The sequence below is a fragment of the Acinonyx jubatus genome, chromosome D1 (assembly GCF_027475565.1).
Source record: "Acinonyx jubatus isolate Ajub_Pintada_27869175 chromosome D1, VMU_Ajub_asm_v1.0, whole genome shotgun sequence".
NCBI lineage: Eukaryota > Metazoa > Chordata > Mammalia > Carnivora > Felidae > Acinonyx > Acinonyx jubatus.
The window spans coordinates 13241851-13302798 of NC_069390.1; the positions used below are offsets into that span (position 1 = coordinate 13241851).

The window sequence follows — 60948 nt, forward strand, 5'->3', positions numbered from 1 at the left end:
GCTACAGTAGAGGCAATAGGAAGTCACATTATATGCAATTAAGGAGAAATTACTCTAATTAGGAGTAATTTCTACATTAAGTTACAGTGGACTTTTTCTGTACCTCTTTCGTAGATATTCTCTCCCCCACCCCAATTTTATTGACACACAAATGACATATAACATTGTGTAAGTTTAAGGTGTGAATGTGTTTATTTGATACACATGTATATTGCAAAATGTTCATGGCCATAAGGTTAGTTAACATATCCTTCACCTAATTATCATGTTGTTGTTACGTTGAGAATATTTAAAATCTACTCTTACAGCAACTTTCACAGTACAGTATTGTTAATTACATATAGTAGCTGTGAGGTACATCAGATCCCAGGAACTTATTCCTTTTATAACTGGAAGTTCATACCCTTTGACTAACATCTCCTCATTTCCCCTACCATCTGGTCCCTGGCAACTACTGTTGTACTCAGAGATATTTTTAAATAAAGTAATGATTTCTCCCATTTCCAAAGTGTTAACTGGTAACCAAGATGGATTAGTTTAGTTATAAAACTTTTACTGAGCACTGACAGTATTCAAGTGTTTTATGATCTGAATGTTGAAAATGCTCCCAACTCACCCCATCAGTAGATCCTGCTACTCTGTTTCAACTTCTGATTTTATGGGGGAGGATTTTCTGAAGTCTGCAAAGAAGCAGAGATAAAATTCCTGGTGTATTTTTCGATTTCTAGGCTTGGATTTTCCTTCCAGACACTACAGCAGGTGTGTCCTTAGAAAAACACTTGCTGCAAGGTGGTGTTTTTGCTTTTGCTACAAATGGGGGAGTTATTTTTGAGGGCTGTGGGATTAAGATCTATGTATTCCTATGAGAATCTCAGACACTGGGGACTGAGTTGAGTGTATAGAACTGAACTTCTCAGTTGAGACCATTCACAATTTTCTTTTTTTCAAGTTCCTATCCTTTAGGGAATTTACATCTTGTTTAATTCTATGAGTTTGGGGATCATCTGTTCCAACCTGGGGCTGATCTTGGATCTGGAAAACTGGTTTTGCATTCTGGATCTTTCTCTTACTCTAAACCTCAGTTTCTCCATCTGTCAAATAGGATTAATGATGCCAGATGTGGCTGCCTCCGTAGTTTTGGAAGAGCAAGGAAGGGAATGTTCATGCATATATCTTTTGATCAGCAAAGAGCTTTGCATTGAAGGGGGTTATCAGGATTATCATTGCTAGAAGGCTCCTCCCAATTGGAGTGCCCCTTCCTCTCATTGCTGTGGCTGTCATCCTTGTTATTTACCTCAATAGCTCTCCGGGGTCTTATACAGACAGTCAAGATCCTCAACTGAAGCTCTGTCTGCAGCATCAGTGAAGACATTCACATGCCCTTTTAACTTGATCATCTCCATGCCTCATTTTATTAGCCCCATGGCATCATTAGAAGAAAAGTTCACAGGTGCTACCCTATAGTTCTAGACCATCTCTTTGGAGAGCTCTTGAGGACTCTATTTTGAATGCAAATGCCCAATGAGTCATTCTGCAGAGTCGAAGTCCTTCTCCCCCAGACACAGATGTTGTAGCCAGGACTGTGACTGAACCACAAAAGTTTGTTATAAATTCCTCTTCTTGTATTTGGTGTTCTTCCAATGGTTATAATGTGGTATTAAGTAGCTGTCTCTCTTGGTCTTCTTTCCAGGAGGATGTGTGAGATATTAGGCTGGATAGCAGAGGGGTTTACAACATGAACTCTCAGAGTCAGTTGACCTGGGTCCAAATCCTGGCTGTATCGATTACTCACTGGGTGAATATGAGCAAGTTACTAAACCTCTTGGGGACTTTGGACTTTAAGTTTCATGGGTTTAAGGACAGTATCATGCATTCAGTTATTTTCATGTTTATTGAAGCGCTCAACAAATTTGAATCTGTTGTATGATTACCCACCGAGTGGCAGACTGTGTTCTAGTTGTACTTTGATTGACCAAATGCTGACTGTACTAGAAGGATAACCCAGGGAATAAATAAATGAATGGATGCGAATGAAAGAGGCATAATCTCTGATGGAGAAATCTACCCCTTCTACTTTATGGTGGTGACTACTGAAAGCAGAAAACCAACACTGATAGTAGTAATAATGTGTATTTAGTGTTTGCCACTTTGAGGCTTTGGGCTCAGAGGTTTTACATGCATTGTCTTGTTGAATCTGCACACAACCTTATAGCTTAAGAACTGTTATTATCTGCATTTTATAAAGGAACTGCATCTCAGAGATGTGAAGTGAGTCAGCCATGACCACAAGGGTAGTACAATATGAATATGGAATTCAAATAGGTGAGTTTGAACCCACAATTTTTAAGACCTCAGTCACCGAGTCTGAGCCAGAACCGAAGTTTCAAAAGAACCCAAATGGCGAAATCCTGTCTTCTTGAGGAAAAACATAAATTCAGTGATTATATGTGAACTGTTCTATTTCAGTACAATGGATATTATTACACCTACCATATGGCAGGCCCTGCTCCAGGGACTGGGGACACATAGGAAACAGCAGCATATGGAGACAACTGTCACGGAGGTTGCACCCCAGTGTGTGGAGAGCAGAGTAAACACAGAGAAACCCTTTAATATGCAAGATAATTTCCGACAAGGAGAAATGCTGTAAGGAAAATAAAGTGCTATGAAGTCATGGTGCCTGATAGGAGGTAGAATCTCAGTCAGGAGAGGCCTCCTTCTAGAGATGGCTTAGTGAGAAAGCAGAGCCACCTGTGGGGAAAGATGGTGCACAGTCCCCACAGTGGAACTGGAATGAGCTTGGCCTGTGTGTGTGCTCCAAGGACAAGAAAGTGGGCTGGAGGGACTGAAGGGGGACATGTTACACCTGGGGTCAGAGACCCGGGCAGATGCCTTATCCCAGAGAGCCCTCAGGAGTTAGAATGTTAGTATGATAAAGAGTTATCATGGGGTCAGTGGGAGAAGTGACATAGGCATATCATTGCATTGGAGAGATTATTCTTGTTGTTGATTGGACTTAAATTATAAAGGGCAAGAATGGAAGTTGGAAGACCATATATGAGGCTCTTATAGTCTTTCATTTGAAAGGTAATAGTGGGTTGAACTAGGGTAGTATAAGGGATAGGGAGACAATGATACTTAATTGCACTGTTTTGAGGAGGTAAAGTTAACAGGAAATTGCTTTTGGTTTGAATGTAGGGAGTGAGAGAAAGATAGAAATCAAGTTTGACTCCTAGATTGTTGTTCTGATCCATTGTGTGAATGGTGGGGCCATTTAACCGGGATAGAGAAGGGAGAAGGAGTAGGTTTAAAGGAAAATGCAGTTGAAGCAGATAAGACATTGCCAAAACCCCACAAAAACAACGCTCAGTATAACTGAAACATGAAATGGATTTCAAAAGGCTTTGTGAGGGATTTGTCCCATCTGAAAATGGTGAAAGGCTAACAGGGATCCAGAGGCAGACACGGATCCAGAGGCAGATTCCTTCAGCCCCTTCTTAGAACCTGTCCGTTGCTGAGTCACAGAGTAAATGATTCCCTGGAACAATCCTCAGCAGGTGCACAGGGTGGTTCAGCAGGTTGGTGCAAAAGAAAACAGAGACCAAATAAGCAGAGCTCTCCTATAGGCTGACCCCTGAGCTGCTTTAACTACCCGAGGGGAGGCCAGCTGGAGTACATGCAGGTGAGGCCAGCTGAGTCCTTCCTGGCCTCCTGCAGACAGGAGCAGGTACTCCACCCTGAGCCCAAGAGCTTTGAGAGAGGAGTAGCTGGCTTCCAAATCTCTTCCTTTCTGACAGTCTAGTCTGTTATTAAGGCAGCATAAGTAAGACACACTGATCCTTTCCACTTGAAACACCTACTTGTTTATTACCACTCCATCCTGATATACGAAGGGTGCGAGACTTACCCAGAGGGACACCTGGCTTTGACTCATTTTAGTCACCTTTGTGTCAGCTGATACTATGCTTTGATTCTCAATTACTAAAACACCTTTTTAAAAAAAAAATTCTTTTAATGTTTATGTATTTGTGGGAGAGACAGAGCACAAGTGGGGGAGTGGCAGAGAGAGAGGGAGATACAGAATCTGAAGTAGGCTCCAGGTTCTGAGCTATCACCACAGAGCCTGACACAGGGCTCGAACCCATGCACTGCGAGATCGTGACCTGAGTGGATGCCAGAGGCTTAACCAACTGAGCCACCCAGGCATCCCCTAAAACACCTTTGGATAAGGATACTTCCTAGGCGAATAATACCATCATGGCCATCTAAGTAGTTCTACAAACAGGGAAAGGTGAGTTTATACTGATACCAACTTTATTGAATTGAAACATTTCCAAAATGATTGATGCTTTACGATTTCTATATGACTAAGGGGTTTTGTTACAAAAGGTGGAAGAGCTCAATTTTCAATCATTGAACAGATATTTATTGAGTCTCTGACTTGATTCTCACATAGTTCTCGGCACTGAGGATGTCACAATGAATAAAAGAGAAGTTTGAAACCCTTGGTAACTTCTTACCTGTCAGGAAGTTTACATTCTGTAGGGAGAGAGAGGTAGGAATACTGTTGAAAATTATTAATAAAAATGTTGAGGGCATGTGGGGACCTAGCGGTACATGATGATCCCTCTGGTTATGAAAACTACTGGAGTATCAGAGCCAGATGAAATCTAGCTACCTTTCCATCTCCCTCCCTAGTTTAATTCAGCACAGGAGAAATCCAAGGCACAGAGGCCAAAGCTCAGTAGGCATTGTTGCCAGTAATTTTTTATTCTGGAAGACCACACTGACTTCTTAGAGGATTAATTCTTCTTAGAGTATTAATTCTTGTTACTGTTAAATTTTTTTATTTTACAAATTGAATGCTGATGGATTTGTCGATTTCAGATATGAAATTGACAGTTATGTTTTTAGAAAGAAACTTTATGTTTTACATACATATTGAAATATTTATGGATAAAATGATATAGTACCTAGGAAGTGATTGAAAATAATCAGGTGAGGGAGGGAAATGGAAGAGGTCACAGAAAAGAAGATTGGTTATGAGTTAAGAAGTATGGAGGCAGGGGGCGCTTGGGTGGCTCAGTCTGCTGGGCATCCCACTTTGGCTCAGGTCATGATCTCATGGGTCGAGCTCTGTGCTGACCGCTCAGCCCTCACACCTGCTTCAGATTCTCTGTCTCTCTCTGCCCCACCCATGCTGCTCGCTTTCTCTCTCTCTCTTTCTCAAATATAAATAAACATTAAAAACTTTTAAAAATAGAAATAAAAAAACTGAATTACGGAGGCCGAATGTAATCACGGTAGTCCCTTCTGCATTTGAAACATTTTCAAATAAAAAGTAAATGAATAAAAAGTAGAGCATGAGAATCCCTTGGGTGCAGGTTCCCTGGTTTCTATACCAGCTCCCGGGATTCTTCTCAGGAGCCATCCACCTGTAGGCCGAGCCTGCAGAAAGGTTGGTGCAGAACCCCCTAAAACAGGGGCCACGCCTCCTTTGGTGGGTTCTTAGCCAAGGACCATGAAAACGAACAAACACCACCTCCCAGAGGTAAAACAGAAAAAGAACATGAGGATGAAGGAGGAATCCCAAAGACGTTTGTCCTGGCAGAGCAGTGGGGATGCCTTCTTTGGGCCAGGGCCTAAGTCGCACTTGGCTACGAAGATAGACTCCTGGGTTCAAGTTCTGCCTCCACTACACACCAACCATGTGACCTTGGGCAAGTTACTTAACTTCTCTGTGATTCTGTTTCCCCTCCTATCAAACGAAGATAATAGTATCAATTTATTGGTGAGGGTTTATGTAAATGACTGACACAGAGTAAGTGCTAAATAAATGTTAGCTGGTATTGTAATAATTATTATTGCCTGAGCCTCCCAATAATGTGGGGCAAAGTGCATGTGCGGAGGATGGTGGGGACTCCTTTCCTTCCAGCTCATCCACAGACACAGAAGGTTCTGGGCCTGGTAGCAGGGTTGGTGAGGATGCCATTGTCCAGCAAGAACTCAGCCACGTCCACATAAGCACTCCGAGGGGGACAAATATGAATTCAAATGGAAGGTCGTGCATCCTAGATGAGCATCAGGAGGGAAGCTGATTCTGCTGCCCCTGTATCATTTGCCTCCAGCTTTTCCAACTCCTTTTCTCTATTGAGGCACCTCCCACGGGGCTTTCTGGAGCCTGGCAGTCCCTTGCCCCACTGCCCTCCCCCCATACCCCTTTATGCCTCCTCATGGATACTCCATCTCCCCTCCCCCCACTGCCAGCCTCCCCACTCTTCTCCCACATCTCTCACCCCAGGCCCATTCTGCAACTTCCCCCACTCAAAGACCCCACCAGCCACTTTCCTCACTGCTCTTGTCCCCTGTCCCCCTTCCCCACATCTCCCCGCTTCCCCATTATCCCCCTTGACTCTTCCCCTTGCATCCTGATAGGGGCAGCTCCTGAATAGGTTCTCAGTGGCACCCCACTACCCACCTCGCCCCGACTATTTCTAACAGCTCTGGACTGTCTTAATTTTATCTTTCCTTTCAATTGATATTAGTCTTGTCTTCTTTATGAAATTGTCAACTCCTTGGGGGCAGAACAATGGCATGTCCAAATTCCATGTGACTGCAGCACCTGGTAACTACAGTACTGGCTCTCCACAGTTATGTGTTGGATTGGATTCAGTTATCTCTGAAGTGGGCATCAGACATCCTTCTCCAAATATTACTCCACTGGATACCGCTGAAGGCTTTGACTTCGGAAATTCCAGCCAGACCCCGACCACGCACCCTCTGCAGGACCACTGTGTGATGTGGTGGGTGGCTTCAAGAGGAAAAAAGCAGTCCTTCGAGAAAAGTATTTATCCAGCACCAGCTCTGGGCGCGAGATAGAACAGTGGACAAGTCTGTCAAAAATCTGCTCTCAAGGACCCGGTGTCATTTTCCAATTCTCCTTCCACTTTGTAAATGACAAAGACATAAATTCACTCATTGCTTTGGGAACACTCTTCCAGCCTTCTGTATTAAAACTTATTTTCCAGTGAGATGAGATGACCAGTAAATAAGATAATTTCAGATGGTGTAAAGATTATGAAGGAAAGAAAACAGTTACTGGTTAGAGAATCTAGGCAATGGTGGTGGGGTGGGGGTGGGGGGTTGGGGAAGGCACATGGATTCTGTGCCTAAATTGGAGTGGATAGAAGGTGACCAGAATGATGAATAGGTACCTTTAATGCAAACATCTGGGAGATTCCCGGTAGGTAGGACATCAAGTTCAAAGGTGCTAATGGGAGAAAAAGAAGAGGAAGCAAGGAGAACAGTCAGGAAGCTAATACAGTGACTCCTGAGAGCTGACCGGTGCCAGTCCTGGTTCTGATCATTTTAACATACGTTGTATTTTTAAAACTACAAATACATTAGTCATTTATGAATAAATCATATAATCTCTAGGAAGGGGCAATCTCATAATCACATGGTTTGTTAGTAGCTGTGTAACTTTTAAAAAAAAATTTTTTTTTAACGTTTATTTATTTTTGAGACAGAGAGAGACAGAGCATGAACGGGGGAGGGGCAGAGAGAGAGAGAGGGAGACACAGAATCGGAAGCAGGCTCCAGGCTCTGAGCCATCAGCCCAGAGCCCGATGCGGGGCTCGAACTCGCGGACCGTGAGATCGTGACCTGAGCTGAAGTTGGACGCTTAACCGACTGAGCCACCCAGGCACCCCAGTAGCTGTGTAACTTTTAAGAGAACCCTAGTTTGGGACTCTGGTGACTGTACCCCTCTGGCCAGAAGTCCCCCACTATGGCTTAGGGAAGCCTCACTCCTTCCTCAGATCTATCTGATCATGCCCCCAATAAATCATGTGTCAGAACCCTAATTTTTAAATGTAAGTCAATGTTTGTATTTGTCCCCATGAGAAAGGGACCCAAATTGCTCTTGTGCAACTTTTCCCAGTTGCTTGAGCAGAGTTCCAAATTATAGGCTTTAATAATTCCAGGTACTTAGGTATTTTTTGTCCTCATACTGAACAGGAAACACCGGTATGACAGTTGGATTCTGGGCAGTAATTACTAAGAATGTTTGCAATGCTGGCCTTGAGCAGAAAGATCATTTACTGTTTTTGTCACTAGGCAGCAACATTTTGTGGCTTTGGTTGTTCTTGATTGGGAGATTTTGTTGATCACATTGAAATGGTCAAGCTCATCATCTGAAGACTAGAGTTTACATTTTATTTTGGATAACATATTTCTCTTTTGCAAATAAATTTTTCAGGACATTGGAGAGGGCTTAAAAGGTCTGGAAAATTACTACCCATCCACCCACTCACCCACCTCCATTTTGGGCGAAATGGGGGTGTGTGTGTCCTGGGAGAAGGGGTGGGGCATCAAGGAGAGGGGGTTGGTAGGATTTAGGTAGAGAGTAGTGGCTGTTTACCAACTGACATGGCAGTGTCCTCAATGTTTTAATAAATGATAAAGGGGCTGTTTCCTATTTCTGTCTGTAGGACTAGCAATGAAATCCAGAAATGCCGCTTGAGGTGGTGTAGACCATAACTTTCCAGCTCATGTGATGGGCATCCTGATTTGTTGAAATGTTGATCCCCTCATCTCTCAGTTCAGATGCATGGAGCCCAGGGTACAGCGTTCCCAGGTGGGTTCTCTTGGGCAATGTGCATCCTATCCACTTACCTTTGTGTTTTAGATGAACATTTTAATTTTGTGTCTGTGCCATTACAGAAAAATCTTTGGGTTTCATGCAAATATAAAATCCTTATGTCTAATTTTTATAAATGTTGACAAACTTGAAACAGCAAAATCTTCCCTTTAGAATACCGTTGAACGTGTTCAGGGCACATTCTTCAGCTTGGATATTTGGTTTCTTGAGATAAGCCGAACTCAACTTTGCAAACAAAACAAAGTTCCATGAAATGAAATGGGCTTCCCCTCTGATGCCTTCTCTGGGTATTGGACTTGTTTTCTAGCTGCTCCCCTAACCTTTCTTCTTTCCCACCCTCTGCCTCTGACATTCCCTTGTATTTCCTGCAAGGACTCAGAGTACATCTTTTATTTATTTATTTATTTATTTATTTATTTATTTATTTATTTATTTATTTGCGGGCCCATTTTTCTTCCTCCAACTTAACTGAAAACATCAATAAGATTCTCTGTCAAATCAAGTCTACCCCTCTGCTCTTTTTCTTGATGATCTCTCTGAGACTATGTCCAAGCTGGTATCTTTTGCCCTTATGCCTCTTCCAAGGTCTAAAAGGGCATTTTCTATAATTACCTGCTAGCCATTCACACTTAGATTTTCCTCTAATATCATTAACTCAAGATATTTAAAATCAACACTTCAATTTTGTTCCATCTTCTACTTTTCGCCCCTTGGCTAATGTCACCTACAATGCAAACTTTGGGTCATCTTTACATGACCTTAATGCTTAATTACAGGCTATGTTTCATGGACCCAGACTTTACAATGTGTCTCATTTATTCCTTTCCATTTCATTTTTTACACCACCAGCTGAATTCAGGTTCTCAATATCTCCCACTGAGGCTGTTGAATTAGTCACCTTGCTGGTCTCCCCTCCTCTGTGCCACTCATCTTCCAATCTTCCCTTTGTGTGGTTCCAGAAGGGTCCTTCCAGAGCTCAGTTCCAATTATACTACTCTCCAGCTCAAAGATTCCCTGTGGACCCACATAGTCTACTAAACCAAGCATATATTTTCCAGCCTGACATTTTAGACTTTTTTTCAGTGAGAACTCAATTTAACTTCCCAGGCTTATCTACCATAGCTCTAACTAACTAATTACTCATTAAAACATTTACTGAGCACCCACTCAATGCCAAACAATGGGTGGGATGGTAATAAAATGATGAGTGACAGCTCCCATGGAGTTTTCAGTGTAGTGGGTGAACAGGAAGGAATAAGTTGTATCAGTGAGGTGCACAGGCATAGGAGCTTATCAAGGGAGACTTAACCTGGTGAGTGAAGTCTGGGAAAATGTCCCAGAGAATACCATACTTGTACAAACAACAGGAAATTATTTTTGGATGTTGTAGAAAAGACAAGGCAAACTAGACTCATGAAGAAATGAAGTGTAAGTGAGGGAAACAGCTGGGACACTAGTTTGCAGTTCACACACCTCTAACTCTATTCTTTGAATAGAATATTAACTTTGAGTTAATAATTTTGCAGAAAGCTAACTGTGTTATATTCCCTTATAGCAAATTCCTCTAAAATACCTTTAAAGATGAAACTTCTCCACAATTCATACCAATTCTTTATTGAAGAAGAGAAATATGCTTTTATGGTTGCATAATCTGAGGCTTATTTTTAAATTTTTTTTTCAACGTTTATTTATTTTTGGGACAGAGAGAGACAGAGCATGAATGGGGGAGGGGCAGAGAGAGAGGGAGACACAGAATCAGAAACAGGCTCCAGGCTCTGAGCCATCAGCCCAGAGCCTGACGTGGGGCTCGAACTCACGGACCGCGAGATCGTGACCTGGCTGAAGTCGGACGCTTAATCGACTGCGCCACCCAGGCGCCCCATGAGGCTTATTTTTAAATGCAGGCTTCTGTAGGGGCACCTGGGTAGCTCGTTGACTGAACATCTGACTCTTGATTTCAGCCCAGGTCATGATGTCAGCGTCCTGGGATCGAGCCTCATGTTAGGCTTTGTGCTGGGTGTGGAGCCTGCTTAAGATTCTATCTCTGTCCTTCTGCCTCTCTCCGTGTTCTCTCTCTCTCATTCAAGAAATTAAATAAAAAAAGTAAAAGTAAGCCCTTGGAAATTTACTTTGAAGCAATACAAAAATCAGGCAGATTAATGGACTGATAGGTAGATGGATAAGCATGAAATGAGACATGTTTTCTAAAATACTAATGTTGAATTTAGGTGGAGCTTACTCAGATGTTCACTGTAAGATTCTCTCAACATACTATCTGTAATTTCCATAAATGCTGCTGGGAAAGAAAAAGTACCTAAATATAGTCTTGCCATCAAGAGGGTTTAAGTTGAGGATGGGGCCAAGATGGCGCAGCAGCATGGAAGTTCTCAGCTTCTCTACTCCCTGAAATGCAGTTAGATCAAAACCAAACCATTTTGCACACCTAGGAAATTGATCTGAGGATTAACATGACAATCTGCATAACTTGAACCAGAGAACTCATCAGGTATACAGTGCAGAGAGGTGAAGTGGGGAGAAAGAAGCTGCAGAGGGTAGGAAGCTGTTTAGGGGGAGAGAGGATGGGGTGGAGGATAGTATGTCACATAGGAAGAGTGCAGGAGAAGCACTCCCCTTGAAAGTAGCTGAAGAGAAAGAGTGGAAACACAAGGAACTGAACAAGAAATCTGCTCCCCAAAACCATTGACAGGGATCAAGGAGAAGCTTTCAATACCATTTGGACTCTATAAACAGGAGAGCACAGAGTAGGAAATTCTGGAGATCAATACCTTGCAGTACTCTGGTGGGGAGGAAGGGGGAATCCCTAGGAGCAGGCAGAGAGGTCTGAGGGGTCCTGGGCCACACGGGAGAAGCAGTTCCCCCACCTGGAAAGCATTTGGTATAGGCCAGATAGCTTCCCCATAGGTACAAGTCCCAGTGGACCCCAGAGAACAGCCATGTTCGCTGGTATTGGAACAGAGCCGCCAAAGTGTGGTGAAACCTGGCCCCAGATCTGTGTTGTGATTTGCCATAATCTCTGAACCTTTGCTGCAGTGTGATTGCAAACTTTTTCTGGGGTAAGCCAGCACCTGGCCATGATCTCTGAACCTCTACCACAGCGCAATCACATGAATGTTTGTTGGGGCAAGTGGGCACCCAGTTATTGCTCAGTGAGACCCTCCCCCAGAGAGTTGGAGTGGGTCCAAGCCACAGGGTTCTCAGAAGTGAGGGGTGTGGAAACATAGCCCCATCTGAGATAAAATTTGGGAGGAAGGTACTGCCTGGCAGGCTGATGGCTTGGACACAGACAATGTAGAAGCAGTGAATGGACAGAAGCCTGAGACAAAGGAGGGGTGCTTGATTGGGAGTTGGTGAGAGTGCAGAGTTCCTGTGCCAGAAACCAGGATGTTGTGTGAGCCATTTTCACCTCTCCTGTGCATGTGCAACACACTGATCCACCCCAGTAGGCTAGTCAGTACCACCTAGTGGAGAATGGAGCCATTACACCAAGCCCCACCCAACTGGGCCCTCCAAGCACATGCCTTAGAGGAGGATCACAAATCTCTCCACCTGCTTAGTGTACGGACTATAGAACGCTTCATAGTTTGACTTCTAGGGGAAACTGGATGTAACTTCATTCCATTTTCATTCTGTTTGCTGGTTCATCTATTCATTTTTCTCTATTTCTTTTTCTTTTTTTTTTTTTTTACTTATTGTTTAAGTTTTTTTTCTCTTTTTCTCTTTTTTTTTTCTTGGATACAGAAAGAAAAAGAATTATTTTTATTTTCCTTTTTTAAAAATTAGTTTATAAAAATTCTTTTTACTATGTTTTTTATTCTTTTTGTAATTTTTTAAAAATTCTATTTCAGTTTCTTCATTTCATTTTATTCTATTTTATTGTATACATTTTTTTAATTTTTAAAACTTTTCCTTACTTTTTTCTTTTTTGTTTTGTTTCCCTTTTTCCTCTATTCTATCAAGCTTCTTTCAACAACCAAACCAAAATGCACTTAGGATATAGCTTCCTTTATTTGATTTTTTTGTGTAGTTTTTAATTTTTAAGTTTAGTTTTTAATTTTCTTTTGTTATTTCTTTTTCTTCCTCCAAAATGACAAAATGAAGGAATTCACCCCAAAAGACAGAACAGGAAGAAATGACTGCCAGAGGCTTAATCAACACAGATATAAGCAAGATGTTTGGACTAGACTTTAGAACCACAATTATAAGAATACTAGTTGGGGTTGAAAAAAGGTATAGAGTCCCTTTCTGTGGAGATAAAATAAGTAAAATCTAGTCAGGACAAAATTAAAAATGCTATACCTGAGATGCAATCTTGAATGGATGCCATGGTGTCAAGGATGGACAAAGCAGAGTGGGGGATCAGTGCTATAGAAGACAAAATAGTGGAGAATAATGAAGCAGAAAAAAAGAGGAAAACTAAGGCAAAAGAGCATGATACAAGAATTAGAGAACTCAGTGACTTATTAAAAAGGTAACATCTGAATCATAAGAGTCCCAGGAGATGAAAAGAGAGAAAAAAGGGAAGAAGGTTTATATGAGCAAATCATAGTGGAAAACTTTCCTCATCTGGAGAAAGACACAGACATCAGAATCCAAGAAGTACAAAGAACCCCCATTAGATTCAACCAAAACTACCATCACCAAGGCATATGATAGTCAAATTCACAAAAAACACAGACAAGGAAAGAATTATGAAAGCATCAAGGGAAAAAAAATGTCCTTAACCTACAAGGGAAGACAGAACAGGTTTACAGCAGACCTATCCACAGAAACTTGACAGGCCAGAAAGGAGTGGCAGGATATATTTGACATGCTGAATCAGAAAAATATGCAGCCAAGAATTCTTTATCCAGCAAGGCTGTCATTCAAAATAGGAGAGATGAAGAGTTTCCCAGACAAACAAAAACTAAAGGAGTTCATGACCACTAAACCAGCCCTCAAGAAATTTTAAGGGCAGGGGGGACTCTCTGAAGGAAGAAAAGATGAAAGAAAACAAAAAAGACCAAAAACAACAAAGACTAGAGAGGACAAGAGAACACCACCAGAAACTGCAACTCTACAGGCAACACAATGGCAATAAATTCATAGTCTTCAGTACTCACTATAAATGTCAATGGACTAAATACTCCAATAAAAAGACATATTGTATGAAAATGGATAAGAAAATAAGATACACAAGAGACCCATTTTAGACCTAAAGACACCTTCAGGTTGAAAGTAAGGGGATGGAGAACCATTTATCATGCTAATGGTCGCCAAAAGAAAGTCAGAGTAGCCATACTTATAGTCAGACAAACTAGATTTTAAAATAAGGACTGTAACAAGAGATGAAGAAGGGCATTATATCATAATTAAGGGGTCTAGCCACCAACATCTAACAATTGTAAACATTTATGCCCCCAATTGGAGTGGAAACACCCAAATATATAAATAAGTTAATCGCAAACATACAGAAACTCATTGATAATAATACCATAATAGTAGGGGACTTCAACACTCCACTTACAATAGTGGACAGATAATCTAAGCAGAAAATCAATAAGGAAAAAATGGTTTTGAATGACGCCTGGACCAGACGGACTTAACAGATATATTCAGAACATTTCATCTTAAAGCAGAAGAATTCATATTCTTCTCAAGTGCCCATGGAACATTCTCCAGAATAGATCACATACTGGACATAAATCAGCCTTTGACAGTACAAAAGTTTGAGATGCATATTTTCAGACCACAATGCTATGAAATTCGAAATCAACCACAAGAAAAAATTTGGAAAGACCACAAATTTTTGGAGATTAAAAAACATCCTACTAAATAATGAACGGGTTAACCAAGAAATTAAAGGGGAAATTAAAAAGTATATGGAAGCCAATGAAAATGATAACAGTCTCAAATCTCTGTGATGCAGCAAAGGCAGTCACAAGAGGGAAATATGTAGCAATTCAGGCCTAAAGAAAGAAGAAAGGTCTCAGATACACAACATAAACTTACATCTAAAGAGCTGGAAAAAGAACAGAAAATAAAACCCAAAACCAGCAGAAGACAGGAAAAAATAAATATTGGAGTAGAAATCAATGATATCGAAAACAAACAAACAAATAAACGATAGAGCAGATCAGTGAAACCGGGAGCTGCTGGTTCTTTGAAAGAATAAACAAAATTGATAAACCACTAGCCAGTTTGATCAAAAAGAAAAAGGAAAGGACCCAAATAAATAAAATCACAAATAGAGAGATCACAACCAACACTGCAGAAATACAAACAATAAAAGAATATTATGAGCAATTGTATGCCAATAAATTGGACAGTCTGGAAGAAATGGACAAATTTCTAGAAACACACAAACTACCAAAACTGAAATAGGAAGAAATAGAAAATTTAAACAGACCCATAACCAGTAAAGAAATCGAATTAGTAATCAAAAATCTCCCAAAACACAAGAGTCCAGGGCCAGATGGCTTTCCAGGGAAATTCTACCAAACATTTATAGAAGAGTTAACACCTATTCTCTTGAAGCTGTTCCAAAAAATCGAGATGGAAAGAAAACTTCCAAACTCATTCTATGAGGCCAGCATTACTTTGATTCCAAAACCAGACAAAGACCCCACTAAAAAGGAGAACTACAGATCAATTTCCATGATGAAAATGTATGCAAAAATCCTCAACAAGATACTTGCCAACCAGACCCAACAATATATTAAAAAAACTACTCACCATGATCAAGTGGAATTTAAATCTGGATGCAAGGCTGGTTCAATATCTGCAAATCAATGTGATACAGCACATTAATACATGAAAGAATAAGAACATGATCCTGTCAATAGATGCAGAGAAAGCATTTGACAAAATACAGCATCCTTTTTTTTAATAAAAACCTTAAAGAAAGAAAGACCATACCTCAAGATCATAAAAGCCATATATGAAGACCCTCTGGTAATATCATCCTCAATGGGGAAAATCTGAGATCTTTCCCCCTAAGGTCAGGAACACAACAAGGATGTCTACTCTCACCACTGTTATTCAAAATAGTGTTTGGAAGTCCAAGCCTCAGCAATCAGACAACACAAAGAAAAGGCATCCAAATCAGCAAGGAGGAAGGCAATCTTTAACTCCTTGCAGACAACATGATACTCTATGTGGAAAATCCAAAGATTCCACCAAAAAAAACCAGCTAGAACTGATCCATGGATTCAGCAAAGTCACAGGATACAAAATCAATGCACAGAAATTGGTTGCTGTTCTATACACCAATAACGAAGCAACAGAAAGAGAAATCAAGGAATCAGTCCCACTTGCAGTTGCACCAAAACCCATAAAATACCTAGGAATAAATCTAACTAAAGAGGTGAAAAATCTATACACTGAAAACTATAGAAAGCTTATGAAAAAAATGAAATAAGATACAAAAAATGGAAAAATATTCCATGCTCACGGATTGGAAGAAGAAATATTGTTAAAATATCGATACTACCCAAACCAATCTACTATCACCAGCGTTCCTCACAGAGCTTGAAGAAACAGTCCTAAAATTTTTATGGAACCAGAAAAGACCCTGCATAGCCAAAGCAATCCTAAAAAAGAAAACCAGAGCTGGAGGCATCACAATTCCAGACTTCAGGATGTATTACAAAGCTGTAATAATCAAGACAGTATGGTACTGGCACAAAAACAGACAAGAAGGTCAATGGAAGAGAATAGAGAACCCCAAAATAGACCACAAATGTATGGCCCACTCATCTTTGACAAAGCAAGAAAGAATATCCAATGGAATAAAGACAGTCTCTTCAGCAAATGGTGTTTGAAAAACTGGACAGCAACATGCAGAAGAATTAACCTAGATGACTTTCTTATACCATACACACAAAAAAACCCCTCAAAATGGATGAAAGACCTAAATGTAAGACAGGAATCCATCAAAATCATTGAGGAGAAAGCAGAAAAAAAACTCTTTGACCTTGGCTGCAGCAACTTCTTAACACATCTCCAGAGGCAAGGGAATAAAAGCAAAAATGAACTACTGGGACCTCATTAAAATAAAGAGCTTTTGCACAGCGAAGGAAATAATCAACAAAACGAAAAGGCGACTGACGGAATGGGAGAAGATATTTTCAAATGACATATCAGATAAAGGGTTAGTATCCAAAAACTATAAAGAACTTATCAAACTCAACACCCCCCCAGAACAAATAATCTAGTGAAGACATGGGCAAAAGATATGAATATACACTCGTCCAAAGAAGACATCCAGAAAACTAACAGACACATGAAAAAAATGTTCAACATCACTCATCATCAGAACCAGATCAAAACCACAATGAGATACAACCTCACACCTGTCAGAATGGCTAACGTTAACAACTCAGGGAACAACAGATGTTGGCAAGGATGCTGAGAAAGTGGAACACTTTTGCGCTGCTCATGGGAATGCAAGCTGGTGCAGCCACTCTGGAAAACAGTATGGAGCTTCAAAAAATTAAAAATAGAGGGGCACCCGCGTGGTTCAGTCGGTCAAGTGTCCGACTTCAGCTCAGGTCATCTCACAGTTCTTGAGTTTGAGCCCTGAGTCAGATGTGTGCTGACAGATCAGAGAGCCTGGAGCCTACTTTGGATTTTGTGTTTCCCTCTCTTGCTGCCCCTCCCCTGCTTGCTCTCTCTCTCTCTCTCAAAAATAAATAAACATTAAACAAAAGAAGACTTTTCCTACTTCAAGGTTATAAATTAATTCTCCTGTAACTACCTTACAACCCAGCAATTGCTCTACTAAGTATTTATCCAAAGGATACAGGTGTGCTGTTTCTAAGGGGCACATGTACCCCAATGCTTATAGCAGCACTATCAACAATAGCCAAAGTATGGAAAGAGCCCAAATGTCTATTGACTGATGAATGGATAAAGAAGAGGTGATATACATATACAATGGAATATTACTTGGCAATCAAAAAGAATGAAATCTTGCCATTTCCAACAACATGAATGGAACTAGAGTGTATTATGCTAAGTGAAATTAGAAAAAGACAAATATCATATGAGTTCACTCGTGTGGAATTTAAGATTCAAAGCAGGTCAACATAAGGGAAGGGAAGCAAGAATAACATAAAAACAGGGTGACAAAACATAAGAGACTCTTAAATACAGAGAACAAACTGAGGCTTGCTGGAGGGGTTTAAGGTGGGGGGATGGGCTATATGGCAAGGGGGACTAAGGAGGACACTTGTTGGGATGAGCCCTAGGTGTTGTAAGTAGGGGAAGCATCACTGGATTCTTCTCTTGAAATCATTATTGCACCATATGCTAACTAAATTGGATGTAAATTTAAAAAAAGGTTTAAGTTCAATCTTTTATGCTTTCTGTATCTTTGAGGTTGATGATTAGCATGGAAATAGTCAAGAGATTCCTAAATAACATACTGATTAAGCAACAAACAGTATACTTATATTTGGTATGATTTTCAACAGTGAGGATTGTGCTCTCAGACGATTAACCATAAATTGGTATAAGTAGAACCTCTGGTTCTCTACTTGCCCTTCAGCCTGAGATCTGGAGATTTCTGCTGGTTCCAGGAGATTTAATACAGCCAGATGTGGAAGGTGCCTCAAGGGTGTTACTTGTTGCAACGGGAGAAATCATTTTCTTGCTTGTGACTCATAAGCTTCTCACTTGGTGAAAGGTGCCACTGTCATTATAAAATGATTAAGTGTCTGTCCATCTTGTGTTTCTGTGTGACTCTATGGCCCTCTTGCTTCTCGTGGGTCTGAGATTGGAGGAACCTCATTATAACATAATAGCAATAATAAGCATCAGAATGGGTGTTCTCAGCTTATGAAACTATTCCGTTTGCCTTACTCCTTTGTCCCAGTCACGCTATGATATGGACGGGCCAGCTAATACTAGGCACACCTGTTACACAGATTGAGGTAGGAGGGTATAAATGACCTGGCCAATTTCACTGTAGGGTGTTAAGGAGCTGAAATTAGGGTCTGGGTTCTGACTTCTCTTCCAGTCACCCTTACTTAATGCCCAACTGACAGTGCGTGCAAGTTCTCACTGCCTCATTTTACCAAGAAGAATGGTGCTTTTGAGGAAATAGGGTTTCAGGGAAGACCATATGAAGACAGCCACAGGGAAGATGAATTTTCCTTGGCTGAATTCATGTTAAATCACCACAAAATCTCAAATCCATTTCTTCATCCTGTTCCTCTACAGTTAATGCAGTATCTATCATTTCTGAAGGCTTACATCTCAGCTTGACCACTCCCGAGTGAAATTTTTTATGAGCAGGATACTCTTTTAGGACTGGTGAGTAGAAGTGAGTCAACAGGAATCCTTTCTGAGTTAGTGCTGTTCCTGTCATATGCTTCTCCAGCCTTCCCTTCCCCTAGGCACCTGTCCCTGCTGGTGAAAAGATAACTACATTGGGGAGCCTGGGTGGCTCCATTGGTTGAGTGTCTGACTTCGGCTCAGGTCATGATCTTGCATTTCCTGAGTTTGAGCCCCGCATCAGGCTGTGCTGACAGCTCAGAGCCTGGAGCCTGCTTTGGATTCTGTGTCTCCCTCCCTCCTTCTCTCTCTCTGCCCCTCCACCACTTGTACCCTCTCTCTCTATTTCAAAAATAAATAAACTTAAAAAAATAAATACTGGGTGTATTTATAAAAAAAAGATAACTACCTTAATGCCTATTCCATCAGCTCCTGGCAAGTGATTGAAGTTATTCCAGAAATGCCAACTGCCCATGTCTATTAATATCACTTAATTCCCTCTTACTTTGAATTCCTTGGCATGGAAATTAATGAATGTTGACTATGGAGTCAGACATTGCTGGATCTGAAACTACTCCAGCATTTCCTATCTGTGACATCAGGCAAGTTGTTTGGCCTGCCTAAGCCCCAAGTTTTTCATCTGTAAAGTGATATTAATTATAGGTCTTGCCCCAAGGGGTTATTATGAGGACTAAATAGACTAATGCCTATGAAGGGGGTAGCTCAGTACTTACTGCTTGGTAGATGTTCTTATGTTTTGAAAATAATTTTGATAATTCAGAGTTAGAATATAGAAATTATTTTCATATATATGACAAATTTTTCCTTTCTATCAAATTAGAAAGAATTACATTCATATACTTGTTTCCCTCCCCTCCCTCCCTCTCTTCTTCCCTCCCTCCCTTCCACACATCTTTGTTGTCTGCCTCCAACAGATCAGGCAGTTCCTACTCTCATGGATATTGCAGGCTGGGGTAGAAGACAAACAAATTAATGAATCACACAAACGAATGTACAATTTTACCTGTAGTAATTGTTACAGAGTGTATAACAATAGGCCTTGACTTACAATAGGCCTTTAGTATGGAGGCTGCCCTGAGATCAGCAGGTGAGTGGCAGGTAACCAGGAGAGAAGAAGTGAGGGCAGGGAGGGTGACAGAGGGGTTCAGACACTGGGCTTAGGGGCAAAGACCCTGTAGCAGAGCAAGTGTCATGACTGGAAGAAGCCACTGGGGCCGAAGCAGAGGGAACAAGGGCCAGTCTGGTACAAGGTAGGGGAGGGCAATGGGGAGGGGCCAATGCAGGCAAAGTCTGTTGGCCATCTGAGGGTTGGCTCTTTATTCCAAGAGCCATGAAAACCCATTGAACAGTTTCAGGTAAGGCTGTAATTCAATTCTCAGGAGTCATTTAGTTTAAAGATGCAGAAGTCTGGCCCGGCTTCATTCAACCGGCTATAGAGCAGAGAGGACAGAAATGAAATACCCTGAGGACTGACCATCTAGATTCTCCCTCAGTGCTCAGTGTTGTGGGAAGCTGTGAACGTGACAGGCCTTGGTTCTCCTCCAAGAGGCTTGTTGAACAGGTAATAAAATGTAGTCACATTCCTCACCAAGTGCAAATACCTGTCAGCACAGGGTGAGGGAGAGAAATCAGTTGAGATAGTTCATGAAAATGACTACTATACTGACTTGGGACCCCCTAAGCAGGTTAAAGTTTACCCACCATAAATTTTTATTCTTACCTAGCAACTTGCTTGAACTAATTTCGCATGTTTTCCCTTCAAAATGTGTCAAAATGTCCCAGATGTGTTCAGTCCCACAGTAACCAACTCCATTCAGGCAACTGCCAAGTGGTCTGGTCTCAACACAGAGAGGGATGCCTTTGAGTTACTGAGTCTGTCCAGGGAGAAGTCGACTTGCTATTTCTAGTGACCAGGAGGAGAAACAGGACTTGAGCACCTCTGGGGGTTGGACCAGACGAGGCAGAGAAAACAACCACTGTCCCCCACACCCACTTGCAGCCCTGATTTCCGGCAGGAGAAATCACTTATAGATCCACCAGTAGGTGGAATATGGGTTATGGCCATATCCATTAGGGCTTATATTACAAAGAATCATAAAACCAATAAAGCCTTTCTTCCTTTCTATCCTCTGCTTAACTTCCCTGTTCAATATTATTACCATTTCAATGCTCCTCCCCCCCAACCAGTTCTTGCTTTCCTGGCTTTGACATACATGGTTAACTCCCCTGGACCTGTGAGTCACTTCACATACTGTCCTTCATTGCCCCATCTTGTACCTCTCTGGCCCCTGCTCCCTCTGCTTCAGCACCAGTGGCTTCTTTCAAGTCATAACACTCACTTCTGCCACAGGATCTGTGCTCCTGAACCTGGGGATTTAATTAAGAACAAAGAAAAAGAGTATTTTGCAGGGTTTGGAGTAAGGGAATGAAATGCTTCCTGGTAGCATTTCAGACAACAGATAAATCCCTAATGCTGACTTGCCTGGAGCTGCAGATGGGAGTTTATACTGTTTGCTTTCCCTCCTCACAGCTAGGGTGAGCTCCAACATGACCCCATGAACAGATGAGCAAAAGCACCAAAGCCAGACATCAGTATGGTCTTGAGAGTGTCCACTCATCCTTCTAGCATTGAAACTCTCTTATCTTAAGAAATGCATAACTCGGTGCTAAGCTTGGAAAATGCCTTGACACAGCCTGGGGCCTACATTACAGAAAACAAATCTCTTTCCTTCATCAGAGTTACTCAATAGCAAGGCACAGTATTTCCGCTCTTGTGGGTAGGAATTAGGCAAATCAGTCTTATACTCAGGACCGGTTTATGCTTTAGCAGAAGGCCAGTAATGCTAAAATACGGAAGCTTAACCTCCTGTGTCAGTGGATATTGGGCCTGGATGTAGGGAGCTCCTTAAGAGATTTTAGAAGTTGGAAGAAAAATACATACACACCATAATTACACATATGCCATTACAATAAGAAAAATCCAAAGTGAAGATTGAAACATTTAAGGAGACTTTAATGTTAATTATGTTTAATTTTTAGAGAAAAAAGAGGCTCACACATTTAAGTAAGGAATAAGCAAAAATTTGTATGGTCAGCAGAAATTTCTTAAATACACCATTCTCTTCTAAGGGCAACCGTGCTGTTTTCCCAAGTGTCCATCAGAGGTCTCTCTTTTGTCCCACTTCTTCCTATAGCCAGTTTCTCAGTAAGACTTTTGCCTGGTTCCCTTGCATATGCCCCAGTGATGGAGATGATCTGATTAGGTCTATTAGTAGGACTAAGTTCAAGATTCTATAGAAGAAATAAAGAAAATTGGCTCCCATTTCCCTTTTGGTACCCTAACCATCTTGTGTTTCCATTGCTTTGCAATTGCAGAGAAACCTTCAGGGAAGGGGTTATCATGTGCCCTTGGGGTTCACACTCCTGGCACCGCAGGTATGCCTATGGCACCAGCAGGTAAGCAGGAAAGAGCTCTTGCACATTCATTAGCCCCCTTCAGAGACACAGCTACATGTGTGTCAAGGTTGATGCTCTGCTTCATGTTTCATAGTAAGCATCCATCCAGAGGGCTGCAGATTTCTTCAAGGCCCTGTGGGAGAGGTAAACAAAATCATCAGTAGGTGAGACTTTAATGTAAGAGGAGCTGCTCCATGGAACATGTGCACTTTTGCTTGGTTCAAGGCAATGTTTTCATTTTCAGCTATATCTGAAAGACGTCTTTTCTGTTGTCCAGTGGAGGGAATCAAATATACTGCATTGATTTTTAGCAGATGAATTCACCTTTTCTTTAGGGGGGAGGTTGAGTTTTTCTTTCATTTTATTCTCTTTTGTGTGTCCTCTTCTCTAGCATTAAAAAAAACTTCTCGGAGTCTCTCTATAAGATAACGCATATACCTCTCTACCAACTCATCCTGTGTTCTACCCACCATCATGCTTTATAATGTGAAAGATGTTTTTCTAGGCTCTGGGGATACAGCAGTGAGTAGGAGAGACATGAGACCGACCTACATGGAGTTCCTGGTTTGGTTTGGGAGACATATATATCTAGATATACATATACACTTGTGTATATGTATATCTAGATATATATGTCTATGTCTATGTATATATATATATTTTTTATTATAATTTATTGTCAAATTTCTTATCATACAATCTGTAAAATGTGCTCTTGGTTTTTGGGGTAGTTTCCTGTGGTTCATCGCTTACATTTAACACCCAGGGTTCATCCCAACAAGTGCCCTCCTCAATGCCCATCACCCATTTTCCCCTCTGGGGAGACATTTATTAAATAATTTATTACCCACAATGTTATTTAATCATGATTGTGATAAAGGTAAAGTGAAGAGAAGCAGGTGCTGCAAGAGCAGGTGACAGACTGAGTCCTGGGGTCAAGGGAAGACCAAGATGAGGAAAAGGCATTTATGAATCTTGGGGAGGGGATGGAAATTGACAAGGTGATGTGAGGGGAGGGGGCAGACTGGAAGAACATTCTAGGCAAAAGCCAAGGGGCAAAGGACAGAAAATGGCAAGGGGCAGGAAGTTCTATAACAACTGAAGAGAGGTTAGGTCTCTGGAGGACAGAAAAGGAAGATGGGAGCGGTGGAGAGTCTGAAGCTGGAGAACCATCCAGGGGCAGATCAGGCCAGATCTGATCTTGTTGGCATCATTCAAGACACTAGTATTTTTTTTCCTAATTCTAAAAGAAAGAGAAACTTATTAAACCCAGATCATGGGCTGTTAATGTTCTCTAGGGGGCTGTGAATGTACCATGATGAGCACAGATTTTCAGTTCCTGCAGGCTTCTCTCCTCTTGGTCGGTTCCCCTACCCCCCAACCCACACACTTATGTCCCTGGACCCTGTAGGCATCTAAGTTTGCAACTCTGGGCCAGATGATTTGAAAGTCCCTCCCCGCACATAAATTCTAAACCATGTCAAGGTTCTGTGGGGGATTCAGAGACAACACACAGTCCTGGTTTTAAGAAGCTTGAGATTTAGTAGGGTAGTGAGACATTTTCACTAAGAAGTATCTTGAAGGCAGTAGGTAAATGGTAAGAATTATTTATTATCATTGCATTGTTGATGTTTCCTGAAGGGTCTCATGTCCATGCTGGACATACAGATGCCCCTTAACAAAGAGTTGTTGGGTAAATGATTCACAAGCCAGTGAATAGTCTGGGGACTAGCAGTGAGAGGGAAATGAGACTTGTGAGCTGAGAGACTCTGTAATTACCTGACAATATCTCCAAATGCTTCCAACATGGGCTTATTCACATACTGTAATCCATGCTTCGCACACAGTGACCTCACCAGGGGTGCCACCTTGTGATAATTATGGCGTGGCATTGTGGGAAACAGACTAAGGAAAGAGAAACAGGAGATATAAAACTTAGATCAAAAGAAGAAGTTTTTGTTCCCCTATTACTAGATAAAACTCTATTAGCAATGTAGACATTGTACAATACTTCTCTAGGAAGCTCAAAGACTCTTGCCAAAGCATTCTAATCTTATCTCTGCATGCCCTGTGGGTGGCTAATGTTTGGGAAGACCAAAGAGACTTACCTCTATAAAATATATTTATTCTGAGACAGGTGAAATGAAAGTATGGGGTTTTCTACCATTTTGAATTACCTGGAGAGCTGGAGATAACTTCCCCAACCCCAATTCTGTCTCTGTCTCTTTCTGTATATACATATATCTCCTGCACAATGAATAGGTGAATATTAGTAAGTTTTAATCAAGGCATATGGGGAAAAGTCCTAGGAGAAAAGTAAGAAGAGAGGTGGGTTTTACCCAAGGCTTTCACTAATTAGCCAGATGAACTTCTTGGGTTTTAACCTTCTCTTTGATGAAATATGAATAATAATCTTTCTTGTTTTGCTGAGATTTTAAAGGACTAATGAGAGAAAGGATAAGAAAATCCCATGAGTAGGTATAAGATCTTTTTCTTTCTCTGCCTATCATAGATTTGGCTTAGATGAAATGAATGTGGAAAGTCTCTTCCTTGAATATTCTGGAGAGATTGACTTTCAAAGTATTATCATTTCCTCTTTCTTTGGTGCCTATCTAACTGCCTATTGGTAAAGTATTTCCAGATATCACTTGGAAATTGCAGTAGGAACTGGATTTCATTGTTGATTATTTTAAACCTCAGCTCCAAAGATGTAGATACAGATTAATATTCAAATTAAATCTTAATTAAGTTTCAACACAACTCGGATACACAAATGTCATGATTTTTCTTGGGTTTTGCCAACAAACCACATGTAAAAAAACAATCACGAATTCCTAAGTCCTTAGGAATCCAGAAACTGAGTCTTTGGTATTTTTTCAAGATCTTCCTCCATTTACTCACAATTGTTACACCTCCTTTCTTTCTTCCTTTCCTTACCATTGATGTTAATAGAATTGAGAGAATTCTGATTCATTTTTTCCATCAGAAATCCCGAATCTAAGGCTTGCTCTGGAGTGTATGGGGGTGGGGTGGGGACTGTTATAAGTTACAGCCTTTGCCTTTTATCATGAACTGTTTCCATCACTTACTGGTGCTCGATCTGAAAGTTCAGGTGCCCAGTGAACCAGTCATTGAAAATGGACTGTTCAACATTACAGGTGGTCAAGACCTGCAAAGAAAAAGGTTAAATTAGATGTAAGTAAGCCCAAGTGTCAAAGGAGATGTTTATTTATTCCCCAGGTGCCTGGGTGGTTCAGTCGTTAAGCATCTGGCTTTGGCTCAGGTCATGCTCTCACAGTTCATGAGTTGGAATCCCACATTATGTGAGCTTGAGCCCCACTTCAGGTGAGCATGAGTTCCGCTTGAGTGGCCCCCGTTTCTCTCTCTCTTTCTCTCCCACTCTCTCTCCTTCTCTTTCTCTCCCTCTGTCTCTCTCCCTCTGCCCCTCCTGGGATTCTGTCTCTTTCTGCCCCTCCCTCACTTGTGTGTGACCTCTCTCTCTTTCAAAAAAAAAAAAAAGATGTATATTCCCTTAATAAGCTAATTGTTCAACAAGTTCCTATTTTGTGTAAGAAACTAAGAGGGATATAAAAGATACACAGTGCCAGGTCTCAAGGAAATTATAATTTAAAAAGGTGCTAAGATATTTTGCTAAGAAGTTTATACAAAGCAACAGATATAAAGAAGTATGTAGGATTTGAAGGGGCTAAGTCACCATCAGCCCTTGGATACAGAAGGCTAAAGTGTCATAAATGAGGACTCTGGCAGATGGGAAGTGGGATTATAGGATTTTGGTAGAGATTGTTGGGGTTAGAATACCATTTCCATAGAGTACATATGAAGGACTTCTAAATGGGAAGTGAGGCATTCAATTGTTCCAGCCACAGATTCTGAGCATAGAAGTGCATTTCAGTTTAAGCAGTTTCCTTTACAATGTGATGTATTTTATTTTATGAACTTAAAACCATTATCCTGAGAAGGAGTTCATGGGCTTCTCAAGACTTTCAAAATTAAGAACCCTTATGAATATCATTTTGTTCAGTGCCTTTTTTTTTTATGACATTTATTGTCAAATTGGTTTCCATACAACATCCAGTGCTCATCCCAACAGGTGCCCTCCTCAATACCCATCACCCCCCCCACCCCCCATCAACCCTTAGTTTGTTCTCAGTTTTTAGGAGTCTCTTATGTTTAGGCTGCCTCCCTCTCTAACCATTTTTTTTTCTTCCTCTCCCCCATGGTCTTCTGTTAAGTTTCTCAGGATCCACATAGGAGTGAAAACATATGGAATCTGTCCTTCTCTGTGTGACTTTTTTCACTTAGCATAACACTCTCCAGTTCCATCCAACTTGCTGCAAAAGGCCGTATTTCATTCTTTCTCATTGCCACGTGGTATTCCATTGTGTATATAAGCCACAATTTCTTTATCCATTTGTCAGTTGATGGACATTTAGGCTCTTTCCACAATTTGGCTCTTGTTGAGAGTGCTGCTATAAACATTGGGGTACAAGTGCCCCTATGCATCAGTACTCCTGTATCCCTTGGATAAATTCCTAGCAGTGCTACTGCTGGGTCACAGGGTAGGTCTATTTTTAATTTTTTGAGGAACCTCCACACTGTTTTCCAGAGCGGCTGCACCAGTTTGCCTTCCCACCAACAGTGCTGGAGGGTTCCCGTTTCTCCACATCCTCTCCAGCATCTATAGTCTCCTGTTTTGTTCATTTTAGCCACTCTGACTGGCGTGAGGTGATATCTGAGTGTGGTTTTGATTTGTATTTTCCTGATGAGGCATGACATTGAGCGTCTTTTCGTATGCCTGTTGGCCATCCAGATGTCTCTTTTTTCACTGGGTCTCTGTCTGGTTTAGGAATCAAAGTAATGCTGACTTCATAGAATGAGTCTGGAAGTTTTCCTTCCCTTTCTATTTCTTGGAATAGCTTGAGAAGGATAGGTATTATCTCTGCTTTAAATGTCTGGTAGAATTCCCCAGGGAAGCCATCTGGTCCTGGACTCTTATTTGTTGGGAGATTTTTGATAACTGATTCAATTTCTTCGCTGGTTATGGGTCTGCTCAAGCTTTCTATTTCTTCCTGTTTGAGTTTGGAAGTGTGTGGGTGTTTAGGAATTTGTCTATTTCTTCCAGGTTGTCCAATTTGTTGGCATATAATTTTTCATAGTATTTCCTGATAATTGTTTGTATCTCTGAGGGATTGGTTGTAATAATTCCATTTTCATTCATGATTTTATCTATTTGGGTCATCTCCCTTTTCTTTTTGAGAAGCCTGGCTAGAGGTTTGTCAATTTTGTTTATTTTTTCAAAAAACCAACTCTTGGTTTTGTTGATCTGCTCTACAGTTTTTTTAGATTCTATATTGTTTATTTCTGCTCTGATCTTTATTATTTCTCTTCTTCTTCTGGATTTGGGGTGTCTTTGCTGTTCTGCTTCTATTTCCTTTAGGTGTGCTGTTAGATTTTGTATTTGGGATTTTTCTCATTCCTTGAGATAGGCTTGGATTGCAATGTATTTTCCTCTCAGGACTGCCTTCGCTGCATCCCAAAGCGTTTGGATTGTTGTATTTTCATTTTCGTTTGTTTCCATATATTTTTAAATTTCTTCTCTAATTGCCTGGTTGACCCATTCATTCTTTAGTAAGGTGTTCTTTAACCTCCATGCTTTTGGAGGTTTTCCAGACTTCTTCTTGTGGTTGATTTCAAGCTTCATCGGATTGTGGTCTGAAAGTATGCATGGTATGATCTCAATTCTTGTATACTTATGAAGGGCTGTTTTGTGACCCAGTATGTGATCTATCTTGGAGAAGGTTCCATGTGCACTTGAGAAGAAAGTATATTCTGTTGCTTTGGGATGCAGAGTTCTAAATATATCTATCAAGTCCGTCTGATCCAGTGTATCATTCAAGGTCCTTGTTTCTTTATTGATCCTGTGTCTAGATGATCTATCCAATGTTGTAAGTGGAGTATTAAAGTCCCCTGCAATTACCACATTCTTATCAATAAGGTTGCATATGTTTGTGAATAATTGTTTTATATATTTGGGGGCTCCCATATTCGGCGCATAGACATTTATAATTGTTAGCTCTTCCTGATGGATAGACCCTGTAATTATTATAGAATGCCCTTCTTCATCTCTTGTTACAGCCTTTAACTTAAAGTCTAGTTTGTCTGATATAAGTATGGCTACTCCAGCTTTCTTTTGACTTCCAGTAGCATGATAAATAGTTCTCCATCCCTTCACTTTCAATCTGAAGGTGTCCTCAGGTCTAAATTGAGTCTCTTGTAGACAGCAAATAGATGGGTCTTGTTTTTTATCCACTCTGATACCCTATGTCTTTTGGTTGGAGCATTTAGTCCATTTACATTCAGTGTTATTATTGAAAGATATGGGTTTAGAGTCATTGTGATGTCTGTAGGTTTCATGCTTGCAATGATGTCTCTGGTACTTTGTCTCACAGGATCCCCCTTAGGATCTCTTGTAGGCTGGTTCAGTGGTGATGAATTCCTTCAGTTTTTGTTTGTTTGGGAAGACCTTTATCTCTCCTTCTGTTCTAAATGACAGACTTGCTGGATAAAGGATTCTCGGCTGCATATTTTTTCTGTTCATCACATTGAAGATTTTCTGCCCTTCCTTTCTGGCCTGCCAAGTCTCAGTGGACAGATCCGTCATGAGTCTTATCGGTCTCCCTTTATATGTTAGAGCCTGTTTATCCCTAGCTGCTTTCAGAATTCTCTCTTTATCCTTGTATTTTGCCAGTTTCACTATGATATGTTGTACAGAAGATTGATTCAAGTTACATCTGCAGGAAGTTCTCTGTGCCTCTTGGATTTCAGTGCCTTTTTCCTTCCTCAGATCAGGGAAGTTCTCAGCTATGATTTCTTCCAGTACACCTTCAGCACCTTTCCCTCTCTCTTCCTCCTCTGGAATCCCAATTATGCGTACATTATTTCGTTTAATTACGTCACTTAGTTCTCTAAGTCTCCCCTCATACTCCTGGATTTTTTTATTTCTCTTTTTCTCAGCTTCTTCTTTTTCCATAATTTTATCTTCTAATTCACCTAGTCTGTCCTCTGCCTCTTCAATCTTATCTGTGGTCGCCTCCATTTTATTTTGCAGCTCATTTATTGCATTTTTAGCTCCTCCTGACTGTTTCTTAGTCCCTTGATCTCTGTAGTAATAGATTCTCTGCTGTCCTCTATACTTTTTTCAGGCCCAGCGATTAATTTTATGACTATTATTTTAAATTCATTTTCTGCTATATTGCTGAAATTGTTTTTGATCAGTTTGTTAGCTGTCGCTACTTCCTGGAGTTTCTTTTGAGGAGAATTCTTCTGTTTCATAATTTTGGATAGTCCCTAGAGTGGCAGGGAACTGCAGAGCTCTTCCTCTGTTCTGTCTGGAGTAACTTGCATTGGTGGGCAGGGCTGCAGTCAGACCTGATGTTTGCCCCCAGACCACCGCTGGGGCCACAGTCAGACTGGTGTGTACCTTATCTTCCCCTCTCCCAGGGGCAGGACTCGCTATGGAGTGGTGTGGCCTCTGTCTGGGCTACTTGCACACTGTCAGGCTTGTGGTACTGCTTTGATGGGATCTGGTGTATTAGCTGGGGTGGATCTGCAAGGTGCACAGGGGCGGGAGGGTCAGACTCAGCTCGCTTTGCCTTTGGTGGTCCGCTGTGGGAGGGGCCTTGTGGCACCAGGAGGGAGGCAGACCTGTTGGAGGCATGGATCTGTAGAAGCACAGTGTTGGGTGTTTGCACGGTGCAAGCAAGTTCCGTGAGGGGAACTGGTTCCCTTTGGGATTTTGGCTGGGGGATGGGTTAGGGAGATGGCACTTCCCAGGACCTTTGTTCCCCACCAAGCTGAGCTGTGTCCTCCAGGGCTCAACAACTCTCCCTCCCGCTTTCCACTCTCCGAGCAGAGCTGTTAGCTTATAACATTCCAGATGTTAAGTCCCACTGGCTGTCCGAACACACTCCGTCTAGCCCCTCTGCTTTTGCAAGCCATACTCGGGGGCTCTGCTTAGCTGGTGGGCTGCCCCTCCACCCTGGCTCCCTCCCGCCAGCCCGCATAGCGCTCACCATCTCTCTGCCCTTCTTACTCTCTTCCGTGGGCCTCTTGTCTATGCTTGGCTCTGGAGAGTCTGTTCTGCTAGTCTTCTGGTGGTTATCGGGGTAAATTAAGCAGATGTGGGTGGAATCTAAGTGATTAGCAGGACGTGGTGAGCCCAGCGTCCTCCTACGCCGCCATCTTCCTCAGCAATCTATTCAATGCCTTTTTAATGTTTAATTCCAGTTGGGGTTGTTGCCATTTTGAATGTTATTTTCGTGGTTGTTTTATGTCAATGTTTCTCAAAGTGTATTTTGGAACACCTTAGGGTTCTCTAAGATCCTTTCAGGGGATCTGCAAGTCAAAACTATTTCTAAGACAGCATTTGCCTTTTTAATTTCCAATCTCTCATGCTTGTACACTGGATTTTTTTCCAGAGGTTTCTAAACATGGGATGGCATCATCAGTCTGATGTTTAACATGTATTGGTTTTATTCTTGTTATTTTAGAGTTAATTAATAAATAGGTGTTTTAAAATTCTCAGTTTTAATTTCAAATATAGTAAATATAAATGGATATAACTTACATAGACAAAAGTTCTTTGAGGTTCTCAATAACTCTTAAGAGCATAAGGTGGTCTGTGACCAAAAAGTGAGAACCAATACTCTATGCCCTAAGGGAAGGTCCACTGAATTTGGGAATGAGTTTGGAAAAAGAAGTGGTATAATGACTGGATTTTCCAGTTAATCATGGCATGGCCACTGGAAGGCTTAGGAAGCAGGGGTATTCTGTACTGATCATAACTCTGCTAATCCTTAATAGCATATTCAGAGAGCATACCATATCTTCTCTCTGGGGCTTTCTAGCTATACAATGAAATGGGGTGAATTTCAGGGTCCTTCTAGGTGTAAACTTAAATGTAATTCTAGGAGCTCAGATTCACTTGAAAGGTTGTGTTCTGTAGGGGACAGTTCAGCAAACATTTCTTATAATGTGATTCTCTCTGATAGTTACTCAGTTTTACTTTTGTAGCATGAAATCAATCATAGATAATATGTAAATATAAAAGCATGACTGTTTCCAATAAAATTTAATTTACAAGAACAAGCAGTGAGCTGGATTTGGCTCTTGGACTATAGTTTACTGATTCTTAAATATAAAAAATATTTATTAATTTTGGGAGGGGGGAAGAGAGAGAGCGAGCAGGGGAGGGGCATAGAGAGAGGGAGAGAGAGAGCCTTAAGTCCAATGGGGGCTTGATTCATGAACCATGAGATCATGAACTGAGTCGAAACCAAGAATCATGTGTTCAACTGACTGAGCCACCCAGGAGCCCCTTTACTGACACTTTAGAGCAAAGGCTCTAAAATCAGACTGCCTAGGTTTAAAACCTGATTTATACCACTTATTAACTGTGATGTCATACAAGTTACTCAACTTCTTCATGCCTTAATTTTATCATCTGTAAAGTGGTAATAATCATAGCACCTGTGTTATGTAGTTATATGCAAAGCAGGGGACAGTGCCTGTCTGCTAGCAAGCATTATGTAAGTATAAATTATTATTATCTGAGGTAGCCAGACTCTAAATCAGTATAGTTTGCAGGATCTTCCCCCAGAAACTCCACCATTACCTGAGCGCTGAGCCAGTCCCGGTTCTCCTCTTTGCTCATTCTCATTGGTATGTGGCTCATCTGGGTAACATATGTTACCCAGGGACTTTCAAGAAACCTTTCAGAGAATAAAAGGAGAAAGTGATGACTTCTTGGGGTGTTTCAGTTCCCAACACTGGGCTGGCACAACTGCTGGAAGATCTGGCTGAGCAACTGAGGAAATGGAAGGGAATCAAAGATTCCGATAAAATGGTGGTCATTTGTTTTCCTCTTTGGAGGCCGTTTATATGTAGAGATGACACAGTAGACTTTTGGTCACATAACCAATCTTGCAGCCTTTTGGAAGCAGTGACCCCCAAGTTTGTTGCAGCATTTGTGCAAGGATCAAAATATACCTAGAGCATATGCAAAGTGATAGACAGCCTCAGCTTTGCCATCATATAGAACTTGGCTCAAGTTCTGGCGTGGCACTGCCATTGGCCCTTACTTGCTCTATAACTTTGATAAATGATTTAATCTCTCTGAGATTAATGAAGATGATGCTACCTACATTACAGGGAGGTGCAAGGATTAAGTAATAAATAATGTAAATAAAGTAAGATAATGCAGGTAAATCCTTTATAAAAGTGCATGATGCATAGTAGCTGTCAATATCCTTGCTATTATGTAGGGTTTAGAATCATAACGTGAAAGAATGGGAGAGGAATAAATTGGAAGTTGAAGACAGCTATTTAGTTGAGGGCATTTTGGTTTGGGGAATACCTGTAGCCGTAAAATAACATTAAAACTTTTTGTCTTTCCATTATTTTTGGCAAGGATTATGGTATCCAGTCAGATTATAATCTAAAGAATTTGGGGATCAGATGGAATTCTGCAACTTGGAATTAAGCATATGGGAATAAAAGGACAAGACTGGGCAAGTTCTTTTTTCCAAAGAACTCTTCTTATTGAACTATTTCAACTTTAAAAAAAAAGTATTTTTGTGAAATGTCTCAGTTACAGAATAGGGCATGGTATCCCAATCTTCTGCTAATCAAAAATATCTCAGATAAGGGAGGTAAGAGGATCATCTAGGTTACAGGAATAAAAGAAATATTCTTGTTCTTACTTGACCAAATATATGAGTAATATGGTTCCAAAGATTCCATAGAAAGGGCCAAATGTGATGAAATGGCGGATGTAAAAGCTGCTGACCCAGGCAATGTCCTGCAGAGAAAAGTGATTGACAGTTAAATGCCCTGGACACAATTTCATTTCCCCTTCACTGGTCTAGGGCCCTTTCATGAATTGGCTAAATCTTATGCCTTATTATTCAAGGAAGCTACATCTGGAAGGGGCCAAGCATTTTCATGCCCCCTTTTCTACCAGATCTAGCTTCAGATGATAAATCAAATTACTCACCTCCCAATATCTTTGGAGGCACATCACTTTCATGGATTCCAGATTGAAATATACAGGCATGAGGAGGGGGAGCCCAACTGAAAAAGAACACAAAAAGACAGCAAATGAGTAGAATGTGATCCCAATGCAAATAAGCAGGAGTCTATCTCCTTAACATGCTACTCCTGGAATGTTGCCCCTGAGAAGGGATGCAAAGTGGAGATCCACAACCACATCCTGGATTCCACGGGGCTCTTTGGGTCTCTGAGGTTGAACCAGGTTTTGGTTCAAGCTCTCAGGACACTAAGGAAGTGAAAGCTTTGAAGATTTGTGTCATTCTTATGGAGGCAACCCAGAAGAGCTTCTGCTGTGAATTTTCAAGCTTTCTCAAGGTCCATGGAATCTGTCAGTCCATCACAATCCTTAGGATTGGGCCCTGTCACAATATGTCAAGGTGGCAGAAACACAGGAGCTATACTCACTTACTGATCAGATGGTTATTTACCTGCTTCTTCTCCAGGACCAGGGAGGTTGCCTAGAGCACAAAGGAGTGTGTTGGAGTCCTTCTGAGTTTGACAACTCTGTCCTTGACCAGACTTTAGTTGCATCCTCTTTCTCTGCTATGTCCAACGTTGGCCTCCAGACTCTCAAACTCTACATATTCTTAGCACAAATGATTTTGTTTATCCCTCACACTAATCTGCTTGAACAAACGTGAGCATAGTTTCTAACAGCTTAAGGCCATGCCTCTGGAATAACCCCGGCCTCCTTGCAGTTTTGCCTGAGAAAGTTCAACGTTGCCAATTGAATTAACTGTTTGTTCAAGCCAAAACTGACTAGAGACCTCAGATCTTACAATTGTAAAATTCTTTCTCTGTCTTTGAGACGGATCTTCGACAACCCAGAAATGTCTTTCTCAAGGATCTGGGAGTCATTCCTTTCATTTTTTTTTCATGCTTAGTTATTTTTGAGAGAAAGAGGGACAGAGTGGGAGCGAGGGAGGGGCAGAGAGAGAGGGAGACACAGAATCCAAAGCAGGCTCCAGGCTTCAAGCTGTCAGCACAGAGCCCGATGTGATCACAGACTCACAAACTGCGAGATCATGACCTGACCAAAGTTGGCCGTTTAACCGACTGAGCCACCTGGGCACCCCTGGGAGTCATTCCTTTGAATGAAATCATCCAGGATGGGGCCTGTCTCAGTCTCTCCGTATGGAGGGTGGGAACCTAACTTTCATAAGCACCAGGCAGCAGACACAGATGGCTTAATCACACTGACCAACTCTCCCTCCCACCAAGGTCTCTTGGAAATTTCTTTAACACACCCAGTGTTTAAAAGGTCTCCCACCTTTTGGTTCAGCAGAATTGAGCTGAGTTTATACTGAAACCTTTTCCCTTACTATGGAAACCTGAATATAATCTGTCTTGTCACTTTTAAAAAATTTCCAGTTCTGTTTCTCTTTGACAGTTTGAGCATGATTTACTTGTACCTGAGATGCTAAGTTGGCATTTGAAGGAAAAAGACATAATGAAACAGCTCCAAAAGGCAGAGAGTTTTGTGAAGTGGGCTTCGTGTAGTGAATCCACAGCATTCGTTCATTCCTCATTAGTTAAGGGCATATTGCAGCACTACAGACAGGGTAGAAAGTTCAGAAAAGCAATTCCAACAGCTTTTATTATGTGAACACACTGCTGGTTAGCCTGGAGATCAGCTACCTTTCAAAATGGGGCACTGATGTCTTCATTCCTCTTTTTGGTCATGCAGAAAAAGAGAGGGTGACTTTCATAGAATGAGGTTGCAGAATTCCAGCAGTGGAAAGGACAGCAGTGGGAATTCACCCCCTTACCTCAAAAATAAGCCCACAGGCCATCCTGGTCAAGCATGTTACAAATGACTACTGGTGCCCAACATTGAGCAAATCAGATAAACTGCAACCCCATAACCATTGGCATTTGGGGCTAATTTCTTTTTTTTAAATATATTTATTTATTTAATTAAGTTAATTAATTAATTAATTAAGTTAATTAATTAATCAACTAACTTTGTGTAATTGAATGTAATTTTTACTTTGTGAATGGAGTGTAATTTTTAAAATATAATTTATTGTCAAGATGGTTTCCATACAACACCCAGTGCTCTTCCCAACAAGTGCCCTCCTCAGTGCCCATCACCCATTTCCCCTCTTCCCCACCCCCCATCAACCCTCAGTTTGTTCCCTGTCTCTTATGGTTTGCCTCCTTCACTCTCTGTTTGTAACTAATTTTTCCCCTTCCCCTCCCCCATGGTCTTCTGTTAAGTTTCTCAGGATCTACATAAGAGTGAAAATATACGGTATCTGTCTTTCTCTGTATGGCTTATTTCACTTAGCATCACACTGTCCAGTTCCATCCACGTTGCTACAAAAGGCCAGATTTCATTCTTTCTCATTGCCAAGTAGTACTCCATTGTGTATATAAACCACAATTTCTTTATCCATTCATCAGTTGATGGACATTTGGGCTCTTTCCGTAATTTGGCTACTGTTGAAAGTGCAGGGCCAGATAATTTCTTGTTGTTATGGGCTGTCTTGTGCATTGTAGGGTGTTTAACAGAACCACTGGCTCCCTGGGTGCCAGTATCATCTTTCCCTTCCACTGTGTTGTCCCAACAGGGCAGTATTGTTTCTGGTTGAGAGCTACTGATCTATAGGAAATGTTTGGGAACTTCTGATTTTGTCTTATGTCTCAAACTGTAAGCATATGTTTTAGGTGGGCATATTTTGGAGTTCCATGAAAACATTTTTTTTGAGCTGTCATGAATTTGATTTTGGTTAAGAGGAAAGCATTTTTGCTTATGATATTTTTTAAATCTTTTTTTAAAATTATTTGTTTACTTTTGAGAGAGAGAGGGTGAGAGAGAGAGAGACAGAGAGAGAGCACAATCAGGGGAGGGGCAGAGAGAGAGGGAGACACAGAAGCAGGCTCCAGGCTCAGAGCTGTCAGCACAGAGCCGGATGTGGGGCTCAAACTCACAAACTGTGAGATCATGACCTGAGCTGAAGTCGGATGCTTAACTGACTAAGCCACCCATTGATAGATTGCTATTTATCAATATCAGAATTATGTAGCTACCCTATTTTCTTTCAGCTTGAACCCACACTCAGATCTATTTATATATATTCGTACATACATATGATTTTCACTACATTGGGTGCAACTATCATAAAAGATTTCCAGTGACTTGTGTTTATAAAGTGGGAGTTTAAACATTTGCAGGTTTACTGAAATTCAGAAGTTGACTAGAAATACCACTGTACTCTCCAGGTAGAAACTGAACAGTGTTCTAGGTCTTAACAGTTATGCTCTTCTTGAAAGCTTTTTGGTATAAATGACAGCAGTTTAGAAATTAAAAACCCTTTACCTTACAAAATACACTTTGATTGATGGAAGATTTCCTTTGTGTTTTAAAACATCTTTACACATGAAAAGATGCTCAACGTCGCTCCTCATCAGGGAAATGCAAATCAAAACCATACTCAGATATCACCTCACCCCAGTCAGAGTAGCTAAAATGAACAAATCAGGAGACTATAGATGCTGGAGAGGATGTGGAGAAACGGGAGCCCTCTTGCACTGTTGGTGGGATTGCAAACTGGTGCAACTGCTCTGGAAAACAGTGTGGAGATTCCTCAAAAAATTAATAATAGATCTACCCTATGACAGAGCAATAGCACCACTAGGAAGTTACCCAAGGGATACAGGAGTGCTGATGCATAGGGGCACTTGTACCCCAATGTTTATAGCACTTTCAACAATAGCCAAATTAGGGAAAGAGCCTAAGTGTCCATCAACTGACAAATAGATAAAGAAATTGTGGTTTATGTATACAATGGAATACTACGTGGGAATGAGAAAGAATGAAATCTGGCCTTTTGTAGCAACGTGGATGGAACTGGAGAGTGTGATGCTAAGTGAAATAAGTCATACAGAGAAAGACAGATACCATATGTTTTCACTCTTATGTGGATCCTGAGAAACTTAACAGAAGACCATGGGGGAGGGGAAGGTGGAACAAAAAGTTAGAGATGGAGGGAGGCAAACCATAAGAGACTCTTAAAGACTGAGAATAAACTTGGGTTGATGGGGGGTGGGAGGGAGGGGAAAGTGGGTGATGGGCATTGAGGAGGGCACCTGTTGGGATGAACACTCGGTGTTGTATGAAAGACAATTTGACAATAAATTTCATATTAAAACACAAACAAAAACAAAAAAACAACACACCTCTGCTCCAGAGGGTGGGAGACAGAACACAAACACACAAACACCTGTTAGGATTCAGGAACTTGAAATGTTGGGTGAGTTTTACAGGTCCAGTGGTTAGGGGTATGCTAGAATACTCCATTCGAAGTAAAATTTATGAAGAAAGAACCAGAGGGTCCCAGTAGGCCTCTTTGGGTCTTGGAGGCAGCATATTCCACAGCTAGGAATAGATCTCCAACAAGGGTACCAAATGGCACAGAAGGCTGTAGGCATTAAGTGGGATGCAGAACAGGAGAGGTGATGAGCACTGAGGAGGGCACTGGTTGGGATGAGCACTGGGTGTTGTATGGAAACGAATTGGACAATAAATTTCATATTAAAAAAACTAAACAAAAACCATCTTTACCATTGATTGTTCAAATATTGGCTTTCTGTAAAAAAATTATGTTAAATTTAGACTGTACTACGGTATCAATAAATTTTTCTGCTTGGTCAGTTTTAATTACCTTAAAAACCAAAATATGTACATACATACATACATACATACATATATGTCTCTGTCCACTAAAATATCTTCTGCAACTTTATGTGGGCCATTGGAGCAACCATCTTTCTCTCACACAGTAGCTCTCAGGTGCCTTTTATTCCTAAGTATCTACATCTTATGGCTTCATAATGTCAATGCTTTGGCATTCTTTTCCTATTTCTCTTTCCTCCCTATCCAAATACCACTATTCTTTTATTCTGGACAGGTGTTTAGTTTTTCTATGATAGTCTCAGATGCAAGGCTCCTTGATTGGCTTCCATCCCTCCTGAAGCATCTCATGAGGTGCACATTAAAATTAAACTGCCTATTTGCTTTCCAATTTTTCCTTTTCAGATGTTTGTCCCCAGGAAGTCTGAAATATGACATGACGTTTTTCCAAGTCACAATAAGACATGGGCTGGTCTCTCTGTGAGAGCATTGCTGTTGTGCCGTCTGGCTTGACAACAGCTTGCTTCAGGGACATGGGATGATAAGGAAAGTGGCTCCAACGAGACTCACCCATGTAGAAATACAGGTGCTGCTTTTCATAGTCGATGTACTTGATTTTCATCTTGCCAAACTGAAAGGAGAGAGCATAAAACTAAAATAAGAGACAATACTTGTGGTCATTAATGCTCAAGAACATTGCTCTGTGTGTGTGTATGTGTGTGTGTGTGTGTGTGTGTGTGTGTGTGTGTGTGTGTGTGTGTATGTGTGTTTAAAATCTCTATGGAAAGAGCCATATGGTCAGAATTTTTTGGCTGTCACACCTGAGGCACTAGAAGAACCAGAACTGGAATAAGAGGAAATATTGCAGCATCATTTTGCTTTAATTAAATGTGGGTAATTCTTACATTTGACTATGGCGATTGTGATTTTTTTAAAAAATTCCCATGGAAGCCATTTTGAAAATTTTTTGTCCTTCTATGGAGTGGAGTGGTGACCAAAAGGGAATATTTCTGATGAGTTTTTCTAGCTTCTCTTAACTATGGTGTTTAGAATTCTGCTTGAAGCTCAGTCTCCATGTCCATTCATTCTTTCAACAGATCTTTATCAAATGGTAATATGATAAAAGATATAGACATTGTCCTTCTTATCTGTCCCATCTTTCCTCCTTTGTGTTCTCATTATGGATGTCACACTGTGATGAACTATTTCTAAGGTGTAATGATATTACATAAAATCTTAATGCTGGGAATTTGATTAATTTTCTAGGAATCTCCTTAGTTAATTTAGTCTGTGCTCAGTGCATAAGGACAGCAAATACTCTGAGGGGAGGCATAGAGGTAGTGGTTATATATCCTAGTAAACATACAATAAATGTTTAGTTGAATGAATGAAAATGAAGATTTATGTCTGCTCTATATTTTTACTGTATGTTCACTTGGACACAACACTATGGGCATTGTTTGATTTCTGCCTCTCCTCCATTTTGTTGATACCTCCCTTCCTGCATATAGACTTCTTTTCATATTTGGATAGTAGGGTTGATCTTTCCTTCTTTTAGTGTCATAGATAAAAAGAAATAGCATGTTGATGATGTAATAAGAGCTATTTGCAATTCCTCTCAAACCTCCAGATTTTTAAGTAGTGGGAAACATGGGGAAAAGAGCAGGTGGAAATTCCTGGGAGCTGGCACACCTAGATGGAGGACTGTTTTTGAGTCTCACTCCAAAGGAGGGCTGTAAGTCTTCTAGAACATGATCACAGGACCTGGAAAGTAGAATGTTTGAACAAAATGGTAGAAAAATTGGCAGTAAAGTGAGATGGAAGGAAAAGTTCAGGGCTCACCAGAACTATTTTTTTAAAATGTAAACAACTGAATTTTAGAGTTTAAATAATTTCAAGCAATGTCTCAGACAGTAGCTCTGAAACTCTATTACACGGAACTCTAAGGTCTAGGGACATGTCCCAAGAGCAGCTATAAAACTTAGGAGGTGACCTCCATCATTTGTGAAGAGGCAGCATGTATACTGAACATAGCCTTAAGGAGGTACTTCTGGGGAGGGGCAGCCTGCTTCATAAAATTCAGTTAAGACAAATCCTTCTTGCTCTGTGGGGATGATTAGAGAAATCAAAGTATCACACTTTTGTTGATGAGCGTAGGAGTCCACAAACATCAGAGAAGTCCAACTTATTTGTGGAGCCATTGTCAAAAGCAACTGATTTGTGATCATAGCCAGAGATTTTTTTTAAGTCTAGTCAAGAGATTTGTTTCCTAATTCAACTGGAGAAGAAGGTACAGTCTTCTGAAGCTGGGAAAACTTATTTTTAAAAAGTTACACAATTTTTGGTTTATGTAGCCCAAAGTGCAGGCAGCAACTGACAGAACTGCATTCTCAATAAAACCCCTTAGTTGTTTTAGGAAATAGCAGCCTCTTTCTAAGCACCTGACTCTCAGGATCTACCATTTCTCTAGAGGGGGGAGACCTTTCTGTAGTTACCCTTGTACCTCCTTCTTTGAAGTAAGACTTTCTCCTAAAACATTTGGTAATAGTCCTTTACATGATGATTTTAAGTTGAGGTTAAAAAAAATCAACTGACAAATTCCAGAGTTGATTTTTTCTCTCCTTTCTCTATTGTTTATCAAGTCCAAATGAGAGGTGAGATGTCTAAGTATCATACAAAGCACTTGGGCTGTGGCTCATGTATAAATGAACCAAATGAACACAAACTAAAAAACACTAGTACAGCCTCTTCTCACTGAGCTAGAATTAGTTGAGATAACTAGTTATTCAGATACTTGTGATTTAGTGCTTATTGAATATACTGACATATTTTTCTCTGAGAGAATGAATGTCTCCATATCCTCGTTAAATTTTGGAGAGTCATTGCCAGCTTCAGTCATCTGGTTTCACTACTTAACAGCAACTTATGTTGCCTCTGTTGTAGTGGTGACCACTGGGCAGGGATCTGTTTGTCTCCAGGATTGCTCAAGCAGGGTGATACAAGTTACCATATTTCCTTCCATAGAAGGTTGGCGGCGTGTCATTTAAGACCATAGAATCACATGCTCCACATTTCCTTCTATTTGTACAGCCTCAAATTCAGTTATTTCATGTGTATATCGTGGACTCAAAGAAGGAGACATGCTCTGAGAAGGTGCTTGAAGTGGGAACCCCCAGCTCCATCTTTCTGGGACAAGACCATAGACATTTCCAGGAATCACTTTTGGGAACATTTCTTAAGTGCTCAGGAGTTCGAAACATACCTTGACAGGTTGCAATTCTCCAAGCAGGAAAAGTGCACCCATATCAATATCTGGGTCTTTGGGGTGGATGTTTGTTTTTACATGATGTTGGAAGTGTCGGTGATTCCACCAGGATGTTGACAGGCCCTGAGGAGAAGAGAGGGTTCATTAGCTGCAAGATTTCTCTCCTGGGATGTCCTTCGCTCTCAGAGTTTTCTGCATGCATCTCCAACGTCAAAGTAAGATATCTGAGCTTCTGGTACTTGTTCCCTGACTGCTGGGTCACAGAATGGCCCATTGGACAGAGCCTCTCAAAGCCTGCAATCAAATAATCATGGGATTCAGGAAAATTCACAAAATTCACAAAAACCTGTTCAGATGAAATGTTTTTCCATCCTTTTTTTGGGGGGGGGGAGTCCTCATTTTAAAAATTCTGAAGATAAGTAGGACAGAGAAAATCCTTATTTTACAAATAAAGAAAACTCATCTCTAAAACTTCAATTAGCTCTTGGGGTAAAATGGTCCTAGGAATCCTGCTTTCATGAATATTTAAATGAATCATGGATCTGAAATTATCTTGTAGGGGGCTTGGCTCACATTACTGCAAGTTCAGGCTTCCATGATCTCATATAAAGATAAATGAGAATAAAAATAATTCAATTGGCTCTGAGCTCAAATCATCTCTGATTAGGTTGTTTGTGATTTTCTCTCTCTCAATGACAGTGTGAAAGTTTTAATAGAGGAAGGATTTGGAAGCACATCAATATGGTTCCATATCCTGGATGTATAAACACTGCTTTGTGGTTTGGGTAAATTTCACCCTCTTTGAGCCTGTATTCCATCTGCAGTAAATATGATATAATGACATTTACTTCCATGGGTTGTTTGGGGGAGACAAGAGATGATGTATGTAAAATGTTGGCATATTGAGAAATTCAATTTCCTCTCCTTTCCCCTATTGCATAAATTATTACATAAGAATAAAGAGTATTTGTTTTTTATTGCATATTTGACATCTCTCAATAACTGGCCTAAACATGTTTTACATTTTCACAGTCCAATATGATAGCTACGAGCTACATGCTGGTTATTGAGCACTTGAAGTGTAACTAGTCAAATTAAGATGAGCAGTATGTGTGTAATATTGGATCTTGAGACTCGGGATGAAAAAAGGAGAGTAAAATATCGTATTAAAATTTTTTATATTGATTACATGTAGAAATGATAATAATTTTGAACGTATATATATGTATATATATATATGGTGATAAAGTTAACTTTTGAAATGTTGTTAGATAATTTAAAATGATTTATGTCATTTTATTTTTTTAAATTTTTTTTAACGTTTTAATTTATTTTTGAGACAGAGACAGAGCATGAACGGGGGAGGGGCAGAGAGAGAAGGAGACACAGAATAGGAAGGAGGCTCCAGGCTCTGAGCCATCAGCCCAGAGCCCGACGCGGGGCTTGAACTCACGGACCGTGAGATCGTGACCTGAGCCGAAGTCGGACGCTTAACCGACTGAGCCACCCAGGCGCCCCGATTTATGTCATTTTAATGTGGCTTGCATTATATTTCTGTTGGACTATGCGGATCTGGACACTACATCCATGGTTGAGGGGGATGGGCATGTTTGAAAATCTGCAAGTGTTAGTACTGCCTTCCATAGTCCTTGTTGTAGAGTCCTCTCTTAGCAAACCCCTGGTGACCCCCACCTCTCAGGAGCAATAGTCTCTTTTCACCTCTAACACTCCCTACCATCCTTGTAGTGGAATCTCTCTTCCTCCATCCCACATCTATCTGCTAAATCTCATGCGTGAAAGGAAAATCACTTTCCAAACATTTCCTTTGCATGTCTCATGATATGTCAAACTGAACTAGACTCATCAATTTTTACTCCCCCTATGGGGTCCTCATTGCACTCTGCTCTTCTTGCATCTGACTGCATACCACCCACTCACTTTTACAGTTATGCACTTGCTCTTTTCATTATTTATTTTAAAGTACATCCCATGCATCAGACACTGAAACAAGCATTCGGAATATAGAGTTAGACATGATAAAATGGGGTTCCCATACTTATGAAACATACAACCTATGGGAGCAATAGACAAACAAGGACACTGCAATAAGCAGTGATTCACTTTGTTAATTAAATCCTTTGAGAGCCAACATTTTATCTGTACTCTTGCAGTCAATGACTATCTGTGGAAGTTGGTAATAGGAGAGACAAATTTTGATTCATGATAGGTCAGGGAGAAGATCTTGACAACTCAAGGTCCTGGAATTTAGAACAGTGATGGGAGTAATTGTGATCTAAAGCAGCTGGCTCTACCCTTACCCCTCGGTCTGGAAGCCACAATTACTGGTGGCAAGGGATAGAGTGATCCAGCTGGAAGTGAAGATTATCAGCTACATGCAAATAGGCTGCCCCTGCACCCAATCCCATACAGAAACCACCCTAGGTCATTCCTCATTCCCAAGTTAGGTCCTTTCTTGGTGCATTAGAAGAAATCCAAACTTTGGCCTGAAGCCATTTTTTTTTTTTTTTTTTTTGGCTTGAATTCAAAGCCCTGCTACTGGGTATGCGTGGCCTTGGGCAATTTCCTCATCTGGAATGGATGAGAAAAATATTAAAGGAAATAACATGCTTCACACCCCTCCCCCGAAATTATTTTAGGATGTAGTCCTGGAAAGAGGATAGGCCAGATTTTTAAGGCAGGTCTTAATATCAAATACTCTGTCTCTTTGTCCCTAGTATAATCCTTGATTCTTGATTCTTATAGTTTTCAAACTGTGCATGCTGCATCTTGGGAGGGGGCATTGAAAAATATGCTACAGGGAGCCCATTTTGATTTGAACATTGCACAAAAGTCCAAAATATGCGCAGAAATTTCATGGTATACTTTCAGAAGCACTGTTTTATTGCACAAACACTGCAAAGATCAGGCATACACAATTACTAGCACAGCTAGTGAGTGAAAATTCCAAAAAAAAAACTCCGCCCCAAAACCCCTCAGGGCAAGGGTAAAATGATAGTAAGTCAAGTTTTGAAATTTAAAATTGTGATGTATGTAGAAGGTGACATTGTTGCTGTTTATATTACAATTTTCTTTGCTGCCTCCCTCCTGTCCACCTTTCCTTCCTACAGGTAGTTTGAAGCCTACACTCATTTTGCTCACAAATCACTGGTTTTATCTGCAAAAAGGTAGAGTATACTCAATTTGCTTTTAGAGCATTTCCTATTTATTTACTCCGTTCATGAGTCATCAAGGTTATATTCATTTCAACTAGTGCAAAATTGTTTCTGGCAACATAATTTATATAGAGAGAGCTGTGTACAAATTTGGACAAGTGGGAAAGCAGTGATTTTTTTTTAAAAGGACCAGCAAGGGTGGAGCTTGAAATATTACTTATACTGGCATCAAGTCAACTGTCAATTACCTCCAAGACACATGAGTCTTTCTTTTCCTCTGACTTCCTCAAAAGGAATTACCTTAATTCTCACCAGGACATAAGAAACTGTTTTTGCTTTTATTCTGTGGTAAACATTTCTGACTGGATACAGAAACACTTTGTCAATCAAGCATGAGTAGAAAGAGGGCAGAACTGTGTACCTATAGAAATTTTCGAGTTAAATGAAACTTATCACGTAAAATGACAATTTTAATCATTCTAACCATTTTGAGGAACAGACTTAATTCTAATATGAATCCAGATCCAACTCTGTGTTACTTAATCTACTTAAGCTTAGTTTGCCCAACTGGAAAGAGGGTTGATAAGACTTATTGTAAGTATCTTTCAGTTCAATATAAAACCACTGTGTTAAGGCAAAACAAGTAGGCTCTGAGTCAGTGCTTAGGAGTTTTTCCTAAAATGAGCTGCCTTGAATGCAAGATTTGGCTTAATGGAAGGCTCAGAGGCATTTTCCCCCATCCGGGCCAGAGTACATAGTCACTAAGTCCTAGAATGTCATAGAAAAACAGACATCCTGTTTAACTCCTAATATTAAAGATGAGAACACTGAGAGTCAGAGATAGAATATGACTCAGTCAAGATCAAACAGGAAGCCTTGTCAAGTCAGAGCTAAAACCCAGTCTTGGCAGTCCTGTACTGTTACCTTGGTTCATCCATCCATCTATCCATCCATCCACTCAACAAATGCTATTGAAGACCTACTATGTGCCAGGTACTCTGCTAGGTGTTGCACTGCAGTGGCTCATAGAACAAAGCACCTGCCCTCCTGGAGTTTGGGCAAGAGGAGGCAAGACCAACTGCCATCATCACCACTGCATTTTCCACCAGTCTGGGATACAGTCCTTGACTCTTGAACAGTGCCATCTGACCTTTCTTGTCCACTCTTTCTCTTTTTCTTCACTTTTATCTCTTCTGCATCCTTCCCTTTATTTCATCATAGCCTTATCCTTCCAAGACTAATCAGGCTTGCTGAATTCCTGTTGCTTCCCAGCAGTAAATGTTTAGACTTCTTCTAAGAACATTCCCATTCATGATTTTACAGAGCACCTCTTCATTTATAAAGGCACAATCCTCCTGTGTGGTGGTTTTTTAATGGGATCTCAAGGATTGGCTAAAGAGTTTTTTAAAGTAAGAAAAACTGTTGGAACTTCCTAAATAAAAATAAACCTTTCCTTATAAAAAATTAAAATCTTAATTTTAGCATATATATTACAATGTCATATTACATATTAGTATGTATGTAATATTTACATTGTTAGCATATTTACGAATCTATTTGTGCATAAACATTTTTTACTAATATGACTGCACAAAAAAACGTGGTAACCATTGTCTTAGGAGCATGAGAATCCCATCATGCTCCATGAACATCCTGTACCTTGCAATGACTCATCATAAGTTTTTGCATCAGGTGGTTCCATTTGGACTTCGTAAATATGGAAAGGTGTCCCAAGTCATGCTGCAGATATGAACTTTGACACTAGAAGAGATGAAATTGTTGTTAAAGAAGTTGAGGAGTCAAGAGGAAATTAATAAATGAGCTCACTCATAGATTCAAAGCCCATAGGAGAAGAATGGTGGGGGATCTTATCTGGCTCCAAGCCAAGTTCACTTTCTATTTCTTACACATTGTGTTCTTTCCCACTAGTGTGCCTTTGTGCATGGGGTTCTGTCAGTATAGAACATTTTCCTTGTCACTGTCAAAATCTTCCAGTGAAGATTAGAAAGGGTATGGCCTTTGGAGTCAGGAAGATTTGGATTCTAAATCATTCTTCACCATGTATGTGTTGCACAGATCTTGGCAAATTACTCAGTAGCTCCAAACCTCAGCTCTTTACCTGCTAAGTAGGGATAATAACATTTTACTCATGGACTGTTGGGCAACTTAAATACCTACAAAGTGCTTGGCTTATGCTAAGTACCAAACAAATGTTTCCTTTCCAGTTTCCAAAAGAATTGCTTTTCAAGGAATAAAGAAAATTGACTTTACAAAAAAAAATTAACATACATCCTGGAATTAACATTGACATTAATTTTCCATAAAACCTTCTGCACTTATTCCAATGAGAATTAAATGCCTCTTTCTGCTTCAACAGCACGTTTGTTCCTGTCCTTGGCATTAATGTCATTCTGTCATGTTGTATGTTTACAAGTTTGAACATGAATCTCTCCCACTGAAAGACTCTTTACCCAAGAGCAGGAACCAGGTGCGTTTTCCTTCATGTCCTCAATGCAGTGTTGCACTCACAGAAAGCCATGTTTACAGATTCACACATCATTCAACAAAGATTGATCAGATGTTCTGCCATGTCCCAGTAGTTGATTGGCATTTATGGTGGAATCCACACATTCTTTTTTTTTAAGTGTTATTTAATTTCTAGTTAGCTAACATGCAATGTAATATTAGCTCCAGGTGTACAATATAGCGATTCAACATTTCCATACAACCCCTGGTGCTCATCATGACAAGTGCACTCCTTGTGCACTCACGTATTTCACCCTTCCCCCGCCCCCTCCCCTCTGGTAGCCATCAGTTCATTCTTTATAGTTAAGAGTTTGTTTCTTGGTTTGACTCTCTCTCTCTCTTTGTTGATTGAAAGATGAATACAAGATAAAGGTGAGTGTTACATGGCTGGGAAATGACTTCAGTTACTGAACTGGTATGGGTACAATTGGGCAAAGACTAGCATCTGTCATAAATTAAATACTTTCTATGTGTCAGTCACTGTGCTAGGTGTTTTCACGTTAACTTTGTTAGTAGAGAATATTTCCATAAAAATTATCCTTATTTTACAGACAAGAGACTGGGGTCTGGCAAGGTGTGGAACTTGCTGGTGTCAGACACTGATGAGCAGCTTGCTAGGAGGTGTCAGACAGCAGCTGGTGCAGGTCTAAAGGGAGAAGGAAACAATTCTGAATCGTCCCCTAAAGCCACTGCTTGGTTTTAGGGTATGTGCTTACCTGGGAAATTGTGAGAAGGCAGGAGATGAATATTGTCACAGGCCAGCCACTGCCAAAATGCCACACTATTAGCCAAGCCAGAGTTTCTAAAATCAAGACCTGGACGAAGTGAAGGAAGAAGAACATTGGGTTGGCCTTGAACATGTTCATGGCCTCTAATGTTCTCCGCAATTCTCGGAAATCTTCCACCAACTGGGACTGAGAAATAAATGTTCAAGGAAGGAATTAGTTCCCTCAGGGAACACAAATGAACACAATAATCCATTATATTACCTTATTAGTACCTTAATTTTATGAATACAAATTTAATTATATTAATAAATTTAATTGGGCAAAATTAAAAACATAAAACTATGAACAAACAAAACTTTTTTGAAAAGTTATGATAACATTTTTTTCCCCTGGAGAATAGAAAGAGGAGTAGTAGTTTGTAAACTGTCCTCAAACTATTTTGGAGCTCAGAATTTGTGGGGTTTTTTTTGGCAGGGGGGCTGTGAAGATGGTTATTGTGTCTAACTGTTGCCTTTCAAACCATCAGTATTGCTTCGGGTATTGATTGATTGATCTCCAATAATGCTTTGGAGAACTGTGTTGTCTATATGGATCTGTGTTACTGTAGTTAGTGGTACAGCTTACACAGAATTTTCTACATCATCAGCAGTTCAGTATGTGCAAAGGACCCTTTCATTAAAATGATGAACACAGAAAAATGCAGGGGCATTGAGGAGGGCACTTGTTGGGATGAGCACTGGGTGTTGTATGGAAGCCAACTTGACAATAAATTATATTTAAAAAAATAAAATAAAAATGGACAAAACAATGCTGTTCACTTGGATTAGCTCAAAGGATGACTTTCTTGTGAGCTGATTGATGGATCCTTAGAAACAGGGCAGGCTCTCTGGTGGCATTAGTGTGTGTCTGCTGATATGTGTTGTGGGGGGTGGGGGTTTCCTGGTTCTGTGTTTATGTAACATGCATATGTGCATGTGGGTGCATGAGCAAGTCTAGTATTGGTTTATAAGCTTGCCAGTCAGACTGTAGAGTCAGTGCAAGGGCTGGAAAGAAATAACTCTTTGCTTAATGACTAATGAATGGGTTTGAAACCAGGACAGGTGACATAATGACCAGAGCATAAGAAAGAGAGCAGGATCATTCAGATACATGAAAGGAGAGAATTTATATATATATATATATATATATATATATATATATATATATATATATATGAACATAATTCTAGAAGCAAAAAAAAAATTCACTGATTCAACTTTTAAAAGATCTGTGTCCTGGGTTCATCTCTCAAGCCTCCATCAACTTTGGAATTTTGGTGACCGTGGATAACTTTAAGAGGCATCTCTAGAGTGCTTGCCAACCTGGTCATATTTTCCAACTCATCTAGTGTACAGAGTAAGGGGTCAGCAAGCCCGGATGAGCACTGGTCTGAAATCATCAGCAAGTAGGTGATAGAGGCAGGAATTCAACTTATGTTTTCTGACACAAGTGTTGTGCTCATATTAATTGTCTATAGACATATATCTGAGTATATATGTATTATTTTGCACACATACATAGTATCTACATAGATGCACTAAAGAAAACTTTCGGCCAGAAAGTTGATGTCTGTGCCTATATTCACTGCTAAAGTGAGTTTGATGAAAGCCCCCCAGAAACCAATACTCTTTTAGATAATGAATTGTTGTCTTATAGTTATCAACCATTAGTGGATTTTCTTTTCCTTCAAGAAAATTTTAGCAGAAACAATTAAGCTTTGCATCAATTTCTTTTTTTTACCCTAGAGTCTCCTGCCCTAAATGATGGTGACATATCTGGAGGTTTGTCAATTGCTGGTGCCACGAGTGAGTTCATGATGATAGTATCTAAAATTTGTTGAGCATTTACTACATTCCAGACACTGTTCTAAGCACTTGAAGCGCTTTTAACTCTTTCCATAATTCCCCAATATCTTCTAGGAAGTTGGTGCAACTGTCGTCGCTCTTTTACAGAGAGAGAAATTGAGCCATGGAGAGGTTTGGGAAGTGGCCTGAACCCATACAACCTGTGGCAGAGTTGGGCTGTGAATCTAAGCTGTGCAGCCTCAGAGCCCTCGCTGCCAAATACAGGACTGGGTTTCCTGACACACAGCTGTGTGGGATGCATGTGGGCCTGAGGGGTGAGCCTAAGTGTTTGTCTGAGGTCTACACAAAATGAGTTATGCGTCTTCAGAATCTGCCTGTTCCTCAGTGAGTTTGTTTCCTCATTTCCTGAAGCAGAAGTATAATGCTAATTCTATTCTCCTCACAGTGATATATGGGTCAATATTGGGTACAAATTATTTCAGAAGAATTACACAGAATGTAAGCAGCTTTAACAAAACAGATTGCAAAAAAAAAAAAAAATGAAATGCTCAATAGTAGTCAAAATCCTTTTAAGCCTTATGTAAAATCATCCTAGTGAATGTCTAATCTTATAAAGACCCTGTCCTTTGGAAGATGGTATTTCAGGTGGCCAAAGTAGTAGGGAAAGAAAGAGTGGCACCCTTCCTTGGGGTCAGAAAGAAGTGACTTGGAATCCTGGTTCCTTGATACACCAACTATGGGGCTTTCAGAAAGTAACTTATTTTCCCTGGACTATAATTTCACCAAATGTAAAAAGGGCTGCTGTTAGGATATATTCACAACTTTCATTTGGTAGCTATTTAGGGAGTCTCTACTACATGTCTGATCCTGTGCAGGTGGGTTCTTGAGGACACAGAGATAAGCAAAATATACATACATATCTACTGCTTTCACCAAACTTACTTTAGCAGTGAATATAGGCACAGACATCAAGCAATTGTAAGCAGTCACTGGACAAAAGTTGTATCTGGTAGTTGCCTGACATAAAGGAGGTACGTAGAGACACAGAACTTCTGGGGTACTGTAGGACCAAACAATTCATTCCTTTCTTACACAGAGATTTAAGAGTTCTGAATGTCTAAGGAGGATGACATTGTTTTATAATATGTAGAAACTACTCATTTATGCTATTACAGGCTCACCTAGGCATAATGGTCAGTTTCTCACAAAAAAGGATCAATTCTTGGATATGTCAGGAATTGCTCAACTGGCCTTTGTCCCCATCCCTCCATATGTTCAAGGGTCCTGAGACCCCACTCACACTTTTGTTTCTCTCCTGGCTGGGCTCTTCTGGGGCAAGCTCTCCAATGAGCAGTGGCTTAAGGTACAATTTTACAATGTCAAGGTCCAGGTGCATGGCTCTGAAGACATCCTGTAAATCACAGAGAATTGATAGAGGCTTAGGAGACACATGCTTATCTACAGAATAGTCCCTTTCCTTACTTCATCCTGTGCCCATCTTGGGAATCAGCAGACTCTATTACAGAGGATTTCTTCTAACCCCAGGTTGATGCTTCAAGTTGAACAATCAAAATTACCCTTGGAGATACTCTATGAAAGCTTCATGCTGGAGATCCACCTACCTGAGGCACTGCTTCATTAGGCAAGCCCAACACAGCCAGGATATTCCTGAGCATTGGGAGAGATCACTGTTTACTTTACTGAGCACCAGAAGAATTAGTTTGCTTGAGTTAGCAAGCCATGATGAATCTTTAAAGCCCAACATCAGGGTGGTAAAAGTTGCTCACATAGAAGCACACAGCAACCATGACTAGCTGTGAAAAGCACACCTCCCATCAAATATCCCTCTTGGTTCCTGGCCAATGCCAAGAGGAATGAAACATTTGAATTAAGTTCTTAAAAAAAAAACTGGTTAAAGTTGACATTGATAGTGTAGGATTAATTCACAGGAGAGAAAGGGAGCACAGCCCCTGAGGTCTGAGCTGTCTAAAGTACACGCTCTTCACAAGTTTTTCACTGGAGGGGTCTCATCATTTTTTCTAAAAAGTACTAGGCCAATCTCTGCAAGGGTTGTGACAGCCAGGAACATAGAGGTGACCAACTGTTTTTCCCCGTCTCAGGTCCATGTTAAGTAGGACCTCAAACAGGCTGTGACAAACAGTGGTGGTTCTTATATCCTGCTTGTATTTGAAAGTAAGAGATATTCTCTTCCTTCCCAAAGAATTAAACAGATTTTGGGGAAGGAGAATTCTCCAAGAGGTAGATATTAGACTTTCTGCTATTGCAGCTTTGAGAACAGGAGTGATCAAAAATGAGGAAATATAACTAAGATCATAACTTGAATACGTGGAAGCCACACACATGACTCTAAAGTGCTGTTGTTCCATAGTAGTGACTAAGACAGTGGACCCTGGAGTGGTCTTTCTGTACCTAAATTCTGGTTTCTACTTACTAGCTGTGTAATTGTGGACAAGTTTCTTGAACTTGTCTGTGCTTCTGTTTTCTCTAACATAAGGGTGATGGTAATAGCCAACCAATTCATAAAGTGATTGTAGGGATTAAGCAAATCAACATATTAGCCATCTTTCTTGTATATATACTTCAAGTGCTAATAACTTACTACCTACATTCTCTTCAATATAACAACTCAGAGATTTTCTTCCTATACTCCAAAGCCTAATGTGGTATGAACTCTAAATTGTTTTAGTGAATATAATGAACCTTCCATCTTCAAAGTGTAAAGCAACCTTGGATACATCTAAGAACTACATAGAACCCTACTTTATAAGAGGGTGTTTATATAATGAATAACATTAATTAAAAGGGTGCAGTATCAACTCTTTAGACTTACTTCTCCTCAGGGTCTCTAGATTAAATGATGGAAAAGGATTTTGTATTTGCTAGAACCAGTCCAGTCTCTATTGCTCATTCTGTTTCTGCATACTTCCTCTGACCCACCCTGGGAAATTCTGCACTATATAATTTCAAAAGTTTTTCTTAACTATCACATTCTGTGGGTCTAAAACTTAGTTTCCCAAACCAGGAAGAGAGCCTTTCTGTGATTAAGAAAGGAATTAAAGTATTTCAGAATGATCCATAGTGGCAAATCATATTCTACTTGTTTAAAAGCAGATTAGGATGGAAAACATTCTCATGGATCAAGTTAAGAGTGTAGAAGAAAGGTAAGCCATTGAAATTTTGTTTTACTCTGAGCAGTCATACAGAGTCCTGGAACAGTATGCTGATGATAATGTTCTTCTGGGTTCATCATTTTTTCTGATTCCCAGCAAGATTTGCAGGCAATGCTGTAATCACATAGCCTAAAGACCAACAGAATTTTCCAGCATAGTAGGCATTGCCCTGCTATGTGGACCTCTTTTCATTGTACTGATGAGCAGCATAACAAAGGAGTTTGGGTAGTCTTAGATATTTGATGTAAAAGCATTTCCTAATAGAGTCTGGATATTGTGGAAGTCGTTAAATCCTTTTTTTTTTTTTTTGAAAGACTTGTAAAAACAGGCTATGTTATCAACACTCTTGGGCAAGTATATTCCTGCTGAAGGAAGGAGAGTGGGTAAACTGAAAGGAAGAGGGGATAGTTCTAACATCTGTTGTGTATATCCTGTGTACAAGAGACTCTATGGGCCAATTCATAACCATCACCTTGGATCTATGAGATTCCATTGCTTCTTCTGTAAAGATAAAGATACCAAGTCTCAGAGGAGAGAACGTCTCGTCCAAAATGCCACAATAATTAGGTAGATAGTAAGCTAGGATTTGAACTAAAGGCTATGTGATTTTACAGCCATGAAGCTGTAAAGGTTTATTCCAGTCATAACATGTATAATTACTTTTCTGAAAGGCCTCTTAAGAGAGAAGTGATGCCAGATTGGGATGATGCTAAAATCAGCATGTATCTGCTGGGCGGATAGTAATATCTTCCCACGTTAGGTTTTAATCCCCTCACATTGCCTCTGGCTCCAACCTACCTCTCCAGGCTCACCTTTCACCATTACCTTTCATGAACCATCTTGTTTACCAGACCTGACCTCTCTCCATTCAATAAATATTCCATGCCTGTCTATTGTTCTGAAACTTTGAACATACTGTTTCCTTTGTCTTGACTGACTTCCTCCATTTTCTTTCTATAAAAATTCCTTTTCATCCTTTAAGATTCAGATTACAAATTGTCTCCCCTAACTCAGTAAAGTTATTTATGATTTCTCTGGGCTCCTCTAGCTTCTATAACTTTTCAAATTATATTTTAATGAAGCTGTGTACTTGCCCCTTCTCAGGTGGTCTTCTTGTGTTTCTTTTAAAATTTAGTATAATTGACATATAACATTACCTTGGCTTCAGGTGTACAACAGAATGATTTGATATTCGTGTGCATTGCAAAATAATCACCACAATGAGTCTGGTTAACATCTGTCACCTTACATAATCCCCAATTTTTTTTTTCACTTGTGATAACTTTTAAAATTTAATCTCTCAGCAATTTTCAAATATGTAATACAGTATTACTAACTATAGTCATCATGCTGTACATTATATCCCCGTGATTTTTTTTAATATAACTGGAAGCTTGTACTTTTGAGCTTCTTCACAGGAGAAACCTCCTGCCTCTGGTAGCCACCAATCTATTTTCTGTATCTATGAGCTTGGTTTTTTGTTTTCTTTTTTAGGTTCCACATATAAATAACATCATATGGCATTTGTCTTTCTCTGTCTAACATATTTCACTTAGCATAATGCTTTATGGGTCCATCCATGTTGGGGCCAATGGCAAGACTTCATTCTTTTTTATGGATGAATTGTATTCCACTTTGTTTGTGTGTATTTGTGTGTGTGTGTGTGTGTGTGTGTGTGTGTGTGCGTGCATGCATAGGTATCACATTTTCTTTATCCATTCATCTGTAGCTTTGTAGCATGTACTGAAATCCAGGTTTGTTCTTTCTCAAGATTGCTAATTGTTGCTTTGGCTGTTTGGGGTCTTTTATGGTTCTGTACACATTTTAGGATTGTTTATTCTATTTCTATGAAAAATACCATTGGAATTCTGACAAGGATTGCATTGAACCTGTAGATTGTTTAGGGTAGTATGGACATTTTAGCAATATTAATTCTTCCAATCCATAAGCATAGAATATCTTTCCATTTATTTATATCTTCCTCAGTTTCTCTCATTTATGTCTTATATTTTCTAGTATGTGGGTCTTTAACCTTCTTGGATAAATTTGTTCCTAGGTATTTAAGAGTTTTTGAAGACTAAGGCCATGTGTTATTGATTAAATTATGCCTACTGTCTCACTCTGCCTGGAATATGGCATATTATCAGTGAATGCCTGATGAATACGGGAAAGGAAGAATGAAGAGATGAGTATAGGATTTCTCTAACAAGGAAAAAGCTGGAAGCATTCAAATGTGTTGAGTTCAGAGGACGTAGGTCTTAACAACCAGCCTCTCTTCCCTACCCAGCATCTCCCATTTCATCTGGCAGTCTTTTGATTGATTACCTTCTCAGCCATAATCCTGCTCCTCAATCTATTCATAAATTTGTACCGACACTCATCCAAAACTGATTATTTCCAAAACAATATCAACACAGGAAAGATGTGACTATTTGGCTTTTACAAATAGCTTAGAAATCCTGCTAACTTTCTGCTGTTATTGAATGGGAGATGGGGAGATGTGCTTTATTGTAGAAGCATGATCCCTACAGGAAGAGAAAAATATGGAAAGTCCTTCTGACTTTCCCTGCCTTTACAAAAGCCTGCCTTTACAACTTAAGTACTGTTGAGAGATTATGCCCTTCACAAAGGCACCCAACCAGGAGGGTGTGTATGGTCTAAAATCCAGCAATCATTCCATTTGGAAAATCTTGTGCTACAACCACCCAAGGAGTGTGCCTTTCCTGTTCACATTAAGGCACAGTGCAGTAGGAGTAAGCTGGTTTATATTGGGCAAATTACTTTATTTCTCAAACCTCGGTTTTTTTCTAAATATAGATAATAATGGCACCCACTCTGCCCAGTGGGTTTATTAATTCTTCCATTAATTTATTCAGTCACTGTTAAACCTTATTGAGGATCTAGCCTAGTGGCTAAGAGCTTAGGCTTTGGAAATCAGACCAAATAAATAAATCAATAAATGATTGCATTTTTATATTATATTTAGTTCGTCTGGGGTGGGTTGAAATTTCCCAAATTCAGGAAATAAAACACCAATGGTGAATGTTTATACACACCCCCCCCACACACACACACACCCCCCACACGCACAGAGTTACAAAACATGATAACTAGATCATGGATTTTGATTTACTCACCTCACAAAAGCTCACCAGAGTAGTCAACACCCAACCACATATGCATTACCACATCTTTGAGTAATTTCTCTTATGCTTACCCATCTCTGGCCTCATGCACTCCAAGGCAAAGGCTAGAACAAGTCTCCTCATATTTTGGGTAGTACATGAATTATGAATAGGTCAGTTTGTAAGGAGAATGCCGTCTTTGCCCTTTATCTGGGAGAAAGCCTTTTTGGAATGGAGAATGTTCACTTAAAGTCACCCAGATTCCCCTTCACCCACAGGAATAAGCAGAGGGTTATTTTTCCACTGCAATTCATTTAATTGTTTGAGAACTTTCATTATTTGAAAGCTCTTCCCTATACCAAGGTTTTTTCTGCAATACTTTCTGCTGAGCTCCAGCCCCAGTTCTCTCTCTCTCTGCTCTCCCTCCCAAACCTGCTCATCCTCCTGGCTTCCCTATTCTGTCATGGATATAGTCACCTAGTTCACTATGTCACATATGCACAAGTCAGACTGTTTCTCCACGATTACTCAACCAGTCACTCATCACATTTTATAAATTATGTCTCTTAGACATCCTTTGCAGCCACCCCCTCTTTTCCATTCCTGTGGTCAATGCCTTGTTCAGATCTTCAACATATTCCCTGGGCTTCCTCCAATTTCGGCTGACTCTTCTTCAGTGCAGCTTTCACTTGGCTGCCAGATTGACCTTTCTGAAAGAAAGCATGTCCTCATGACCCATCTTCCCCTATTAGCACCTCAGTACTCCTCTCTCTCTCTACTTCTCCACCTATTTTCTACCTGAATCATTGTTCCAGTGAGAACCAGATAATTTAAGAAATGTTGACAACCTAGAGAAGATACAACTATTATTACTTATTATTACTTTCCTTCGTTAATACTTAGAAATCCTGGTTGGTTTTGTTGTGCTGATTGGGGGTGAGGAGGGATGCTGACCAGAGAAGTGTCATTCTGTGTAGTGGAAAAAGAGGGAGAAGGGGAAGACATGGCTCAGACTTCAACTCCCTTCCTCTCCTTCCCCTTTCTCTTTCTCTACCCCTCCTCTCCCTTCGTCCTCTCCTCCTCATGCTATGAGAGTCACTGACACTAACTGAGCACTTAATACATGCCAATATTGTCCTAAAAAGAAAGCGGCTAAGCTGAGATGCCCATTTTGCCTGGGTGTTTACTCCTGACGTGAACCCTATTTTCACTCCACCTCTGTGCACATCCTCTCTTCTTCTGCCCTAGCCTCACCTCCATTGGCTCCATGCCATCCTTTTGGAATTGCACACAACTCTCCTGTCTTCCACATGGTAGTCCTCCAAATAGCTAGATGGACTTTTCTATATTTCCTCTAAGTTTTTTTCATCATTTCCCTCTCATATTGTCCTTTGATCCTCACGAGAAAGAACTCAAGTTTCTCAGTGTCCTACTTAGAGTGTGGTGACCAGAGATAAGAAGTGGGTTGACCAGCACACAAGATCTTAACTTGCTTTCTTTGTCCTGGACATGCTGCTCATGTACATGCATCACAAGATTGCGTTTATTCCTTTCATGGTCCTGGAACATACTGTTGCCTTACATGAAACTTGTGGCCAAATATTGCTTCATTTGCATGTCTTGTCCTCAAATGCTTTGTCATCCTCATTTAATAATTGCAAAACAGCCCATCATATGTTATCATATTGATAACTATATAATCAATTCTTCTTGGATTTACAGTTTGTTTCTGGCTTTTCCCCAGCAAACTCTCATCAGATTAGAAGACTGGGCCTACTCTGTGATAATTAGCACTGTGCCATTAGTTTTAAATCGTATAGTTTGAAAAAAATCAGACAACTCAGATGGGAAATAACAGGAGTAGATATACTGATTTTGTTTTATGGAACCTTTTCTTTGGAGAAAACTAGAACCCATCTCAGAAGAACTAAGCAATAATAAAACAAAAGCATTGCCATTTTTTCAGTATCTAATCTGTACCAAACACCATAAGTACTACTGACTTTCACAAGGTTAAGATGAAAGTGTTGTTATTCCCACTTTCTAGATAAAAGAGCTGGGGCTCCAAGAGCTTCAGCAACCTCCTCAAGACATTCTTAGTAAGTAGTTGAGCTCAGATACAAGCCAGGCCTTTTTCATTCCCAACCCTGTATACTTAATCATTATGCTCAGCCTTTAACAAGGGTTTTAGAATGGATGACTAAATAAATGAGTAAATTAATGATCTTGTGGGAAAGACTATCATTATTACCCTTTTATCAGGAGGGTGGAAACTTGGAGGAGAGTTTCCATGTAAATAAAAGAATGGTTCTCTCTTCTGGGCCAGTGCAGCCATGCGTTGAAGGTCAGCTCACAGAGATTATACTTTCTTTAGTCCACAGTTGCCTTTCAGGGCACAACCTGCAAACACCTCTTAGGTTGTATAGTAAGTCTCTGATTGTAGGTCCTTTATGTCCTGGCCTCCTTCACTAGAGAGAATGATGCTTCTCCACCATGGGCTCCTCTGTTCCCAATCAGATGACACCAAATATAATCAAGATTTCTAAGCTGGTGGTAAACAGGAAATAATAATCACACCTCTGAGGCTATGGATGCCAGTGAGATAAATCATAATAGTTAAAATTTAACGAAACTTTATTAAGTGTTTGGCATTGTGCTAAACACTTTACAAGCATTAGTCCCACTTACCATAAACCAGTTAGATTGGTAAGGTCATTTCCATTTTACAAATGATGAAGCAGAGGCTGCGAGCATTTTAACAACTTTCCCACGTTCATATATCCAGTTGCCAAGCTCAGGCTCCCTGAATTCTGAGTAGCTATGGGGTATTACATTTGTCAGAACTCCTCTGGAGCCTCCCATTCTTCTTGAACCATCTTCCTTTGCAAGAATCTTTTCTCCAAACATTTTTGGATTTACTTACATGAAGTCTAGGGTACATGGCTGGCCACGCTCAGGATTTTCATTCTTAAGATATGAATCCCAAGGTGGCATGGGTATTTTGTCCTAAAGTCCTGATGGTTTTATTTTATTAATTAATTCCACCTTGTTGGCTAGAATTGGATGTGGAATCATGTTTTTTCCCTAACTTCTTAGAGATAAACATCATCAGAAAATTAAAGATTCATCAGCTCAGCTGTCTCAAGCTGAGTGAGTTTATCAGTTATTTCCAAGGTGGTTGAAGGCCTGCATCTTTGCCAACACATCATCTGAGCTGATCCTGTGACTTGGGTTAGAAAAGCACTATCCGTAATTGTAGGTTTGTGTTATTGTTATTAACATTTTGATGCCTATCATGTGAATTGCTGTCTTCCTTTTACACACCCCATTTATAAGAGTCTGAGAAATTTCTAGATGGGCACAGACGTGATTTTTCCCAAATTTTACTCATGCATTTGTAACTTTCTTCTTAAAAGACAGTGACAGATGGTAGCCACACTTGTGGTGAGCATAGCCTAGTGTATAGAATTGTTGAATCACTATACTGTACACTTGAACTAATGAAATGTTGTGTGTCAACTATACTAAACCAGGAAGCAAACAGTGACTCCAATTCAAAACACAACACCAAGAGAAAACAAGATCCAAAATACACAAACAGTATCCACTGTCAGCATCTGAGCCCATCCCAAAATAGGAGCTAGTCCTTGAGGCTTATTTGGTTTCAGGTTCTTGCAGGATAGGAATCCTGAAAAATTGGTTTGGGAGGAGATGAGCAATTGTGGAGTTTGAGCACGTACTCAAAATGCTTTGGTAATGAGAGCCAAGTCCCAGCCACCCACCAGTCAGAAGGGAGAAGGCAGAGCTTTGAGTTCCTTACCGTGGCATCTTCCCCAGCATAGTGGTTGAGGACTCGGCTCCCCCCTGGATGCTTGTTGGCCCAGCCAGTAACATCGTAGACCTTGCGATTGATCACCAGCCACTGATCAGCCTTCTGATTGTGTTTCTGGATCTCCTGCCAGCTGTACATGTTGAGACTTTTTCTGGGCACGCCACACGTTCCATTTGCCTCCTGCTTTACAGAGATCTCACCTCTCCCATTTGCTACTGGTTTCCCATTCGCTTGATACTTCTCACCCAGGTATGGCTGACCCTTTCCTACAAGGTTCCCATTACCTGCATGCTTGTCTTCAACCTTCGTCGTCATTGTACCCCTCTGATTTCTGGGTTGGCTCCTGAAATTTCTAATATTTGCCTCTGATTAGACCATAAAATGACACTTTTCCTTCCTTCTTCTTGTACTGCAGTGTGATGCCTGCACAGAAAACTTTTTAACCTAGTTATCTCTTCACCATCCTGACAGTGAGCTCATCCCCAGCCTCACACTTCTCTGACTGTCCTGATTTTCTCTGCCTTGCTAGAGTCTTGGTCACCTTCCTTCTCTCTGCGGGCTGATGTCTTAGCAGCATCCTCTTTCATCATTAAATGTCCCCTGGTAAAGAGTTTGGACCAATCACAGTTGGTCTGAAAGTTGTGGCCCGCCCCAGGGCCGTGGGGCAAGACTCAAGTCACAGGGCTGTCCTACACTGCCACTCCATGGAGTTGGGTTCACCAGCTCTCTGGCGTGCCTGTGGATAGAGACATTTAGGTTTGTTAATTCCACGTGTGAACAAAAGCTATCAAAATCTCTAGGATGACACGAATGCTTGGGGGACTCGGGAGATATTCTGTATGACAGCTGTTATTTCTCCTTAGGGTTTTCATTTTTTTAAGCAATATTTTTTGAAAGCAAGGTTTAAATGTATCAAAAACAGCAATGAGTGGGAAACTAGTTTTTCTCTTTATTCTTTGAAAGCCGTCTAAATCTGTCACACGTCTAAAGGTAATAGCAACAGATGTTTGCCAGATTGCATGATGATTTACGAAGCCGTTGTCACATCTGATTTAATCTGATAAAGCCGTTGCTTTATCTGATT

At 40.4% G+C, this 60948-nt stretch overlaps 1 protein-coding gene across 1 annotated transcript; it reads right to left on the bottom strand.

Moving 5' to 3' along the window:
* Positions 1 to 21944: 21944 nt before the first annotated feature.
* On the bottom strand, positions 21945 to 60434 carry LOC106988351 (fatty acid desaturase 2-like protein FADS2B). The gene is made up of 12 exons (XM_027052693.2): positions 59853 to 60434; positions 51017 to 51127; positions 47861 to 48058; positions 46278 to 46379; positions 41443 to 41568; positions 38751 to 38811; positions 33489 to 33565; positions 33196 to 33293; positions 32109 to 32205; positions 25504 to 25583; positions 24194 to 24319; positions 21945 to 22547 (listed from the first exon to the last, which is right to left on the bottom strand). The coding sequence occupies exons 1-12, from the start codon at positions 60177 to 60179 to the stop codon at positions 22496 to 22498; spliced, it is 1455 nt and encodes a 484-aa protein (XP_026908494.1). The 5' UTR covers positions 60180 to 60434; the 3' UTR covers positions 21945 to 22495.
* Positions 60435 to 60948: the final 514 nt, after the last annotated feature.

Coding starts and splice junctions, on each gene's coding strand:
- LOC106988351 (XM_027052693.2), bottom strand. CDS start 60,179: ATGACGACGAAGGTTGAAGACAAGCATGCAGGTAATGGGAACCTTGTA. Junction 32,206..33,195: donor TTACTCATATATTTGGTCAA/GTAAGAACAAGA, acceptor ATTCTCTGAAAG/GTTTCTTGAAAGTCCCTGGG. Junction 22,548..24,193: donor GCATTTGGAGATATTGTCAG/GTAATTACAGAG, acceptor CCTCTCCCACAG/GGCCTTGAAGAAATCTGCAG.